The 71,474-nt window shown below is 40.5% G+C and overlaps 4 protein-coding genes across 8 annotated transcripts; 3 read left to right on the top strand and 1 right to left on the bottom strand.

The window, feature by feature from the left end:
- The first annotated feature begins 10,763 nt into the window (after positions 1–10,763).
- Positions 10,764–13,129, top strand: col8a1a (collagen, type VIII, alpha 1a). Its single transcript, XM_034128871.1, has 2 exons — positions 10,764–10,935; positions 11,193–13,129. Exons 1-2 carry the CDS (start codon positions 10,779–10,781, stop codon positions 13,127–13,129), a joined length of 2,094 nt encoding a protein of 697 aa, XP_033984762.1. The 5' UTR covers positions 10,764–10,778.
- A 2,423-nt stretch (positions 13,130–15,552) lies between these two features.
- Positions 15,553–17,835, top strand: jagn1a (jagunal homolog 1a). Its single transcript, XM_034128786.1, has 3 exons — positions 15,553–15,687; positions 16,436–16,539; positions 16,623–17,835. Exons 1-3 carry the CDS (start codon positions 15,556–15,558, stop codon positions 17,083–17,085), a joined length of 699 nt encoding a protein of 232 aa, XP_033984677.1. The 5' UTR covers positions 15,553–15,555; the 3' UTR covers positions 17,086–17,835.
- Positions 17,836–18,581: 746 nt separating this feature from the next.
- On the top strand, positions 18,582–33,228 carry tfg (trafficking from ER to golgi regulator). The gene is made up of 8 exons (XM_034128530.1): positions 18,582–18,769; positions 21,091–21,304; positions 21,508–21,591; positions 24,047–24,193; positions 25,274–25,441; positions 25,553–25,702; positions 31,734–31,835; positions 31,954–33,228. The coding sequence occupies exons 2-8, from the start codon at positions 21,121–21,123 to the stop codon at positions 32,400–32,402; spliced, it is 1,284 nt and encodes a 427-aa protein (XP_033984421.1). The 5' UTR covers positions 18,582–18,769; positions 21,091–21,120; the 3' UTR covers positions 32,403–33,228.
- A 702-nt stretch (positions 33,229–33,930) lies between these two features.
- On the bottom strand, positions 33,931–62,164 carry LOC117481052 (target of Nesh-SH3). Of its 5 annotated transcripts, XM_034128524.1 has the most exons (23): positions 61,467–62,163; positions 54,599–54,778; positions 54,369–54,437; positions 54,152–54,284; positions 52,445–52,635; positions 51,738–51,781; positions 51,009–51,054; positions 50,090–50,155; positions 49,813–49,890; positions 46,031–47,164; positions 45,508–45,585; positions 44,932–45,111; positions 44,115–44,183; positions 41,412–41,480; positions 40,105–40,230; positions 39,673–39,762; positions 39,315–39,524; positions 38,621–38,726; positions 37,472–37,551; positions 36,347–36,376; positions 36,050–36,208; positions 35,156–35,278; positions 33,931–35,065 (listed from the first exon to the last, which is right to left on the bottom strand). In XM_034128524.1, the coding sequence occupies exons 1-23, from the start codon at positions 61,573–61,575 to the stop codon at positions 34,950–34,952; spliced, it is 3,486 nt and encodes a 1,161-aa protein (XP_033984415.1). In that variant the 5' UTR covers positions 61,576–62,163; the 3' UTR covers positions 33,931–34,949. The 5 variants fall into 5 exon arrangements, with proteins under 5 accessions (XP_033984415.1, XP_033984416.1, XP_033984418.1 ...); XM_034128525.1 differs by lacking the exon at positions 44,115–44,183 and having other exon boundaries at positions 61,467–62,164; XM_034128527.1 differs by lacking the exon at positions 49,813–49,890 and having other exon boundaries at positions 61,467–61,805.
- Positions 62,165–71,474: the final 9,310 nt, after the last annotated feature.

Below are 71,474 nucleotides of genomic sequence, written 5' to 3'. Positions count from 1 at the left end.
GTGTTTATTGCATTTATATGAGTTGTATTTGAGTGGGCGGTAGGGGGAACAATTACAAGCTATGCTCCCAAGAAGATGAATACCGCATTGTGGTACTTAATCTTATGTTATGGGTTACCTTAAAAATACAAACATTGTCACAATGAAGCTTAGATGACTGAAACATTGTCATTGTTATCAGCCGATTAAATTGATGTTATCAGTGGTAATCATTAACATTTTAATAAGTTAGGTTGGCCAAACTGCACCTACTACGTTGTGAAAGTGAACAACTTCCAAAAGTCAACTTCTTTGTGAAAATACAACCACAATTCTTGGTTTCATTTAGGAAAAGATTGTGCTTTTGGTTAAAATTAATACCTTTTTAAGTATAACTTAACCTTGTTGATTTTAATTGGGACACAAACACCAGTCTCCTGGGTAAAAGTCCAGTAAAAGCTACTAGTAGGTGTAGCAGGCCGCTTCTGACCAATATCTATGAGGCCTGGCACACCAGGTGGCTTTTTACAAAAGGGCATTTCTACACAGATATAAGACAATATAACTAAAGGACTTGTGTTTGTTGCTGTCTCACCCACACTTAACGTAATACTAACATTTTGAAATCACTGTGAACTTCATCAAAAATGACTGACAGTAAGACAGTCATGATGGGAGCAGTAAGCTGACTGAGCTGACACTTGGCTGTCGGAGATGCAACAGGACATCCACCCTTTTACACCACTGTGTCACTTTGGAACCGCATGCACCCACTATCCCTCACACACACATACATACATACACACACACACACACACACAAAAAAGCCACCCTCCACTAGGACACACAGTGGCCTCTGTTCTCTATCTAAAATCACAAGGGCGATTGACGCAAAGGAAATTGAGAAAACACACGGTCATAGCGGAGGTGCAGAACACAGGGTGGTGCTGTGTGTGTGCGCTGTTTAATAGTTAGTCGCTGAACACGTCAGAGTTACTAAGTTGTTGTGGACAGGTGTCGAACCTGCCCTGGAAAGTGTCTGTCGTCACACACTAACAAAGGCCCTCTGAGAAAAAGCGTATTTTTAGTCCACGGCTGTGACTGAATTTACTTCTTCTTAGTGCTCATCTGACACCTTTTCACCACGTGTAATGCTGAGTAATTATTTCACTCTGTTGCCATGACAGGTGTAAATGCACGGATGTTATTTTTCCCTCTGCTTGGCAACGAATGCAGATGTTGAATTTATGATTGGGAATAATGAACATATGATCGAAACGGTAATATAAATACTTTAAGTTACTGTTCTACATTTCCAACAACTTTTTACTTACAGAAAGTCACGTAACCGAACTAACAATATTCAAAAGTAACAGTATTGATGCATTATTGTATAACCAATATACATAATCCATTCACATTGGCCCCCATTCAGAAGTCATTATACTGTGGGCATGGCGGACTACAGAGAAGCTTCATGTATCTTTAGATTATTGCTTAATTTGAATGTTAAATCTAAGGTTTGTACACTGTTTTATTTGTTACGCCCATATTTTGAAAGGCAATAATGTAATATTGAGTAGCAACAGCATCAATTATAAATGGACTCCATTTAAAGTGCTTTTGCAATTGTGGCTCTCATTCACACACCAATCGCAGAGCTGCGTGCAATTGGGGACAACTTGAGGTTCAGAGTCACACAGGAAGGGTAGGGGGTCTATAGGGAAGAGGATTAAAGTCACAATTTTGAGAATTCTGACTCAAAAATGCAAATTCTCTTTCGGTCAGATCCAAAAATGTTTTCACATGTGGCCCTAATCCTCTTCCATAGGGATCAAACCACCAACCTTGTGTTTAAAAGACAACCCTCTGTACTTCTTGAGCAACAGTATCACATATATGTAATTACATTTCACTAACTCAGATTACTTTGGAAATAAATATATTTGCACAATTGTTCAAAAGCAGTTCAATATTGTTATTTAGTCTTAAAGGCCTGTAAATGTTTCATTATGTGCCTGTGTGCGTGCATGCGTGAGTGTGTGTGTGTGTGTGCATTCATGCCTGTTTTACAGTTGTTACCCAGGTGTGTGCCAGGACAGGTGATCTTTAAAAAAAAACAGCTCCAGTGTGTCTGGGCTCATACATGTGAATAATGCACACAGTGGCCCGTATATCACAATATTAATGAGGGAAACATTCTTCTTTATCGTTGCCATCCACTGTGGGCGCCTCACAGGGTCATGTGAGCCTGTTTTGCCACTATAAATTATGGTATTACTTTTTTAGGAGGTTAAATTTACTCTCAGTCCATCCCTCCCTTCCTCTCTCGCTCTCCCCCACCCACTGAGTGGCTCCACCCTCCAGCAGATATAAGCCGTGTCCACAAGGTGTGCGTCTGTTATGAGCACATTTCCCAGGGTTCCCTGTGTGGTTGTCTGTCTTCCTGCTTTTCTGATTTGAGTCTGACTGCAGTGATTATTCCCCCATAAAGGCCACTCACAAAGGTAAGCACTGTCCTATTCTCACTTTATCCTGTGTTTCAATTGCTTTGATTGTCTGTTAGCAGTTTATTTGTGTAATTAATACTCTTTTTTTGTGTGCATCTGCATGAAAGTTGGTTTATTTACGTTAATTGAGCGTTTGTGCATTCCTTGAGCTCCGATGTTATTTCAAAAATGTACTTTGCATCCAATTCATCCTTTTAATGGTTAATCAAAATGTAGCTTTCAATGTAATTTGGAAGAAATCCACCGAAAATATTTGTTATTGGCTTTAATATTGTCTTACATAAATGGGATTAGTAACCTCAGCTTTGACTAAAGCTTTAAAAAGCAGTTCTTATATAAAAATATTGCATTGTTATATACAGCACGACAGATAAAATGTTCATAAAAGTTTTCTTATTATTATAAATGTTTAGAAAACCTTTTTAACTCAAAAGTTAGTGTGAGTTTTTTCAGAGACAGAAACAAATTACATTTATTTTTGGCTGTTGGTGGATCTAAAAGGCCTCAATTAGTGTTGCCTTTAGCATCTTGCACATCATCATCCTGCAGAGAAGAAGTTAGCCAGGAGTTTCCCACGCTGCTGCATCCCTGGATAGTTTGCTTTCTCCAGAGCTGAAGTATGTGCTGCTCATCCATCTGTGAGAGAAAGGTTCATGTGTGTGCCGAAAGCTGAAGCCAAACTGTCAGAAATGCGTGATGGGGGTAAGAGCAGCAGTTTGGTGAGAAGAGACTGTAGAGCAAACACTGTCTGTGGCTCAGAGCAGCTCTGTCTCCATGGCCTCATTTGCTTTGCAAAACCACTATTTCTGACATTGATCATCTGTTTGGTGCATTTTCAGTCACAGCGACTTCAAATAATTGACTTGCTAAAGGAGGAAATCAATTAATTGAATCTATGGATTAAACGTTTTTTTTATCATGATCAGATATTCAGACATATCTAAAGCCTTGAGTTGAGCCTCAGCGATGACTTCACATTAAACATGCTGATATGATGGTTCATTTGGATTGTGTTATTGATAAACACATCCTAATCAGACACTATTGTTTATACAAGGAAATCAGAGCCTATCATAGAGACTAAAGTGATTTAGCTGCTCGACTTCAAATTAAAACAATGTAAGGAAAAAATATTTTGGGATTGAAGAAGAATACGATCATACACATAAATAACATTCTGTAAATCATCCAATATTTCTAATCTTGCTTTGTCTCAATCCCAACGCCAAATGTGCCAAATAAAGGGGGGAATGCACAACAAGGAATTCTCCTAGGTCTTTTCTAGGTTGAAGATCAGGTATTTTCTTATATTATGATTATTATGTCGTTTTGTAATTGCTGATCTGATATGTGCGTATGATGTTCACAGACCAAAAGTAAAATACATACTATGCTGTGTGCAAAAAAACCTACTACACATATTTTTAAAGGGTTTCAGTGATCATCATGTAATGACAATTTCTTCCATTCTGATTGCTCTACATTAATGTCCTTCTTGTCTCTCTCTTCTTTATGTATTTCTCAATCAATCCATTGCAGAGAATAAAATCAGCGAATGGCCGCAGTGACCTTAGTGTGTGAAAGTCTGTGACGACAGACATAGATGGTAGTGTGCACAAGAAGTAACCTTTCAAATGGAGTGTTTGCTTCACTGTGTGCGCATACAACATTTGAACCTCCTGTATACATTATTTTGGAAACTTCAGGAATGCACCGGACAAAAGGAACCAATGAAAAGCAAGAATAATGGTTGGGTAAAGCAAAGGGTCCGAAGTAAACACTTTGCTCATTTAGCTGCACAGCTGTGGCAGTGTGTGTGTGTGTGTGTGTGTGTGTGTGTGTGTGTGTGTGTGTGTGTGTGTGTGTGTGTGTGTGTGTGTGTGTGTGTGTGTGTGTGTGTGTGTGTGTGTGTGTGTGTGTGTGTGTGTGTGTGTGTATATATGTCTATGTGTGTGTGTATATATGTGTGTGTGTATATGTGTGTGTATATGTGTGTGTATATGTGTGTGTATATGTGTGTGTGTCTGTGTGTTTGTTTGACAGAAGACATTTGCAGCTCAACTTGAAGAGGTGTTAATTTTACGAGGTGTGCTTTGTGATAAAAGCTGCGTTTAGGGAGGCGAGGAGCTGCAAATGTTTTTTTACCCTTTCACTGAGAAACCACAACGTCAGTGCACTTACCAAGATTGAGTGCTAGGGTATACTGCTGGCTTAAACATAAATGTGTAAATGGTTTGTGGTCATAAGGAGGAAGGAGTGGTTTGCCAAACATGTTCAGTGGGATTATTTTAAACACTAGCTTTTGGTCAGGCTGAAAGGGAAACTCAAAGACGTAGTGACTGAATAAATGAATAGTTTAAGGGCTAAATGCTTCCCTAATGCTTCCTGTGCAAACATAAAGCACAAGCAAACTAAATAAATATGCACGTTTACTCATGTAAAAACAATAAATCACTTTATGTATATAGATGTTTTGCCCAGAATGTGATTATAACTATTTAACATCTCACATTTCATCACTACTGTACTTTTCTGTGGTGCATGTCTCTGCTCTGAGGTTCAAAAAGACACGCAGTCCTCCATGGCAGTCTGCAAGGTCACCGAGTCTCTTCAGGTCACTGAACCGGGATGTTTCCAAAGGGAGACACAGGTTCCAGCGAGGGCATATATAAAACTATGAGGCGAAGGTGAAGAACAGGCACATCTCTGTTCACTCAGAGGCTCAGGAAGAAAGTGAGACGGTGGGAAGAGAGACGTCTGAATCTGACAGCAGAGAGAGAATAGACAGATGTGTCTGGAGACACAGCGCTGATATTTCCATCTGGAGAGATTAAAGGGCACGCTCTTTTTGAGGAAAAAATGTTGGCCGTCCTGTACCATCAGCTGAGCTCTGTCGCTGTGTGTGTGAGTGTAGGTGCGTGGGTTTGTGCATGAGCAATATGAATCCAGGACAGGTGTGTTTCCATGAGTGAGGAATCTGCCAAAAGCTGCTCTCAATCATTATCTGTATCTCTTCTTATGTTTCTGTCCAACATTGTTGAGTGTTGACGTGTACGATGAAAGTTTCAGCAAAGTACAAAGAAATGTAACTTTTACATTTATCACACCATGCTGGGTTTCACAGCAGTATTACAGCAGACACAGTGACAATATGAATGTAGGCTTTCCTCGTATTTTTTCTCAAAAATCAACCAAATCTCTGTCCTTCCATCAAAGATATGATTATTTCCAAGCATTTAAACTTGACTGAATAATCTTGTTTGATTTTGTATGTTGCAATAAGCCCATTTAAGACGGTTGCATTTCTTCATCAGGTTTTAGGCTTCCTTCACGTGTTGTCACAATATAACGGTATTAATTGTTAATCATACATATATAATAATATTGTGTAAATAATCCAATATTTAGGATCTGGCTTTGTCTCACTCCCAACCCCCAAACACACAAATCATTTGCCAAAAAGAGAGAAAACACACAATAGAAAAGTTGAATTTAAATCCGACTGATAGCATTTGTATTTTGTGTTATCACGTTTTCCATAGATATAGCGATTGATAATCTTGTGATGAAAATCTGTAATTGGGACATGTGAACGTTTTTCAAATTCCCTCACTACCTCCCTCCAATCATGTAATTCAGTCTATGGTAAATCAGAATTACACAGGAAGCTGAGGTTCATTTTCCATATTGTACTTTGGATAGTCTTATAGTCTTTCTTACACATTTGTTCAGGGGGTTGCCAGCTGCTGCGGTTTTAATGAGATTCTGGAGATCGCACCTTGTATAAATCGCAGTAGTCGACACCCAAGCTTTTACTGGGCGAAAGTTGACTCAGCAAAAACCACATCTTACAGACACATGATGCCCATGAGTTCTCTCACACTGCACACCTGACAGACAATTTACTGTGTTTGGTTTGCGTATTATGACAAAAAATATGTACATCTGGATGTAGTCGGGGAAACAGGGGGAAACACATGCACACACGTTACATTCAATGTAGACTACTTTGAGGTTTGCTTATTTTTGAGAGTGTCTGGGCCAGGGAGGACATGCTGAGAGCTCAGTGGTGTATGACCAGACACACATGATTTGGCAGCAGATGTTGAAAAATTAGGATTCAGACCGCAGATATTTGTACATCCATTTCCCCCTGGGCTGTGGTCACATGGTTGATGTGTGGGCCTAAACTTGATTGACAGGACCTACTAAAGGTGATGGATGTAGTTTGAAGGTTTTACGATAGTGTCGATTATTTATTTTTCACTGTGCAACTGTTTAAGCTGAAATACTGTACACAGATCATGGTCTGAACACATTTGGTAACACTTTTTTTTAAAGCAACACTAGCGGCATGTAGGGATGAAATACCTCCGTGGATGGATTACTGAGTTTCATGGTCCCTACAGTAGATGATTAATCATGATGACTTTGGTGATCCTCTGACTCTTTCTCTGGTGCCATCATCTGGTCAAGATGTTAATCGGTGGAAACTTTGGTTCATATAATTACTAGTAAAGCTAATGGCGGTTCCCATCATATGTTCTTTGTGTTTAATGCTTATTGGTTAATGTAAGCGCTCTCACCTGCTAAACTAAGATGAGATGCTGAACATGGTAACATAAGCATCAGCATTTTAGCATTAACATTTTGAAAATGTAAGCACCTTGGCGTTATTTAGTTCAAAGAGTCACTAACTCGTAAAACTGCTAGCATGGCCGTAGACTCTTGTATGAAATAAAAACGAAAAATGTAACTATACAAACCAGGCAAATATCAGAGCAATACAAAGCAAATGTAACATTTGTATCCATAATTGCACAAATATATGTTAATTGAACATGACACATACACATTGCACAGTGTGTGTGCTTTTCTTTTGTCTTCAAGTTATGTGTATGTGTGTATTTTCCTGCCTTATGAACAAACAAAATATGGAGTGTGTGTGTGAACTGAATGGGTGACATCTGAAATTGTAGAACATGGTTGCTGTTCCTGATTGTCATTGTTACAAATGACTTCTTGTCATTAGAAAGACATCAATGAACAAGATGAATTGTTTTTTACACAAACATGCGCAAAATTACACTTTAAATCTCACAAATACCTTACTCACAGCAACATTTATATGTGACTTCATGTCTGGCATCATTAAGGATGACACTCACGTTTTTAAAAGGAAAGTTCATTTGGCATAATAGACTTCTTTATAGTCTCATTGGTTTAAATGCATGCTTCATTTAAAACATGGAAACTTGTTAGCTAATGTTTGAGTCAGATGTCTGAAAGTGGCCATGCTGTATGAACAAGTCACTCTGGAGGCAACACTTATGTAGAATAACGTGTTGGAGAAAAGCTCAGCAGGTAAGGACAGGAGGTGTTTCCATCACTCAGCGGTCTCCATGACATCGTAACGGTGTTGCTATGTGACGCTGAACAGACCCCCGTTGTACGGCCCCTCTGATCTGTGGCCGTAAAAGTCTGTCGGAATATTTCCAACCCCTTAAAAAACACATACATACATACATACATACAGTACATACATACATACATACATACATACATACATACATACATACATACATACATACATACATACATACATACATACATACATACATACATACACACACACACACACACACACACACACACACACACACACACACACACACACACACACACACACACACACACACACACACACACACACACCGACACCATGCTGGGACGTTCCAAAGAAGCAGTAAGACTGTCCTATTTATTTTCTTAAAGCTTTTAATGTATATAAATAAATGGTAATGTAAGGTTAAATATTACGCATCACTGAAATCCATCATCATGTATTCTCAAATGTAATTTTTCATATTTACATGTTCAGTTAATTCTGTAAATATGTGTTATGCAAGTCAGATAAAACCCTAATTATACAATGTACAGTTACAGGAAGTTTTTAAAAGGAGTGTAAATCTGAAAAGTCTGAAATCAACCCCGAGCTGGTCAAATGTTCATAAACAATGTTTATTGAGCATACACATACATTTCAATAGTGATTTGGATAGATTTATAGATCAAAAGAGATTTTGATAATAATGTCATCCTGTCAATAAGGGAAAGTTTTGCTCCTTTTTCCACAAACATTGTTGCCTTGAAATGCTTTTGTTCAGTTTCTTTACTTGTTGGCAAAAATGTGTCTGAATATTTTAACCTGAAAAATGCTTTAGGATCAGGGAACCTTTTTCTTCTATAACCCTCACCTGTTAGAAGTATTTCATTCGTACCCTACATCATATATACAAGTGTATAGTGTCAAGAACTATTACTGAAATCAGTTCTAAATTAGCAATATACTGGTGATAAATATGTATTTAAAGTGGTTTGAGCATTTAATCTCATCAGTATGTTAACCTTTCATTTGCTAAATTATGACATTACCTATTTGTGTTTGAAAACAAGATACATCCTCAGTCCTTCACACACAATCTTTTGGATCAAAGCATTATACATTTTTACTTTTTTCTTTATTTTCATTACCCTTTTTTCCCTACCATCTCCTAATAGTAGTTGTTTTCCTACTACTGTCAGTTGTGGGAACTTTAACACAGACATTTTTTTTTTTGATGCTCAGGTTGTCACACATCAACTAATTTCCTTTACTTCTCTATTGCCTTTCAACCTCATAATGTTGATTAGGATACTGGGAATAGACCAAAGCGTACTCCCAGTGGGCAAACATAGGTCCCAGTTCTTGTTGGGAAAAGCAGCATTCCTCCACGGCCTTTGGCATGTCTGGCTCCTGTCACTGTGGAAACAAGCTGGGCTTATTTGAAAGGCCAGCTCACATCGGGGGAGACAGTGGCACGGCCATGTCAAAATCACCAGTCCAATGAGAAAAGGTCAAAGGGCGGAAAAGATCCAAAGAGCCAGTGATGGAGTGGACACTTAGGATGCGGTTTAGGATGCGAATTAGAAGAACCATGGATGAGCTGGCTGTAATAAAATGAGTGTGGCAGGAGACTGGGGTGGAAATTGCACTTATAAAGAAAAACTGAAGAGTAACCACTCAGAGGAGCAGCTTATGGTGAGGTATTCACTGGCTTTGGAGCCAAGGAAAACCTCTTTGACTCGCTCTGTTACTGTCCATTTAAAGCAGACCACAACTTTTGGACCGCAACTTTTTTTATAATATATAATGTATATTTGAGACTTGGGGACTTTCTTATACTTCTGACAGGCATCTATAGGTTGCTTTAGATATTCCTCATTCTAACCGCCTTCCTGTGTCACATTCCGACTTTTGTGTCGTTATTGAGATTTCTTTCTTTTTTTTGCCTTTTTTCTGTCTCAGATATCTGACAAAATATGTTGCACTAATGTACGAACAACAAGAATGTTCCTATTAATACCAGCAGGAGTGGTGTGTGCACACCAGTGAGTTAACTGGAAGGTGGCAGAAATACTTCACATACTTGTAAAAAGAGCAAAAAAAGCAGTGTGTCTGAATACATGTAAATACAAATGTTTCAATATCACATTCTTTTTTAGACGGTGTGACAGATTAATTAGTGTACTGGTACTTTAGTATATCTTTAAGTGTATATTTTCAACAGGACATCTTTCAAAATAAATATGTGACTCTTTGTGTGTCTCCCCCTTCTGGACACCTACAGGAGGTTCATTTTATTCCTAATGTAGGGCCAAAATTGAAATTAACACACATTTCAAAGTATCCTTCTCAGATACAATCGTTTTTAACCTTTAAACAGTAACATACACAACCCCTAATATGTTTACTAAAATAACTAGTAAACATTAAGAGTTCAATCAATCCTACCACAAACTATTAACTAGCCCATTTATTCCAAATGTAAGCAGAAAAATACATTTAAAACTTTCAGGTTTATGTCTGCCTGTGACAATATTAGTGGATGACACAATGACATACAGTATAAACGCAACCGACTGCAAATACTGGTCACAAGTCAGTGCAGCTCCAATGTAAATCCAGCAGAGGGAGACAAACATCCTACTTTGGCAAATGAGGTTCTCAAGAAGTGCTAAACCGATACTATACCAATGTTTGATCGACATACTTAGTAATGTACATGAAATGCAGATCCCTCACTCACCTCGTCTTGTCTTCCTTCCATACAGGCCTTGGCCATGCCTCCCCTCCCTTTCTTTCTGACACTGCTACAGCTCGCAGTACTTACTTGTGTGACTGCTGGGGCATACTATGGACACAAGCAACACCCTCAGCAATACCAGCCGGTGCAACACCACCAACAAATGGGCAAAGAAGGTTTTCCCCAACAACAGTACCTTGGCAAAGAGGTGCCGTATATGCAGTATCCCCACTACAGGAAGGAGATTCCCCAGATGCCCATGCACAAGGGCAAAGGCAATGCTCATAAAGGAGACGGCTATAATGGGGGCCAAGACAAAGGTGAGAAAATCAACATTTTTACATCCAGTAACCAACAAACTTCCAAAAATATATATCAGTCTCATCTTGGACAAATGTGACACTACCTGCCAATGAACATTAATCGCACAAAATATATATTTTTTTTATTGAACCATTGTTGTGTTTTTCTATTTCAACTGAGTGTCCGTGTCATGGTCATGTATGCCCTGGCTTAACAATCAAAGCATTGCCTCTATATTATCAAATCAATAATTTCCTGTTGAATATTTATCCAGGTCAGACAATCCCTAGTGGCGCTGAGGGGATTCCCCAAGGAGAGCCTGGCCCAGCCGGGCCACCTGGAGCTGAGGGACCCGCAGGACCTCCTGGACCTTCAGGGAATGGACAGCCCGGACCCGAGGGACGACCAGGACCACTAGGTCCACCAGGGGGGGCTGGAATTGGAAAACCAGGTTTGCCAGGACTTGCAGGCAAGCCAGGAGGAAGTGGTGAGCCTGGACCACAAGGAGAAATGGGCCCTAGGGGTGAGGAAGGGCCAGCTGGGCAGACAGGGCCTCAGGGTCCCCCAGGACCACCTGGGCTGCCAGGAATAGGTAAACCAGGGGGACAGGGATTACCTGGCCAACCAGGTCTCAAGGGAGAGCCAGGTCACAAAGGGTTGCCAGGACTACCAGGATTACCGGGACCCAAAGGAGACAAAGGGATAGGCCAGCCAGGACAACCTGGTCACAAAGGGCTCCCAGGGACCCAAGGACCTGCTGGCCCAAGAGGGCTGCCTGGTTTTGGAAAACCTGGTTTGAATGGGGCACCAGGGCCACTCGGACCATCAGGAAATAAAGGTCATCCTGGGGAGCTAGGACCAGCTGGGCCACCTGGGGAAGGAGGACAGCCTGGCCCACCAGGTCTACCGGGTCAGGGAAAACCAGGTCAAAATGGCCTGCCAGGACAGCCAGGCATGCCAGGTGGGAAAGGTCATTCAGGACCACCAGGTCTGCCAGGAAAGCCAGGACTTCCTGGATTTGGTAAACCAGGGCTCCTAGGACCAAAAGGTGATAAAGGTATGGGTGGACAACCTGGACCTTCAGGACCAAAAGGAGATAAAGGCTACGGGGGCCTGCCTGGTATGCTTGGACCACCAGGACCAAATGGTCCACCAGGTCCTCCTGGCCGTCTGGGAACCCCAGGTGGTTTAGGTGCACCTGGTCCTAAAGGAGATTGTGGAGAAGTAGGACCTAACGGGCTTGGAGGAGACCAGGGTAACCCTGGTGCTTCTGGAATACCTGGTAAGGATGGTCTGCCTGGAAATCGTGGAGAGCCAGGACCAAGAGGTCCACCAGGACCGGGTGGAGCGAAAGGAGATGGAGGGCATAAAGGTCTACCTGGTAACCCTGGATCTCCAGGACTTCCCGGGCCAAAAGGACAAGGTGGATTACCTGGTGCAGTGGGACCTCAAGGTCCTAAAGGAATCCCTGGAATGGATGGCACTGCAGGACCAATTGGGCCTTCTGGTCTCCCAGGTTCGAAAGGAGATGGCGGTGTTCCTGGTCAACCAGGCATTGCAGGTGAGGGAAATCCAGGTATTCCTGGTCCCATAGGACCCCAAGGGAAAGAGGGGCCATCAGGGCCAGCTGGACAACGAGGTCAGCCTGGCCTCCCTGGACCACCAGGCCCAACTGGTGCATCGGGTCTGTCCCCTGAGTTCGCTGGAGTGCTCTCTCAAATGGGCCCTGAACTAGATGGTGTTAAGACTGGCGGCTATGGAAAGAAGGGAAAGTATGGAGGCAACAGGGCAGAAGCAATGGGGGCCAGTGGGCTGGAAATGCCAGCGTTCACAGCTTTAATAACCACTCCCTTTCCACCTGTGGGCACTCCAGTCGTCTTCGACAAGCTCTTGTACAATGGTCGCCAAAACTACAACCCGGAAACAGGAATCTTCACCTGTGACATGCCCGGCATTTATTACTTTGCCTACCACGTTCATTGCAAAGGAGCTAATGTCTGGGTGGCTTTGATGAGGAACAATGAGCCAGTGATGTATACATATGATGAATACAAAAAGGGTTTCTTAGATCAAGCATCAGGGAGTGCAGTACTACCTCTACAACCGGGGGACACTGTGTATATTCAGCTGCCCTCAGATCAGGCCTCAGGACTTTATGCTGGACAGTATGTGCACTCCTCATTCTCTGGATATTTGTTATATCCAATGTGAAACCACAAACTACAGAGATAGAGGTACTTCTATGAGATCAAAGTGGGAGCCTATTTTGTATAATATAAACATTATTATAAACCACCAAAGACTTAGCAGTCTTATATAATGGTAAGTCAACAAAGTATTGATCTCATCAGCAGAGATGAGAGGACAAATCAGAAGCCTGAAGGTTTGTATGTGCAGCAGCTGTTATACTTTATAGCCTTATAGCAACATAATTTGGAGAGTAATGTTTCTTTCTTTTACAGCTTTGAAAATATAATAGAATATATAAAAAGGCATTAAAAGAAGAGACAAAAAACGATTTGCATTTTGTACAAACATATGAAAGGGAAGAAGGGTACATGTGAAGTGTATGCAAAATAAAACAAAAACAAACCAATTCTAGTTACGCAAAGCCACATTTTGTTCCTGCACCTCTTCAAAACTGGCAGCTACCCATTGTGGTGAAGAATGTGAAAAATATTTCAAAACATGATGGTTTATTCATTACAGTACAACATTTAAAGCTTGCATGCATTCATTATAAATATAAATGTATGATAATTGCAAGCATCTTAAATGATTTATAGGAAAGTAAAGTGTTTACATTAAAGCATTTTGTATAGGTTTTGGAGGTAAATAAACATTTGTGGTCATAACCAGCAAATTAATCCGTTTTAGGAGACGGTTTATTGTATACACACTAATTCAGATTTTTCATGGACCAATCTCTTAATGCCCCATGTGGATTACCAAAAATAATTACATTTGCAAATTACAATGTGGGAGCAACCTATATGACTTGTGTAAGCCTCAGCATAATAGGGCCAACTGGTATTGGTGGTGAATTATTTTATGGCAATAAATGTGCTCTTGTATGAGCACAACAAATTAGGGAGTCAAAATAAAAAACATCACACCCATGATATATGTGGCTGACTGACAATTGCTCCCATGAGTGAGATTCAATAGGTAAGAATGTAATATTGATCTTATGTTTTAGTTTTTCCGTACAGGTTTATGGGTGTAAAGAAAAGAAATGTGTGTGCAAAAGTGCCAAGGTCAAACTAACATACCATATTGCCCTGGCCTATATATGAAAACCACTCCATACGCTATATTAACGACGACAAAAAACAGTATACGGCTTATCTGTGTCATTCGGTTACCATCATGATCAAATAACTCTGCATTTAGGTTTCTTTCAGAGCGAAATCATGTTGGGAATAAATTCAAATGAAATATATTCTTACTTACTCTTTTTATTTAAAATTAAACTGATTGTATTTTGTAACTGTTTTGTAAGATTAATAATTTTTTAGTTGTAACAGCATCCTTGGTGAGCTTCATTTGGTACGTCTTGCTGCCAGGTTTAAAGACAATACAAATACATTTTTATCACAATTAACTCAAAGCAAGTATTGAATGTCGCAGCAATTCATAAGAATGGTTATGTCAATAATTTATTATTTAATCTGCCGATCCCTTGCATGCTATGACAAGGACAAAAAGCATGACAACTTTTAAAGGAAAACTAAATGTATATTTCTTATTTTATCACGGTGCTAATATTGTCGTTGTAACCAAAGATTTAATGTCTTAATTTTTCACTTTTGTTATTATTGTCTATGTTGTTTTTCTAAATAAAAAATGTTTAAATAAAAAGAATATACTGTATGGTTGAAATGTTTTTGCTCACTGTAAGAAGTAACATGTAACTAAACATTTCAAATACATGTAGTGGAGTAAAAGGTACAACATTTGCCAAAAAAAAATGTATGAAGTAAAAGTATAAAGTAGCATAATACGAAAATACCCAAGTAAAGTACAAGTACCACGTTTTTTTTGTGTAAATGTACTTTGTTACCAGAGTTGGGAGTCGTACTCAGATATTGTAGTAAAAGTACCAGAGTGTAGAAATACTGTTACAAGTAAAAGTCCTGCAATTAAAATGTTACTCAAATAAATTACAAAAGTATCAGCATCAAAATATTAAAGTACCAAAAGTAAAAATACTCATTATGCAGATTGGCCCATTCCATAATAATATACATTATATGTTTTGATTATTATTATTGATTCATTCATGTGTTTATCAAAGCTGGTAAAGGTGCAGCTAGTTTTAATTACTTTGTATGCTGCAGTGTAGCTTGGGAATTTACTCCAGGTGTAACTATAGGCTTACCTAAGTGTTCATTATATTTCCTATCATTAATCCAAACCTGCAAAGTAACTTCAGTTATTAAATAAATTAAAAGTAAAAGTACGCAATTTACGTCTAAGATGTAGTGGAGTAGAATAACTAAATAGCAACAAATTGAAATACTAAAGTAAAGTACAAGTACCTCAAAAGTGTACTAATGTACAGTACTTATGTAATGTAAATCTACTTAGTTACTTTCCATCACTGATCATGGTAACAGCTGTGAGACGAGATGCTGATGCTGCGGGGGGAGTTAATCGACTACAGCGCATGCGCAGTGGGGTTTGCAACATCTGTCACCACATCTTTTGTTAGTACAGATTCATTCAACGAGCTCTTCCAAACCTTCCGGAAATACGCAGCAGTAAGGGTAAGCATTGTTAGCTTTTAAGATTTGAAATGGTGTCACACTGTGTTGTTTTTGCTAAATATAGAAACAAGCCAGTCGTAAGCTACAAAACGTAACTAGATCTGTTTAAAGGTTATGCTAAATTAGGTTAGCTAGCAACAGCAGCTAACACGCTAGCCTGCTTTGATCATATAACAGCCCAACTAATCTGCCTCTAATTACTCTTGTTTTTTTTTAAATAGCTGGTAGCACTTTGTTATTAGAAAATCAGATCGGTCTCACGTACTATGGTTGATTTTATGTCATTGCTAACTTGATTTTCTCCTCTGATGGCATCGTGTCTGTGTTGTAACACCTGCCATTTAATCCAGTCTCATGGTGTAGTTAAAATGAGCAGGCTAACAGTGTCAAATGTTAGGTTTGGGTCTAAAGCAAATACTGGAATCATTAAATAGTCAAATAAACTATCTTGATAATTGGTCGGTTGGGCTGAGTCATTCTCAAGCCAAACGTCTAATCCAGCTTCCTGTTGTGAGGATTTGCAGATTTATTTATATAAATTATACATTTTAATATCTTCAAAATATATTGGCTTTGGGCTGCTGTAAAAAACAAGCACCTTGTAGATATCATTTTGTAATTTATGAGATTGTCATGGGCTTTTTAATATTATTTTCAAACATAATATAGAACAAATAATACAAAAAATGATTGTTGGTTTAGGTCTGTCAAGTGTTGGTTGCTGAAATAAAATGTGTTTTGTCTTTAGGTTTGCCTCAACATGACATCACGTGCTGGTCTCAGACCAGGTGGCACCAATGGAAGTGAATTCAAGTACAAAGAGAGGGTGTCGGTCCCACAATACCAGATGAGGCAAGTACCTGTCATGTATTTTTGATAGTGACAGTAACAAGAAGTATGGCTAACACCTTGTTTATCTGTTATCGGTTTTACAGTGTTCCCATGAAGTCAGAGGTGCGGAAGTTAAACCTGGTCCATTTCCTGCTCTGGCTGCTGGTGGCGGCACAAGTGACTGTCAGCCACTTCAACCTGGTGTCCCATGACATAGTGTCCATGCCGTACCAGTGGGAGTACCCCTACCTGCTCAGCCTCCTGCCTCTGTTCTGCAGTGCCCTATCCCTTCCAAAGAACAATATAAGTTACCTGGTCTTATCCATGATCAGCGCAGGGCTGTTCTCTGTGGCACCACTCATTTACGGTGGAATGGAGATGTTTCCTGTGGCGCAGCAGCTCTACCGCCATGGAAAGGCCTACCGCTTCATTTTTGGCTTCTCTGCAGTGACTGTTATGTATCTCATCATGGTGGTTGCTGTTCAAGTACACGGCTGGCAGTTATATTACATGAAGAAGCTGTTAGACTCTTGGTTTGACTCCACTCAGGAAAAGAAGAAGAAGTAATCGAGTGAAAAAGCTGTGACTGGGAAAAAACTGTGTTTTTAACTTAATTTATTAATCTTATTTAAGTCTATTTATATATAATTAATTTCATGAAACAACATACATTAGAAACCAGTTTCTTCTGTACAGGAACCTGGCTTATTTATTATTACTTTAAATTGTTTTATTTTTGTTCATCATAATTTATTTTGAGTGGCAAGAAGACACAATGAGGAGTGGCATCAAAGCAACATCCATAAACATGGAATACCATCTACTTTCCCCCCTTCATCATCAGCTTGAATCTAAATTAAGACATTGGTCAATTAGGAAAAGGGATGTTAAGTAATCTCTCTAAAAATTATGTGAAGTGAATTCAAGAATTGCAACTGGGAGTGAGACACTTTTTGTATACCATTTACAGAGCCAGGGCTGTGTACAAACACCAGATTTGTTTTCAGCACACACTGAATATATATTTCTAGCAAGGAGGAGGGTTTTGCTGAATTTGACAAAAATATATTGGATTAGAATTGCTGACTCTACCTTTAAAGGAACTAGGTTTATTGCTACAGATGTGCTGATGCTGTTTCTTCTGTAAGTCTACCTCTCATATTACCTGCTTTCCTGAATGCATTTCAGCTATTAAAACATAGAGATGGTGATAAGAATAGCTGCCTGTACTGATATATTTTCATGTTTTCTCATTCAGCATCAGAAAGACAGCTCATTACTCCTGTGTTTCGGAATAAAATATGCATTATAAAGCGTGTTTCTGGATATCTTTTTCAAGAAATGTCTCCTTAACACACTGCCCGTTTATTTAGTGTATTATTGAGGATGTTGGAGAGCATCTCCACAGAAGTGTGTGTGATGGTTTGCTGCAAACACTAAACCAGTGTTCTTTTTTAATTACATTTCTTTGTGCACGTTATTTTTCAGAACATGTATAAGTTATACTTTTAAAAAGTGGTGGGTACAAAATTGGCCTTTTCAAAAAGTGGTGGGGACATGTCCCCAGCGTCCCCAGTGCAAATGACGCCTTTGTAGGCTACTTAAGTACAGTACTTGAGTGATGTACTTAGTTACTTTACATCAGTGGTGTAACACACTTAAAACTTAAATAAGACTTTAGTTACACCAGGAGTAACATTAACGAGCTACCCTGCAGCATACTAAGTAATTCAAACTAGCTGCACCTTTACCAGCTTTGATAAATACATTAATGCATCAATCATTATAATCAAAACATAAAATATATAATTTTGAATTTAGAACATTTGCATATTGCTTTATTTTGGTACTTTGAGTATATTTTGATGCTAATACTTTTGTACTTTTACATCTGTAACATTTTGGACTTTTACTTGTAACAGAGTATTCCTACACTATGGTACTTCCACTTTTACTTAAGTACAAGATCTGAGTACTTCTCCCAGCTCTGCTTTACAGCACTGAACATATTTACAATTAGGTGATTCAATCACAGGCACAGTATCTGGTCACAACGGTCACAACGCACTTTGATCCAGATCATCTGCGCATGCGCACGATGAATGCCACGTACTGTTTGACGTTGACAGTCTTGGAGGCTTGGACACTTCCTGATGCTGGTACCCGGGTCTAGCTAGGCTAGCTAAAATATATTAATTTCACGGTTTAGGGAAACCTGTGAAACACAGCGCGGCCAAGTCGTCTGATTCAGGTAAAATACCTTCTTGTGTTTATGGTTCAGGCATGTTATGAAGTAGTTTAAACCACACAGCAGTTCCCATCCTTTCTCTGTTTGAGTGGTCTGTTGCTAGCAAGCTAGCTATGTGGTTAGCTTGCTAGCTAGCAACTACTAATGTTAATTTAGCTACGCAGCGAGCTAACGCTTAGGCATCTCGCCCAAACAGGTGCCGAGTCTTATTCATAGGAAGTTACATACGAAAATAACTGACACTGGCTTTTTTTTCTATTCTTACGAAAGACAAAGTTGTTATTTTACTTTGTTGAAAATATGCCGGTTTACCTAACGTTAGCTCAGAGTGCCATTTAAAGGTAGCAAGTTACCCAGGAAACAGCTTGATGCCGACCGATTACTAGAAAGTGAAATTAATGATGGTTATTTTACTGCAATGAAATGAAATATTAAATATACTATTGCTTTTAACTCCGCATTTACAGTTTTTAATGACACCATTGACAGGGCAGTGATGAAACGGCCTAGTTAGCAGTCACTGGTTATGTTTATGGGCCACTGACAGATGACTCTGCGAATGAGCGTCTGTTACCATCAGCTTTAGCCGCACTTCAGTGACAATTTTAACGTCTAAATCAGATCTAAAGTTACCAAACGTTGTCATCAACATTTAGTATTGCCACTTTTGGTAGAAACCAGTTTGTCGTTCCCCCATTTAACATAACTGTATGCTAAATGTTAGCTACCACACAATCCCTAGCATCCGGCTAATTATTCATCTGGCTAGCAGAGTGAAAGCCGTAGCATCTCTGGAATTAAATTCACTGTTTATTGTCCAGCCTTGAACATAAGTACCAAACGTCATAGTAAATCCAGCTGCTCACTACATATCAGTTGTGGAAGAAGTACTCAGATTTGTAAGTAAAAGAAGCAATACTACATTTGCATAGTTCTTTGTTACAAGTAAAAAGTCCTGAATTCCAAATATTGCTTAAGTACAAAAGTATCAGCATCAAAATATACTTAAAGTATCAAGAATAAAGGTGCTCCTAATCATCTATATATTATACAGTAACTGTATACTGCTGCTGGATGTCCTAACCTATACATATAACTTATAAATAATTTAATGTATATTTATATTTTGTACAAGCTAATTGTCTACATCTAAAAAATAACTAGTAACTAAAGCTGTCAAATAAATGTAGTGGACTAAAAAGTACAATATTGGCTTCTAAAATGCAGTGGAGTAGAAGTATAAGTAGCATATACTGAAAACACTCAGGTAAGGTACTTCAAAATTGTACTTGAGTAAATGCACTTTGTTATTATCCACCACTGATGCACATGATCACTGAGAGACGTGCATTGATCACAAGCTGTTTAGGCTCGACTTTAGCTGAATGTGAAACTGCATATGTTGGATTGCATAACAAACTTAATCTGTGTGTTTCACCTATTTTGCTTGTAAATGATCAAATGATGTCTTTCGAAAAGGTCCAATACTCATAGTTGAAAGCTGTGATTATCTTATCAAACTGGTTAATATTTTGGGTCAAAGTCTGTAATATCATACAGTTATCTTTGCCACCTCACAGGGTGATGTTTGACCCTTAGACCCTGCAGTACAGGGACACTGTGTGATGTTGTTACTTCATATGAATACTCTTGATTGGATTAAATTACGTATAAACAAACTTTAGAAATCACATCACTGCCCATTAGGAAGATAGACGGTTTGTTAAAGATTGAGTTAGACTATTACAATTAAATGTTTAGTAGAGAGAAGTTCTCTTTCTCCCTTGATCTCTGTTCAGAGAGATAAGACCACAAATAGGATCTGCTAATTTGAACATGATTCCATATCCCTTGTTAATGTAACAATCGCCTTTAAATAGTAACCACCAAGAAACCACTTTCAACAACTACTTCGCCTAACCTGATAACACAGAACCAGTGTTTTCTAAGCCCTCTAGTTGAATATAATGATCATTCTGATGTTATTTTATTTCGTGCATAAGTGAGATCTTTCAATACTAAGCAGAGTGAGTCATTCTTTTAATCATAGTCCTGCAGTTCTAGTGGGGTTCAGCATTACACTATTGTCCGTTAACACTGATGCTGTTGATGACTTTAGTTTTTGGTAACCTTCAATCAACTTTATGAATAAAAACCCTACTTCTTTAATAGTCAACAAATAATCAAAGTCAGTCCAACTTAGCTGTTCCCAAAATGTCATACTCTGTTCCATTAAGCATTGAGAAAGTAGACAGGACGCTAGGACATCAGGCTTGTTGTTTAGTAAGTTGTTTTCAAATCTACCTTTCCTCTGACCCTGTTAGTGGTGGGAGCAGAAGAGGTCGGACGGCACCATGAACGGCCAGCTGGACCTAAGCGGGAAGCTGATCATTAAAGCCCAGTTGGGCGATGACATCAGACGCATCCCAATCCACAACGAAGACATTACTTACGACGAGCTAGTGCTGATGATGCAACGTGTCTTCAGGGGAAAGCTGCAGAGTAACGACGAGGTTACCATCAAATACAAGGATGAAGGTGAGTCAGGACATCCAGGGCCCTTTGTCCTTATTGGTCTCAAGGGTCACAAGTGTGATTGTTGACGTTTTCCTCTGGTTGTCTTGTTTTTAAAACCAAGTTTATGTGACTGTTACTGATAACTTGACGACGTAATCTTTATTTTTGGCAGAGATAATTTCCCATACAGTGAATAATCTTTTCTTTAATTTCCCTCTTTCTAGATGATGACCTCATCACCATTTTTGACAGCTCCGACCTCTCCTTCGCCATCCAGTGCAGTAGAATACTCAAACTGACTTTGTTTGGTAAGATATTGAAGCATTTTCTCTTACCGATCAAAAGACATCCGCCCCTCTGTTGTGTGTGAACTTTTCCTTAAGGAATTGAAACTTCAAGCCTCTGGATTTCTTAAATCATGTGAAACCGTAATAATGATCAATTGTAGACCATGATGTCTTTAATCGGCTGTTACCTTAACCAGTCACTGGAGGGCAGTCCAGCTTATGTTTCAAACAACAAACCTCAGCTCTTCTCTGACTGAAGGAAAGTTGTCTTCACTCCCTTCTTAATCATTTGAGTTGGACATTTCTGTACGTTTCTTAGCACCTGTCGAGCAAGCAAAGAACATGACAGGCAGAAGATGGTTGTTTTCACAAAAGCCTTTTGTCCAGTTATACTGGTTCCTTACTGACATTTTAAATATGCACCAGGCCAGCTGACTCAGGCATGAGAAGAATTAATAATATTTACCAAACAACCGCTTAGCCCCGCCCTAACATGTCAGGTTAAGACCTGTTTTCTTTTTAAAGTAATAACACGTTGCATTAGGTTTTACAGTTAATAATACTTGATCTAAAATATGATTTTGATTGTTGTATGAGTAGGAATACTTGAACAAATAAGGTCCGCCTGGTAAATAGATGTCATATATGGCAAATCTATATGCAGCTTTATAAGTAAATTGTGTTTTCTGTCTGGTTTTATAACTTAACCTTAATATTAACTGGATCTGAAGGTGAAGTATATTCCACCCATTTATTTAAGCTATTTCAACTTATCCGTAGGGTCGCAGGTGGCTGAAGCACATCCCAATTATACTGATCAAACAAGCCATCTGTGACTGTTTTCTTTCAATCCATTCTCTTCAATACATGCCAATTTCCGGCCATAATCACTTCTTCATCTGATTCTGTAAATGCCAAAAATCCACTTGTTGTTTTCCCTGATTATGTCTCCCGGCTCCCATTTCTATATTACATGTGTTTGTAGTCATGTTCATGAATTACTCTATTTCCTGTGAATGATATTCATTTTAAAAGCAGGATTATTTTCCCAGTGTTTGACTTTTGAATAGCCTGGAATCTGATTATGTTCCTTCCTGCACGGAAATATTGTGGTAGAGAATAACCACTAGAGGAATATAGGCAGGAAAGATAACGATTCAACAGAATATTGATATCAGCTACGGGAAAAAAAGACTTCAAAGTCATAGCACACCATGTACTTGCTTCTTACAAATGTTATAATGTTGACTCATTTTTAAACTCAAAAGTTAAATGTGCATTCACTCTACTCAGGAATATAATGGCAACATGATGTTTCCTATTCTCTGCTTCCCGTCAGTTTGTTCTCCTGTAATTGCGATTATAAGTGAGTAATCTGCAAGATTTCAGCTTTTATTTCAAAAACAAACATGCATAATAACCTCATGTGGAATGAATTTTCTTCGACGTGTCGAAATGCAAAACAAGCAAGAGTAGCCAGAGTCTTGTGGCAGCCTGTGTCTCAACAGAGGAACTCATGACCCACTGCATCCCTGTTCAGCATTATCCTCTCATAACACAGAAACTTATGTGAGAAAAGAATGTCCGGCGGACACTAATCTCAAAATCATTCTTGGACATTACACTTCCCAGTCACTTTTAGAGTGGGGATAATAACAATTGGGAAAATATTGAATGACTTACGTGGTGCAGGTCACAAAGTGTCAAAGATTGTGAAGACCTTTTTCCTGTGTTGAGAGCAGATTGGAAATTGAATAATTGACCTATTGGTTAGATAGTGTCATTTAAATTCATTAAGTTAGCACGAAAACCAAGCTCTTTTGTTTAGCTGGTTATAATAAAGCTTTCATTCCCTCTGTCAGCCTGGCTGCTTTTGCAAATGGCTTTGTGGTTTTAACCATGTGATCGATAGATGATCTCAGTAATGCCAAGTATTCACAGTGTGGAGTCAGATTTGCAACTAGTCATCATTCATAATTGCCACATACTTGGTGTGGAATGAACCGCCTTTCCAGCTGACCAATGAACTGGATAATTATGAGTTTCCAAACAGTGTTTATTTTGAATTAGCAAATGTTACTGTAATAAACTGTTCTTGCTTGAGATCCTATTTTACAGTTTGACTTTCAGCCCAACTGTTAATCATAATGTATAGTGAAATGTGTCAATCTAAAAGATCATACAAATGGAATCAATAGGTCATCATCATGGCTATAACTCAGATCCTGAATACTTGACTCCAAGTGGGAAATGATTGTATCTAATGAGATCAGACGTGAGATAACGATAAGGAGAATAAAGATATGACCTGGGGATTGTTGTCCTCTGTAAAAGCCATCAGGAATCAATCCCTTTCCTTGAGGTCTTACACACAGATGGATTTGACTGCGGACATGGAGAAATGTTTGGCTTATCTTAATCTCATGTTTGACTTTGCTCACTGCTTTTCTTTTTCTTTATCTCCCGTTATCTGCAGTGAACGGTCAGCCGCGACCTTTGGAGTCTAGTCAAGTGAAGTATCTGCGCAGGGAGCTCATTGAGCTCAGGAATAAAGTCAACAACCTCCTGGACAGCCTGGAGCCCCCAACAGAGCCGGGCCTGGCTGCTACAGCACCGGACAGTGGTAACCACCCCTCCTACACACACACACTTTAGAGGTAGACCAACAAGTCAACCTTTATTAGATTATATCGGTATCGGTGTATATGTTTGCAGTGCAGAAATGGTTCGGTGTCATCATTACATAGTTTGTCCACCAGAGAGCACTGACAGATTGATTTTTCATTTGTTAAATGTCCTACTTAAAAAAAGACAAATGTAAAGGATCCATATCCTTAGGTTTTTGGTTGGATTTTTTAAACTGGATATCAGTATCAGCCTTATTAATACCAGCCTTTAGTACCAGCCTTGTAAGAAAACTCTGTCTGTTTTACTATAAAAATATGTTTACTTTGCAATTTCTTGATTGATTTGCCGTCTTTCCGATAGTGTGTTTTAATGGTCGTTACATGAAAACTCATAACTTCTGAACAGTAATGTAAATCACAGAGCCACACTGTGCCGTCTAGGCTATAGTATATTTTCACATGCATAATCCAAGCAGTCTGATTTGTCTTTGGGTTTTATTTTTTAGATCACAAACCTTCAGTAAGGTCTGTTATCCCACTGATGGGGATCACTCTTCCTTAACAAACCTTTTGATCACATTCCACATGCTTACTGCCAACATTTAAGATCCCACAGGCATACTGGTACCAGAGTGAGACTTGAGTTTATAAGGGTCAGTCATTGTGGAATAATTTAACAACTAGCTTTTGTATAAATATTAACTGGTTTAGTCCAGTTTGATTGTAGGAATACAGACTTGCACACAAACGCACTAAGCAGAAAGCCACCCTTTCCATGTGTTATCATAACTGTTGTCCGAGAAACGTTGTACTGCCATTTTTCATTTTTGTGAGCTGTAACTTTTTAATAACAGCTGAGTAAGTTATTTGTCTGGAAACAGTAAATGGGGAGTGATCTGTAGTCTGCAAACAGTTGGATTTGTTTTTCTGAGTCTAATGCAGGAGTGTAATCAAGGTCTTTAGCACTCGTCCCTTTCATACTAAATATTCGAATCGCCAAATGTTGCATTGCCTTGTTGCCAAAATGTGTCTTAGACTCAGCTGGTTCCTAAAGGTCTCTGTGTCTGTGTTTCTAGATTCAGTGGACGGACGTGAAGGCAAACTGATGGCAGCAGAGCAGGCTGTGAAACACGCCACTCCAGTCAGCGCAGCCAGCATGTCGGCCTTCGACCCGTTAAAAAACCAGGACGAGGTCAGCAAGAATGTCATCTCCGCTTTTGGACTAAGTGAGGACCATGCCCAAGGTATTGCACCTGAGCAAACGGCATCAAATAGAAGACACTTGGCTTTGATACGTTTGTGTTTTGTTTCAGTGTATCGCTGTAATGTCAATATTCCTTTCCTCGTCTGAGCAGCTCCCCCAGCGTCACTGTCACTAGAGGAGCGTTCAGGAACACCTGACAGCATCAACTCTTCCTCCTCTGCAGCTCCTCAGCCGGTGGCGCCTCCCCAACCACAGGCTGCCTATCCTGGAGTGCAGCAGGGCCCCCCAGCTGCCTTGGATGGTGAGTCACAACCACACACAGCTACTGCCCCATGAAATCCAATATACCCACATGCAATATTGAATACATAAATAGGTGAACACACAGGCAGCCACATACACGGATAGCAGGGAGATTGACTGCCTTATCGCTGGTTAGGAATTACAATTTCTCCCACATTGCCGCAGTTATATGGGATGTTTTTCTTACATTCCCACAAATGTTGCCTGAAAAAATGTTAACCTCAAGCTCTTTTGTTTAGAGTTGTTCTCTCTGGGTTCTTTTAAGCCAGAAATGATATCCAGTGGTGAGTTTAAGATGGTGTGATTAGATGTAATGGGGCAGCTTGTAGTTATTTAAAACTGTTTGCATTAGTAGTATTGGTTCTTTCTGAATTATCCAAAGAAGTATTGGTTGGAGGATCCTACCGTAGAAGCAATAGAAAAATAAACACTACAAAAGATAGTTAAGCATTGTCTTAAGGCCGCTACACACCCACCTAAGACCAAAGAACGCGTACCGAAGGCGTCCCGACTTTTACGTCAGCTTCGCCGCTACGCCGCCCGCCTACGCCGCCCGCCTACGAACACACCACAAATACTTCAGTCGACGATTGGCAATAACTGTCCTTACCAGCAGGCAGCGGTAGTGTGAACAGACAATCAGAGTGATTGCTTGGGCCGACTTTCTCTGACATGTTGAATCGGCGTCGGGAGGTGTGAAAAGGTGCCGTAAAGAGACAACGGTGCGGTACACACCAACCTGAGTAGGGCGCCGCGAATGCCTGACTGCGCCTGACTGCCTCTGACTGCCTCTGACGGCCTCTGACGGCCTCTGACGGCCTCTGACGGCCTCTGACTCCCAAAATCGGGCTGGTGTGTCCGGGCCTTTAAAGCTCACACACAAGCAGTACTGCGGTGAAAACTATGACAATAAATACAAAGAACATTTGAAATCATACACTTATCAGAGTGCAGTTTTTATGATGTTGTTCCTATGGGTTCAGTCCTGTCTCAATGTGGTCATGCATGCACAGTACGTTCTTTTTTTAATTATCTGTGACTAAACTGCAGGTTCATGTGCAGCAGTCGGTGTTCTTGCTGTGAGATGGTATTTCACAGCTCACATGACTGAGCCCGCTCTGAAAACAATTACACCTTCAAGTGCAATTTAGTGTTCCTATGACAAATAAAGATTAAAGAATACACCAGACCATAATACATTACCATTGTTTAGTTAGCGGTGTTGATTCAGTTCAAATGACCTTTTTATGACTCAGTGGATTATAGACGGTGTCACCAATACTGAGCCAGTTATTAGATTAGGTGAAATGTTTACAGAGTGCAGGAGTCTTGTTTTGATATGAGAAAAATAAAAACAGATTTAGGAGGATAATAGATTGACTCTACCTTTTTTAGTTTACATTTACTAAAGTGTGCAGCTCACAGATGTAAGTAGGGATGCTCCGATCGATCGATATCGGCCGATATTCACTCTCTGCCGATCGATCGGTGCTCTCTATAAAGGCCGATCGTGAGAGCCGATCACATGACGTAAAATACATGACACTTTTCTCTGTGCGCGGCAAAACAAGCTCGCCAAAATGGCTTCACCAGTCTGGCAGTATTTTAAGGTGTCCGAAAAAGACAGTAAAATAGCGGAATGCAACGTGTGTGTGAAGCAGAAATCCTGCAGCTCCACCCGCTGTGACGGACCGGTGAGCGGAGCAACACACACACTAAGAGATAGACCTAACACACTTAGCTATTTTATCTACCTCTGGAACAAGCTAAACTAGTTATAAATATATTTATTCTTCACTGTCGGGTTACTCATTACTGGATCAGTGAGCTGCATGAGATACTGACAGGCTGTCAGGAGAGAGAGAGAGAGGGGGAGAGAGGAAAAGAGAGCGCTTCCGCTCATTTCTCCCGTGTTATTATCCAAAGTTAATGTAAACTTGAATAATGTACTTCATTTGAATGTAATAATTATGTTGGTTGTTGTTTGTGAGCGCCAGTGAATGAGCCCCATTAACTGAGTTTTAAACAGCACTTTAAATGGAAGATCCCAATCGGTATCGGCCGATACTGATTCCGGCGATCGGCCCCAAAATTGCCGCTCGGAGCATCCCTAGATGTAAGCAAGATCCATTCTGCTGGAGAAGCAGCACAGTTCATTGAATGAGAAATGATGCTTGAGTCTCACCACTGTGGAATCAACATTCTTTAAACAAGACCAAGCATTGATTTAGGGGTTTCCTTACTCAGGAGAAACCCCCCAGCTATCCCCTGGGTGTGATCTTTAATATGGACATTCTGGACCCAAACCTAAAGACTACATGACGATACATGGAAATAGGATCAGGCAGTGTATTGGCAATAACAAACATGACTTATTTTTACTTTACTCAGCACCACGCTGGGAAATGGTGTTCTGCGCCAATCACACGTGTCTTAATTTCTTCCAATCTTTATCTAATTTAACTTGAGGGAATTCTCTGGCCTGGTCTTCCTGTTGTTGCAGAGAAAGGCCCAGGCAGGTGCAGCCACAGAGGTGACGCATATTGTATTTGTTTACCACAAATAAGTGAGTGGATCGGATTGTTTTCAGATTGTGGTTTGGCATCGCTCTTTTGAGGAGACCACTGGAGCAAAGGAGAGGCCTTTCTGTTGCAGAGCTGTAACTTGTTCTCAGAGCAGTCACACCTGCAACACTGGAGATTAGTCAACATACATGTGGTATCACTATCCCCATTTAACTGGTGGTTTGTGGTTTGGCCTGGTTGATTAGCAGGGCCTCTCCACAGGGCTTTTTACTCCTTTAGTCGCTCCAGATGAAGACTTCTTCAGTCACTGGGTTAGCCAGCTCACCAGCCAGCTGCTCATGGTTCTGAGTGTTCCCTCTATAACACGAGAACTAGGCTAAACAACATCTTTTTACACCTTTTGTGTATCTGATTTTTGTCTCCCTAAATATACATATGATTATTTTAATGAAAATATCAGCAGTTTCTTTATCAAATAGTCTCATATCTTTTCAATAGCTTCTATATTAATTGACGTAATGGCCTAAAAATCAATGCTAAAAGGTGCTTAGGCCCTGAATGTATATCGGTTCAAACCAGCAAGACAGGAGGTAGGCTACTTGAGCTTATCTGATATAGGTCAAGTAAAGTATGTAGGCAGCTAGAGGTAAGGTATTAAACAGGCTGACAGCCCATAAGTGCAGTCTAAAGTTTCTTCTTTGCAAGCATTTACCCTGCTGTAGTGCAGCAAGCCTTTGTCCCAGCTCCAGGAGAACTTTCTGTACCAAGTGAAAAGAGAATTACCCCACAGAGCTCACTAAAGTGTTGTTATTATACACATTGGCCGCTCTTCCTAAATACCGTCTTGTAATCTTGTGGCAGGTTGTTAGACGCATCTCCGAAACCCAACGTGGCAACGCATAGTTTGTCCTCTCCTTACAGTTTCACTTCTTAATGTCTTTCTTACTTCCAAGGCTGCAGATGGTTGGCAAACAAAGACGTTAAACTAGATCCTGCCAGCCCCTTCTCCCACTCGACCCTTTCCTCACAATATCACTGTCTCAGGCTGCAGACTGTTCCTCAGTATAGCTGCCTCCAGGCAAATCAGCCTTGATGCATTATAATTTATAAAATACATGAGGTTGGCTGCCAAATGAGTGTGTATGGTCTTTTCAAAGCTTAGGTTACTTTCTACCATAGGAATGCTGCCAACAAGATCCATAGGCAGATGGTAAAGATTTAGACCTATTGTCTATCCCTTGGCAATATGTGTGCTAGACATTAATAAACTGTAAACACATGTGTTTGTAGCGGCGTCTGAGACTAAAGCTCGAGGCTCTTTATCAGATGGGCAGAAATGTGTGGTTTTTTAAAAAATAAGAACTTGTTCTCCTGACTTTTTCTTCAGGCTTGTTTAAAGGTCAGTAGAACTAGAGCCAAATACTTTTTTGCTCCGATGAACATAATTTTCCCAACTTGGGATTTTTCTCCTGTAGCCTTGGCTCCGTCTTCAGTGAGCCCCTCGCTGGGGCTCCGGACTGCAGCCAGGATCCAGGCAGATGCGAAACTTGTTTGTGAGCCTGCTAGATAACGTTTTACGTGGTCACAACATGATGAGCGTCGTTTATGGTTCCCTCAGCCGAAGCAAAGTCACAAGTCACCATCAGTCTATTCCATCACTACTTTCAAAAGCGAGTGAGCCAGTGTCGCAGGAAGGGACTGCATTTGTGCATTTTCCACACACCATTTTGACTCTGTGCACTCGTATCATGTGCACGCACTTGGTGGTTATGTGCACTGGTTTTAAGATGTATAAAATGCCACACACTGGTAAGCGCAGGATGCATGTGTAAAGTGACGTTTAGACTTGAAAGAATCCATGTATCCGTGACTGTCTTCTAAAAGTAAAGTGGTCTATAGGTGACTGATTTCAAAAGCAAACTACTATACCAAAATAGTAACTCTTGATCCCTGACTCTTTTCATTCCTTTCGTCCTGTGAGCGCTCAGCAGGCTCATAGCGGATCTCTCGTCTACCCTGAAGTGAAATGAACTCCCCAGGCTGAAGGTGTCTCACAGCCATGCGTCCTTCCATCACTCTTACATAACACATGATGGATTACAGGCCGGTGGAGAACAGGAGGAGAAGCCAATTTAACACACATGCCTTCTCACACAATAAAGACTGTGGTGTTCATGTAAAAGGTGCTGTCAGTGAGATAACAGATGGTTGCCACATCACATTAACGCTTTTCAAAAGACACCACTGTTGCTAGATAAATATTTAGTTGTCAAGTGTCTCCCAGAAACAATGCAAGGTTGTTTGACGTGTTTTCTGACTCCTGGTTCTTTTAGCCTCAGTCAAAGTCAGTTTCCTTCGGGACATTCATTGTGTGTGTACTGTATGCACTACTCTAATGTTTTGAATTACTGGATACAAAAAAAAGGGTAGTTCTTTCTGAGTGCATTGAGGTTTTCTGACAGTATATCATTTCATAGGACTCAGCGTTGCTTTGTTCAGACTCTCAGTAATTGTAAAGTGTCATGTCAGCCCTCCCAAAGAGTGGAAAAGCAGGGCTTGAAGAACCAGTGAACCCCGGTGCGGCCGTCTTTCATTAGGCCTTCCCTCTTTGTGCTTTTCACGTCGTCAACCCAGTTTATATGCCAGGCTGGAGATTTTGGAGAGAAATGCAGGCCTTGTTAAGGGAGACCAGTAGTTTGCCAAGTCTTCGCCTGCCTTCTGAACATTCAGGCATTCAACGGAAAACTTGATGAGCAAATTTAAAATAACAAGGAAAAATAGTTTCCATGTTTTTGAAACATAAAAAGGAGTGTGTGTGCACCACGTCACTTTCAAGGAAGATATTACCAACTGCTCATCATACTCTGCAAAGGTTGCCTTTGTGTGTTTATGTCGACTTGGGCACTTGCATGCTGTTGGATGCTTCTTACTGTAACGTCTCCCAACGATCATCATCTGTGGGTCCTGTGCTTTTAGCAACAAATAGCTGTATCAAAGTGTTTGCAGCTGCTTTTTGGAAGCAGTTGTTTGTTATTCTGTCCTGATGAACAGGTGTTTCCCTGATACCACACACACACATACTTCTTAGAGGCATAAAATGCTTAAAAAAGCAGAAGAGATCCAATTTATAACATAGACAATCATACAGAAGGATCTGTACTGGATACTTGTTAACCGACTATCTGTTACTGCCAACTGTAAATGTTTTGTCCAAACTTCTTACAGTTTGCAGAATTGTTGCGTTTTGTGAAAAGGTTTTACGTATTATGGTTATCGTCAATACAGGCCTGTAGTAATATGTTTTCCTCGTCTAGGTAATCGCACCTAAGCCTTGCACTCGGGTGAAACACAGCAGAAGATATTAATGACTGCGTGAGGTTTTAGCAGAAGTGAAAGCTGTGAATGAAAAACAAACACTGAGAGACTTTAAAAGTGAATCTGGAACAGTGGATCTTATTTGTGTTGTTCTATCTGTACTGATGACGCTTGTCCCTGTGTCTTCAGGTCAGATGTATCAGCAGTACCAGGCTCCAGGTGGATACCCCCCCCAGCAGCCCGCTGCCCCGCCCCAGCAGCCGCAGCAGCAGTACGGTATGCAGTACTCTGGTAAGAGCAGAAATGGTCAGGATGTTACAAGAAGAAAAGTAGCTGCTGAGTTCTAGAGCAATGGGGATGTCTTTATTCTGGAGTGAATTAAAAAGACTCTCCCTCCCTCTCTCTGCAGGATACAGCACTCAGCCCGGAGCCCCTCAGCCCGCCCCCCCCCAGCCCCAGCAGCCTCAGCAGCCTCAGCAGCCCCAGCAGCCCCAGCAGCAGTTTCAGAACTACCCCCCTCCCTCCTCCCAGGCCCCAGCCCCCGGTGCAGCTCCTGCTCCAGGCTTCCAGGGGGGCCAGCAGCAGCAGCAGCAGCAGCAGCCCCATCCCACTCAGGCAGCCCAGCAGTACCCCCCAGGAGCCTTCCCTCCCCAAAACTATACCTCCCAGGCCTCCCAGCCTGCCAACTACAGCCTGCCGCCCGGCTCCCAGCCCGCCGCAGGCTTCGCTCCCCGCCCAGGATACACCCCTCCCCCAGGCAGCACTGTCACCCCCCCACCCGGAGCCGGTAACCCGTACGCCCGCAACCGCCCCCCGTACGGCCAGGGCTACACCCAGCCTGGCCCTGGGTACCGGTAAAAGAGGATAGCTGATGATCCTCACACATCCCCCCCCCCCCCAACCCCCTCCCTCTATGTGTGGCTCCCTGTTTGGAGTGGGTGCAGGAAAACGCTGCTCTGCATCCCCTTCCCTACACAAATATCAAGTCCCAACATGAAACAAGCAACCCCCCCCCCCTCAGTCTGATGGTTAGTGTTCGTATGCTGTCTCTCCAACACCACACTCTGCCCTGGTGTCTGTTCCTTGTGTTACTCCTCGCCTCCTGTCACCACCACTGGCCCTCTTGTATCTGTCGATATGTAACGAGTCTGTATGCACACACCTGGGAGACCAAAGCAGGCTGTGGCACAATGTTCTGTACATGGTAATGCTTCATTTTGAGAGTGAGATCAGCGTCCACATTCTGCATCGGTGTCGTTCACGTCAATGCAGAATATCTCAACCCGGTCGAGTTTACTATGTATAGATGCATTTATATGACACAATCTAAATGAAAAGTTGCCCTTTTGTGGTTTGTTTTTGCTCTGTTTGTTGTTGTTTTTCTTGATCTGATCAACTTCACCACCATGTCGGTATTAATGATGTGTTATTGAAACTGCCCCATGTTGGGAACACTAGCTAGGTGATGGCTTATGGGAGGTGTAGATCCCAGTGTCATGAAGAAGGCTTCTTTCATTTAGTTAATTATATATCATCTCCAGTAAGGCTTGCTATTCCTCTTTTTCTCTTTATCACTGGTTTTTACTAATAAATCAAGTTCCACCCTCGAGTGAGATTAGTTGTTTATGTATAAAATGTAACATTTTTTTTCTTGAACCTAATAAATGATTGCGACCCAGTTTAATCTCTTTGTTTTGATATTGTGTTGCTGTTGGCCGGGACGTTGTCTTTCTGTCTTTCTCTTAACACTCTCCCCACTTTGTGGTTTCTGAGTTCATGTCTCTGTTAAGTTTGGCTTCTCTTCGTCTTCTCCCCCACCCAGATTTGGAAAAGTGTAGTTATGCTGGTTTTCCTATTCAGTTTTCCTGCCTGTGGGTTGTGGTTGGCTGGGACTTATGGCATGGGAGTATGCGGTTGATACTTCATGTCAAACTGTCTCTCTGAGTCGGAGGAATTGAGCACATAGGGTTTATTAAACATAATTTACGAGAAGTGTGTTTAGCATTGCTCTTCACCTCGTCTATGCCAAACCAAAATCACTCTGTTTACATGAAAATAGCAATATTGGTGTAGTTAGCACGTTGTTATGGATGTATTACTCATGGTTGGATAATATCTACCTGTGGAGTTTAATCCTTATTTCATCCATATGTGTTTGATCCGATTAAGATCAAAATCCAAGCACACATGTGGAGCCAATGAATCGCCCCCTATAAGGAGACGTTTGATGTTTCTTTGGAGAAGCTTTCCTGCTTCGGAGAAGACGGAGATCGCATATCGAAAATCTCTTCCGACTCTTGGCATAGAAAGAGAACAACTGCGACACTTCCCAAAATGTCTTGCGTAAGCTTCACCAGTAAAGTCATTGAAGTCAAGCAGAAATGAATATCAGTAAATATAAAAACAAGATTTATTGCTGAAAACAAACAAACATTCATTGGGCATCAAAAACAAAGGCAGTCGTGACAGATGTGGAAACAAACTGACACTTTCTCTCCAATGATTCATAGCTTTATGTACACTTCGTAAGTTTGAAAACATAAATTATGAAATGTACTTTTGTTTCCACGTTGAAGTTCAGTTTATTATTTATATATGTTATTTTATAAAATAAAGGACAAGACTCGGCATCAAAACTACATAAATCTTTCCAAGTGAGTCCATAGTAACGCTGGGTTCGAGCTACATTAGCTTTCTAAAAATACAATTTGGCTAGGAGCAGTCTTTTACCTGAAATGTATCAAACTAAAGGATCCCTGGTATACATACTGTATTTCACACCATATACATATATAACAAAAGGTTTAATACTGTGCAAACTGCAACTGCTAATAATCCCTTAGGGCCAGCAGAAGGTCCATTCTGCATGTCTGTGTGTACTTGTATTTTACAAAGTCCAAATGTACAATGAAAGCATGATTGGTACCGTGCTGTCTACATATAACACAATGTGTGTGCTCACTGACATGCAAGTATTTGGAACAATTTGTACTTCCTCATTTCAAAAGCCCGAGCACACACAGAATATTCAATAACGATCCCCTTTTGATAAATAATATCATACAAGTTATAACACTTTGGGAGCCAGCTTCCAACCATTTTCTCTGTAATTATTGTATATTCAACATTTTGGTTCACTCAAACACCTGCATTTGTTTGCTGAATGCATTTTTGATAAATAGAGAAATTAAGACAAATGTTACAAATGCACTCGGAAGAGTTTTGTGACACCTAAGAGTCGTGTACAGGTTCAACCCTTTGAGAAAGGAGCTCAAACAGACAGACCCATCTACAGTGTCCATGGTAACATGACAGAAAGGCCCACCTCCCTTCAGGGTAAGGCAGGCGTCTCCTTCTTCCTACTTTCCAATAAAGGAATCCTTCCTGGAAACCGCTGTGGGGTTTTTACCACTTCCCAGGGATGGGTGTGCCACACTCGTACCAGCCTACGTAAGTAACATGTGACTTTCCTCCAATCTCTCCAAAGTGGACGGGCTCCTGTCTCACCGCTCTGTAAAACCCTGGGACAAAGACACAGAAGAGAGTGTAAGAGTCTACGTATTGTAATACTTTAAATGATTGGTTAATGGTGATGGCTATAACTAACATACCTTGTCTGCTTGGTAGCTGGTCAGCAAACATCTGGGTGCCGGTACGTCCGTCCAGGAAGGAGTCCACAAACTGACAATGGTCCTCCCCGTGTCCCGTCTGATCTCCAATGTTGTAGAACTTCCCTAAAGAAAGAATAGAGGGAGAAGGTTCATAATTAGTTTCTAAATAGACCCTACCACATTATCTAAATCCAGGTTATTTTTCCTCTCGAAACTTAATGGGAATGGTTAAAGGAAATCAAAGGAAATCAAAAGGTCAGTTTTTTCCCTTTAACCTTTAGTGCTATTTTATAAATCTAATCCAATATTTCTTTCTATATTATGACATATTATACTATGATTTATTTCTACCGCTTTTTTTACAACTTATTTTGGCATACTTTACTATGACATTTTAATTATATATATTTTTTTAAGTACTATTATTATTTTTAAACATTTTTATTTTCATTTCATTTAATCGTTTATTTAGCAGGGACAATGCACATTAATGAACACTTAAAACAAAAAAATGCAAATAGTGTAAATATGCCGGATTTTAGCTTGGAGCTCATTTCCATCCGGCGTACTTTACTATATTTACACATTTTGTAAAGGATACTACGAGTTTTTATGATTGTTTTTATGACCAAAATGCTTTTTTATGCCATACTATACTATTATTATTTTTTAATAACAAATTATACTTCAACTTCTTTAAAAAAAAAAAGTTATAGTAAACTATATTATGAAAAAAGTCATAAACGGATAGCAGGTTGCCATAACAACTTCAAGAACAAATCAGAATATAGCATGCCATAAAAGGTCATTTAAATAAAGTAGTTGGCATCGTATAGTGGATTGTTGAAAATCATAAAAAGCTTCTTCTTAGTTCTTTAATGTTTCTGTAATTACCAGTGAGAGAGTCACTCATGTAGAGCTTGTATCTCAGCGAGTTGCAGAGCTGGATTCCCACAAACTTCCGGTACCAGGTCCTCTTCACGTACTGCTTTCCATTGCATTCAGAGTAGTCATCAGACTTAAATGGGAACTGAGTCCAGATTGCATCTTTGCCTGTGAAGAAATCATTAGAAGCGGAGTCTGAATATAGTCTACTGTATGAACAGGATTCAAAACAAGTGAAAGTTAAACATTTTAAAAAGCTTTATTTTTGCTGGAACACACTGATAAACTGAGTAAAACGATATTCACCTGAAGCATGTTCGCTCACTCGTGGGTCCGCTGCAAACGTGAGATTAAGTTGCAATGAAAAACGTCATCAAAACAACTTAGAGTAACCACACATTCATAAGATACCTTCAATCATTGAGCAAGACAAACACAGACTTGTATCAGGGCCAATTTGGCACAATATTTGAAATATCCACCCCCAACAGGCTGGGCTCTGATTGCTCGAGGGCAGGAGGCCAATTAGGCAAAGCTTCCCCTCTCAGTGTTGTCATTGGGATCTTAAAGAGGCCCTAATCCTTTTCTGGGTTTTCACTTTCCTGCAGGTTTTTGTTTTGTGCATGTCAATTATTTCTCTAGCCTCCCCCCCCCCCTGCCTGAAACGCCTCCATTTGACCCCTTTGTTTACATCCGTAACATAGTGACATCGCTAACACTCACGCTTCTATTGGCTAGAGCTCCAACAATGATAGGCTAAGGGGCGGGACATCTCTAAGCGGTTGACCAATCACAACAGAGCCGGTCAGCTAACCAATCAGAGCAGACCGGGCTCTGGTTTCAGACAGAGGGTGAAAAGAGGTGCTGCAGTATGAGAAAAATAAAGAGCTTTTTGAACATTAAAGCATGTTAACGTCCCATTAGAGGCACAAATACAAATATGAACCTGAAAAGGAGCATAATATGGCCCCTTTAAGGTGTGATTCTGATTTGAACAGGGTTACCTTACTAATGTTGTAAGGGTTATTAATAAAGTAATAAATAAAATATGAACCTGAAAATGTTCATAATGTTCTATAAAAACACAACATTTGATCAACAAGGCTCGAATTCAGCCTTTTTACCCAGGGGATGATATGCCTCTGTTAGAAATGAGACTCAGAAGACATCTGGTGAGCTGACAAACCCCTTGAGTCCTAATCAGTCAGACCCCAGTGCCATGTTGAAATCATTACACTAACCACTGCTTAATAGCCCACCTTCTGAGAATTAAAGCAATGCTAACAACAGCCTGATCATTAGAAGTGTATACAGTGGGATTAACATGCAACTAATTAGTGTCATCTGTCAGAGCAAACACATTCAGGTTTATCAGGAATTTCCTCTGTTAGGACTTTGGTTTATTTAAATTACATGGTTTGTGAAACTTGCCTGATTCTGTGCTAAACGTCACAGGATCACTGGAGGGTCCGGCTCCCAGCTCATTCTTTGGTGTTACTGTGAATTCATAACTGACACAAAATAGAACAGAAAAAGTGAATAAAAAGGTGTTATACAAACTTTGAGGAGTTATTCATCGTAAACCCTCCCAACCACACACACACACACACACACACACACACACACACACACACACACACACACACACACACACACACACACACACACACACACACACACACACACACACACACACACACACACACACACACACACACACACACACACACACACACACACACACACACACACACACACACACACACACACACACACACACACACACACACACACACACACACACACACACACACGGATCTGATGGCTATTCCATGTGCTGCATTCAGATGTCCTGGCAGTAGTCGGGCCAGCAGAACCCAGCCCAGGGCCGGGTTCTGTTGAGTTTTGAGACTCCAGATGCGCGGAGATTTAATTAAAAACAGTCTGAACCTTTCCACCCAGATTTTGTGTCGCAGCAAGACGTACAAGTAAATCAGAACATACCTTTATAAGTAGCACACCAATATCCTGTCACTGCCATTCAATACTCCTCTCTTTATGAGATCTACAGTGAACCCTACTAATGTAATCAGCCAGCAAGCACTTCAAGCAGGAGCCCCGTGGAGTTATTTAAAAGAACAATGTCATATAAACTCTTAGTCTTACTCTACTTACATAATGAATGCATTGCCTTCAATAACTCTTCATAAAACAATTGCAAAGTCCACTTTTCTTTACATTTTGAAACATGCACATTCAAGATTACTTGCAGAAGACGTCTTCACTGCCTTTTCTTGACATGTTACCATCAACTGGTGAAAAGTGGAAGAGTGGGACACTATTGACATCTGTACGAAGACCCACTCAAAGACAAGCTGCTCTTTACTACTAGAGGTGACAGAAAACCAACCTCCAGAGAGTACCTTCAAGCAAGGTTTATATGGACAACCCTTATTGTAATGTAAACATGGTTAGTTGTTCCTAAACTATACATAGTAAAATACCTGAACAATGGAACCATTAAAGGGAAAATATGGATGGTAGGGTGTTTGTCTGGCATAATATGGTACATATACATACCTGCTCTCTGGTTTGAGATTCTCCACGGCTGTGTGTGTCTGGTTGGTCGTCAGGACGGACACCTCCTCTCCATTTGGTCCTTTAGTGGTGGATACAACCTCATACTCTGAGAAAGAAAGCAGGAATCTTTTAACAGGTACACATTCTACACATTAAACGCATTGCAAGTTCACATTTCAAAAGGTAAAATAAATTAATGTTGAGATATTTTTGATGAGAGTGGTGTAAGAAGGATATGATATTTTGAGTTCATTTTGGGGAAAGGCCTCCGAAGCAATCACAACATAATGAACCTGTAAAGGTTTTTTAGTAGGATGAACACCACCAAAGGAAACTCAAACACTGTCGGTATAAATGTGTTATTGTTAATCTATAAAAATTATAATAACCATAAGTGTCAACCTAGTTAAAACCATTATTTAAAACCTTTCAATCCTATCCGCCAGTTACATCCATACACCATCATGAATGAGGACACAGCTTGATTGAGTTGAGATGGAGTTATTTTCCATTCAGTGCTCATTTCCAAAACAAATCTTCCAGCCAAGTCAAAGAGGGTCCAAGCACATTGGTTCAATTCTGACCTGAACGCTCACCGACCCAAAGTGTCTATGAAGCCACTAGCTTTGCTGAATACGGGCAGTTCCATCCCATATCTTTGAAAATGTCAACTTTACGTTTGTATCTACTGTACCTCTGGTTTCATTATCAGTTTTCTGCCAGTCAAGAATGACGAAGGACGGGCAGCCCTCCACAGTGACCACAGTGAGGTTGGTGGGGGGGACGCGGGGAGGACCAGTCACATTCTGATCCCCACCCTCCTCATCAGCGAAGAAACTGAGGGAGGAGGTGATGGAGCACGGCTCGTCTGGCTTCTTATCCGTCTTGTAGATCACATGGGGACCTATAGATAGATAGTTAGAAAAATAATGTATGCATGTTACCTGTTCCACTCTTTAGGTTGACATGTATTAGTACTGAGTGAGAGGATTTCAAAGATTAAGCTTTTTAAAACCACAGGGGAGACGTAAAACAACAAGATGGATGCTCACCTACAAAGCGCGTCTTGCCCATGATGTCTACGTCTGACACAGGAGAATGGCTGAATACGGAGGAGTTGTCATTTATGTCAAAACGGCTTGCTGAAAAGGAAACAGGAGAGAGGGGTTGGGGATTGTTTGATGTGCCAGCAGTCCCTGGTTTGGCAGCTCTGGTCCAGGTCAGCCGCCGGCCAGCCCAGCACCTGCTCTTTGTCTGCCTCTTGATATTCAAAACGTTTTAATTTCTTTCTTTTTTTTTACCTTACTACAGTACGATACACACCTGCAATCAAGATGATTATTATCACATGCATGCATTCACTCAAAGTCATATCACTTTTTCAATCATAGAGGAAGTCGATTTGTTCATACAGCTACGAAAGCTTTTATGAAATTGAGACATATCATTCCTCTAAGATGCATTGAGTGTTTTGTTTCTCGTACTGTTTAGTGCCGGGGCCGAGCTGGTCATTTGCTGCTGTCTGCGCTCTTGCTTGGGCTTGGCTGTGACCAGAGGAAATGGCTTCAAGATGGATACCTTGCCTCCTTGTTTCAAATCCATGGGTTTATCTGAGGATAGGGAGCAGCAGGAGAAGGAGAAGCGATCAGTTCTTCACACTCATCCTCTGACTCATAGTAACACACAGTTGTGATCCATCTGCTCTGGCCATCTTCACCGAGCAACCCAGTGGCCTTTTCCTGGCGTCTGAGGATCAGAGATTGCTTGTTGTGTAATCTCTCTTGTGCACATTAAAGGGGAAAAAGGTCTGCCAGAATACATCTGCGAAAGACAAAGATGCCCAGATGCTCAGGACCATGCACACAGAGGCCTTGTGTATATCAGTGCACTTGTGTGAAGACAGAGAGATATAAACAAGTGATAAAGATGAGATGAAATGTTAAGAGGAATGCTGTTTTGTTCATTAGTAAACCCTACAAGCCATTTTTTGAAGTTGTAAGCACTTTTATAATTGCAGAAGACAGCCTGAGCCAGTGGTTCTCAAACTATAACGATGGGCGTGGAGGCCTCGCAGCGAGACTTACTTGACCTTGTGGAAAAATGTGCAGTGGAACTAAAGTTGAATAAATTGGATTCATGTGTGACTAATAAACAAACAAGAATGCTTTCACGCTAGTTGGGCTATAAAGGGTGTAGAGAGCATTGTTCAAAACAACAAAACATGTACAATTATGGTTGGACAGATTTTTAGAAAGGAAGAAAGGGAAAATAATTGATGCTCATTGACCTATCATGTCAAAAGAAGTCAAATCATCACAAAAATATGTATTTAAATTCAGGCTCACTGTCAATGTAGCAAGTCTTTTGTCTTTTATGTGTTCAGCCTCTGGCAGTTTGGATGAAGTTTAGAGGAAACGTTTATTCTCTTTCTTGTAAATAAATAAATATATAGTCAGTTTAAACAGACAGCCTTAAGACTGGAAACAGCCTGGCTCTGTCCAAATGTAACACAATCATTCTACCAGCACAATAAAGCTAACAGGTTATTTCACATTTAATCCGCATAATAAGGTGTGAAAAACTACACATTTTCAGAATGATCGTTACAAATTCAATTGCTTTTGAGAGGGCCTGGATTCATGATACAACTGAATGATGACATGAAGGAAAAGTTTGACAACCACTGGCTTAAGAAGCAGAAGTTAAGCCTTCCCCTTGCTGTTGTGTGCATGATGACAGTATACAGGACAAGGTGCAGCAGGGTTGGGTGCAGCATCACTGTTGCCCTCACCATTGTCACTAGGTTTCCCCACCAGGTTGGGTTTCTTGTTGAAAGGGATAGGACGCAGGACTGTAGGGACTTGTGGGGAAAACAAAAGTCCATTTTAGATTAGGAATCAAATAAAAACAGAACAGGTGTTGGGCCCTGAAGAAGAGATACAAAACTGTAAACAAGATGGTTATTTTAATAGTGCAACAACGATGAAAGAATGTGAAGTTTATAGATTCAGAAAGAGAGAGACATTAAGTAGGTCAGAGGACTGCAGTAATACTGTGTGCTGAAAAATGAGTGTGCAAACATATGACATAATATACAAGCAACAATAAAGCACATAAAAGCCAAGCAGATTGCATGTAAAACGCTGAAAAGTCACGTTGCAGCCACATTTGACTAATGAAAAACATGTCCGTATTTAATAACTGAACAAAAGTCTTCAGAAGAATAACTGAGGAATTTAAAGATCCTTAGTGAATCCTAAACAGGAAAGTGAGGTAGCAGGTTCAACAACTTTGGACTCCCTTGTGTGAAAAATTATTTCAGATCAGATGCTGTTTGACCATCACATTTTCCACGAAATCCCTGCACCATGGAGAACACAATAAAATAAAGATTGCGCCAAGCTATGAGACGAAGACCAGATCAGTTGAACTGCTTTAATGAACCTGAGGAATACACTCTCTTGGCTGAACTGGATAAGTAATCACAAGGAGGCTTTGTAATGAAAACACCTTAGCTACGAAGTGTACATCTCAGATATCTTAACACTACGGCTGTAAAATGATTGAACGTTGTTAAACGAGAATAAGCCTCCCTGAACACTTGGTTTGATATCTTAGAAGTGTTGGTTAAGCTCCAGGAGGTTTGACACAAGTTGATCTCATTACAGGCTTCACATCCGATGTTGCTAAGAGATAATCCATTTCAACCGTTTCATTTCCAGAGAATCAACTCCCTTCGCCATTTGTCATTCTCTTATCTCAGAGATTCATTGCTAGTCAACAAGACTCTGTAATTGTCCAATTGTTAAGGCCAAAAACCTTAAAAACATTTATCTTGGCTTCGTTTTCCTCGGCATAAATCAGTGATCTCTGGCATCTACTCCCAAGAGAGAAGAGGTGAGGCTATCAAGACGAACTGTAACAACATCTGCCAACAAGTCTCACTGATTAACCGAAAATACATTCATGGGGGCCTCTGACTCACACATGGTATATCTGACAACTAATGGCAAACATATGCTCATACAGAAAGTCACACTATATGGTATTGCAATCATTTAAATGCCAGTCTCAAGATAAACAAAATAAAAAGACGGGGGTACGCGAAGAGAAGGACTGACAGCTCCGAAGATGTGATGTCATGGACAAGAAATGAGAACAAGGCCAACGTGATGTAATGTGATAAGACGTGATGTCAACACTATACATGTCAACAATGTGTCTACATCAATATATAACGATCTGGTCGGTGTTTCTACAGCGTGTGTGTTTGGTTTGCTGTCCTACAGTAAACCCCTGAAACAGCAGGCAGACTCTCTGAAGTGCCAAGCGCCTCAGACTCAGTTTTGTGAGGTAAAACAGAAGCAGTGGTGTGAGCGCTGGTTTCTCTCAGATAACTTCATCTTCAGGGCAGGAATGTGAAAATAGATGCAATCATAACACAAGGATTTACGTTCAATCCAGAAAAATATTCCCACTGAAACACATACCAGTGTCTCACATCCCTGTGGTTTGTTGCTTTTGCAACAAATGCTCAGATTTTATGGAGGGGATTCATGGATGGACACCGTCCATTACATACCTGGAGTCCACAATAAGCAGAGCTTTGAAAGAAATTCAAGTTGAAATGCCAATGTGAAACTGAGCTCCATAACCCTGTCAAGGACACGCTAATCAATCTATCGTTTGAGTAAAATAAAAAGTTAGGAAGTGCTGAGAAAAATATCAAGTGTTGTAAGTAATTTACTGCATGGGCAGAAGAAGGTGAACAATGTGTAGGTTGCATCTCTATTTAGAAAGGTAGAAACTAGGAGCTTTATGTTTAAATGCTTGTGCAGTGTGGCAAGCAACATTATTTTCTGTAGAGCTGCTTCCAGAGAGCCATGTGACTTCTTGAAGAACTCTGAAACTGTCAACGTTTCCAGAAATAACACACACCAGCTGGGACATGGGACTGAAGCACAACCCCTTTTCACAACTCCAAATTACAAGGAGTGGGTGAAGCATCACCATTAATACATGTGGTCCAGACATGGTTTGCATTTGTACTTGAGATGGATTCAATTACTCTAATTAACTGAGCCTGCCTGGCAGGAATGGAAACAATGTGATTGACCCAAAAAAAAGGACAAACCACAATCACCTTTCACAACAAGCAGGCTAAAGCTATTCTCAAACAAATTCAGACCGGTTCCTGATTACAGGTCCATATGTGCAGTAGACTAAACAATGTGGAAAGGTATATGCCAAAGGTATATGCCAAAATGTGTTAAGGCTTCAGTCTCAGTCAAGTTAAAGCTACTGGGACAATCGGACAACACAGATCGCAACCAGACACAAAACGTCACGCTGACAGACAAATGAAAATCACAAAGCATGAATGGATTGTGACAAAAGCGCAGATCGGTGTGACTGCTTGGGACGGGACATAGCAGTGCCTCTTAGGTTAGTGAGTGAGGAACGCTGAGAGGTGATTATCTCGGTTTGTCTTTACCAGTTTTCTCTTTGGGCCACACCACATGTTTAGGATAAGCAATTCCCCTATGACGCGCCCCACCGGTTGCTAGAGGGAGAAAAAGGTTAGTTTTAAAATGTTGTGTGGCACTGAGACAAATAAATACTAAATAGGAAGAAAGTCAGAAGGAAAAATGCCTTTCTTATCATCCATTTTCTTACTTGTGTGAGTGAAAATGATATTAGATATGTGTGAGTGTCTTCAACCTGGTTTTACAGATGTTCTGGATATACAAATAGAATTGCCACGACTAAAAATCATTAATTTTATCCGTTGACAGTTCTCACTTTATTCTTCTATTGCTCTTTGGGGAGATAGGGAATGTGTTTGAGAAAGGAAGAGATACAGAAAGAGTGAAAGGAAATATAAGAGACTGGCTGTGGCAGCTGCGCTGTCTGCACAATGCTTGGCTTGGCATGGTGGGTATAAAATGTGGTGTGTCCTGGCCAGAGCTGTGGCCAGATTTCCCAACCGGCCAGCAAGAGGGACTGTAAATCATGTTAACGATCCTGACCCTAGAGACACACAGTGCTGCTCTTGGTAAAACTGTGAAATACACACATCGAACACATGTGGCAGAGCGTGGAGAAGAACATATGGACCATGAGAGAAGGTCAGGTAAAAGATGATGCTATGTCTATCAAGTGCTTAATCACGTGCCATGAGTTTTGTATGCCTTATTTTGTAAATGCATAGTTGCAAAGGAGAGTGTAAGAGAGTGCTGACAGGAGAGGATAACCTGAGGTTGCTACTTGGGAAGAGGGAAAAAAGAAAGGGGAAGTGAGTACTCCATTACCCCCAGGTGTGCTGGAGCTGTGAGAGGAGGATGTCTTGGACGGAGTAAATGGCCTTCCACTAATACGAGGGGTTTGAGGAGGAACCCGGGTGCGTGTGGTGTTTCTTCCTGCTTGGGGAACAGATGAGCTAATGGGAGAACGAGGAACTGCAACAATGGACGGCTTGAGGACTCCAGTACCTAGATGAGCAGAAAAGCAATTTGGGAGGTTAGGGATGATTCCACTTGCAACAGCTTGAGCGCTTTACCTGGATGGAATAAATGAGAGTGAAAGAGACTGTAGAAGAGTGGACAATGGATGAAATGAAAGAGAAGGCATAGATGAGATCGAAAAGCCAGGCAAACTGCTTGGTTGTGAATGGGGCAGGAGTGAGGTGAGGGTGCTAGGCTGAAAATGGAGGTACACATTCAGGCTGGGGTAATGACGTGGTGGGGTGTGTAGGGTGGTAGGATGGAGATGAAGATGGGAATGCAGTTATATCATCCAATGGTTTGAGGTATAACTGAAAGCATTGGGTTCCACGTGACTTGACGAAAGCAGAGATGGTAATGGGACAAACTTTGCACGGCGTTTACCCTGATTGTAACTACCAGCATTCTCTGTAGCCAGGGCAGGTCTTGGCAGAGGCTTGCCCTCTTCTGGTGGACTAGGAGCTGTATGGAAGAAAACTCACTATTTATCTAAGAAAATACCAAATATATTTTTGATTTTTAAAGGGGGCATAATGGAGGTAATGGATTAGGAGAATATAGTTGGTTTAAAATAGGGTATTTGTTCCGATCAGGATATCCATGAAGAGAAAACGCTTTTGTGTAGTCTGACAAAGCTGAACTCTGACTGGAGGACCAATTAAAATGGCAGGTTTATATGTACTCTCATTTTGGTTTACCAAAGGAGAAAATCATGGTTAAGAGGAGTCCAACATTTCTAGATTGTTTGGTGGAGGATATATTTGAAGAAGCTCATCACCTACAAATGTAGAGAATTGACCATATCTATCAACATTTGAATCCTTATGCCCCCTTTAAAATGTTATTTTAGAAAAGGTCTTAAAACTTGATTGTGTGGATTAATGATGGCAAAAAAAAGGGTCTTTACCCGTAGAGACTGCCTGCCTTGGGGTGACCTTGGTGGGATCAGAGTAGGTCCTGGTCTGAAAAGGAATCCCAGGTTGAGGTTGTGGCTTGGGTGGAGAGGGCTTTGGTTGGGCCTGGATCTTTTTTGGAGGTTGTGCTTGGGACCTTGGCTGAGTCTCACGGGGAGGTTCTTGTCGGTTTCCTGTTCGGGGCTTTTTTTTTTTAGGTGATGGTTGGGGCTTGGGTTGACCCTTTGGTCGAGTCTGTGATTTGGGATTGGATTGTACAAAAATGGTCTTTGGTTTAGTTGTTGGTTTGGCCTCAGTCAGAGGTTCTTGTCGGTTTCCTGTTCTGGGCTTTTTTTCAAGCTTTTTTCTTTTTATTTTAGGTGATGGTTGGGGCTTGGGTTGACCCTTTGGTCGAGTCTGTGATTTGGGATTGGATTGTACAAAAATGGTCGTTGGTTTAGTTGTTGGTTTGGCCTCAGTCTGCTGCTTTGTGGTTAGTTGAGGTTCAGGGTTAGTTTTGATTACAGGTTGTGTTTGTGGTTGAGGATGTGCCACAGGTGTGGGCTGGGGAAGTGTGAGAACTTGAGGCTGGGTTTGGCTCTTTTCCTGGGGTTGTGTTTGAGGTTGGGCCTGGAGTTTGGGCTGCAGTGTTGGTTTAGGTTGTGGTTCAACCTGAAGATGTGGTGTGGTTTGAGGCTGTGATTGGGGATGCTGCTTTGGCCAAGATTCCGACTGAGGTTGTGTTTGGATTTTTGGCTGGTATGTTGATTGGGGTGGTGGTTGTGGTTGTGGTTGTGGTTGTGGTTGTGGTTGGTTCTGGAGGAAGGGCAGGGATGTTTGTTTGGGTTGTGGTTGAGGCTCAGCTTTCACCCATGGCTTTAGTTGAGGGATTTGGGTTTGGGGATATGGTTTTGGTTGTGGCTGATACTGTGGATGGAGCTGGGGTTTTGGTGGGGGTTGTGCATGAGGTTGGGATTGGGGTCTCTGTTGTGGTTGTTGGCTGTTGTGCTCTACGTGCTTATTTATATTTTTCTGGAGGGCTGTTACAGCTGCAACGGTGGTTGTAATATGTGGTGGAGGATGGGGCTTGGGAGGTAAAGGGGCCTCCATGAAGGGAGGCAAGACAGATCTGGAAAGGTCTCTTCCTCCTAGATTTTGTAAGAAAGAGAAAATATGGCCATGAAGCCACAATACTGTGCTGTAAAATATAATTTCAAAATATTTTATATTCTGACACAATGAAATAAAAAATAAATTAGATTTTACTGTCTAGAAAATTATGAAAGCAAGACATAAAGACGTTTCGGGAACAGCTGACATTTAGATCAGCAGAAGTACCAACAGCTACTGGCCTGAGAACTCACAGAGCTTATCTTGGACTTAGGTACAGGTTACACAATAACTTCTACCTGGCACATGTCTTGTGGAATTTCAAAGGCAAAGAGACCATATGAGGTATTCGCAAATTAACAACCGTGTTACTACCTACAGGCCTAGCTAGCAGGGCCAGGACGCCTGTGAGCAATGGCCATCCAAATCCATTGGCTGTGGTCTAAGACACATGAGGTTTTAATAGTCGCTGAGTGATTGCTTGCTGAGGGATTTTGATGGACCAGTCTAAATTGATTGTTCAATCTGATCAGATGTTCACCTCAGGGATAGAGAATAACGGGGAAAAAGAGAAGAATTCAGAAAATGTGAGAGAAAGAGAGAAAAACAATTGGAAAGCAAAGAAACCAATAGATAACATGAGATGCTAGGTCTGTAGTGCCTCTACTCAACTTTATGACCATGTAATGCTTTTGGAGTTGTTGGCAAATGTACTGGGATTAACCAACCAACCAAGAACAGCCAAATGATTCTTTCCTGTCTGTAATTGCTAAAAATAAATGGAAACTATAACCATGTCTAAATACTGACTGGTTCCTCTAAATCAGGGGTCGGCAACCTTTTTGATATGAAGTGCCATTCTAAAAACATTTTTTTATCAGCGTGCCGACGATCGTGAATTATCAAGGGGGGGGGGGGGGGGGGGGGTTGAAGAGCTCGACGAAAACACTCGTGAAAAGTGATGTTTAAAACTCAGTTAATGGGGCTCATTCACTGGCGCTTCCACAAACAACAACCAAGATAATTGTTACATTCAAATGAAGTAGCCTACATTATTCAAGTTTACATTAACTTTGGATAATAACACGGGAGAAATTAGCGGAAGCGCTCTCTTTTCCTCTCTCCCCCTCTCTCCCCCTCTATCTCTCTCCTGACAGCCTGTCAGTATCTCATGCAGCTCACTGATCCAGTAATGAGTGACAGTGAAGAATACATATATTTATAACTAGTTCCAAAGGTAGATAAAATAGCTAAGTGTGTTAGGTCTAACTCTTGTGTGTGTTGCTCCGCTCACCGGTCCGTCACAGCGGGTGGAGCTGCAGGATTTCTGCTTCACACACGTTGCACCGCTATTTTATTGTCATTTTCGGACACCTTAAAATACTGCCAGACTGGTGAAGCGATTTTGGCGAGCTTGTTTTGCCGCACACAGAGAAAAGTGTCATGTATGTTACGTCTCGCGATCGGCCTTTTTAGAGAGCACCGATCGATCGGCAGAGTGAGTATCGGCCGATATCGATCGCCACGCAAAAACTGCGGCATTTTTACAGCTCCTTAATGCAATTTGTGAAGTGCTTTCCTCTGTGGTGAAACTATCAGCACTGCATTACGGAGGAAAGCGGCAGAAAGTCGCCTGGAGTTAAAGAGAGTGGGGCTGCGTTGCGTGCATGGCTTCCTTCTGCAGGTAACGGGGAGACGCGCTCTGGCGGCGGTCTCGTTCAGGATCCGAAAATAAAATAAATATTTTGTACACTTATTCCACTTATTCCTAGTGTGCCACTGGTTACGGTGCCGCATGCCATTGGTGGCACGCGTGCCAGGGGTTGCCGACCCCTGCTCTAAATTAACCAATGAATGCTACATTGACAAACTGATTGGTGCAAAATTAATTATGGAATAATGAGGGTTGCATCCTTCATTTATCCTTTTTCAAATTCAGGCTGCATATAAAAGGAGCTTTTGTAATCAAACTGGTGTATTTGGTCATATTTAGATGTATGCAGGCCCTGAATTTAAATGAGCTCTATTTAAGATCTTTATTCAATAAGAACTAGGATTTACAGTAGATTAAACATAATACAAGATAAGTAGAAAAGGACATAGTATGACAGTGTAACACAAGAAAAAGAGAAAGGTTCAATTCTGCTCGAGTTCCTGTGGGAGAGAGAGTATTTCTGGTGCATGCAGTTACGTCATGCAGACTTCACATCACCTGCACTGCATTGAAAGCAAAAGCCTTAGGTTATTTATAATTTCATATTAACTTACATAATGGTAAAGATATAAGAAACAGAGAGAATAAGGAAGTGATCTGATGCGCATGGTTTGGGTTCTGAGATCAAATCGGGTTGTTTATATTGTTTAAATCAGTGACTGTAACAATTGAACCTATAAACCATTATTGGGAATTCCTGCAAGCTTTGTTGTTTTGCTAAAATGCCATGCAGCCAAGGCCACCTACCTTACACTCTTGGCAACTCAACCAGCTGACTCCATCGGTTTCCATGGGGGGGCTTTAGCTGTACTGTACTCACTCAGAGCATGCTACCCTTACTCATGCAGCTCAAACAAAGGACATCGTTTAGCATTATCAGCCTCCCAATTTCAGTCCGCCAAGTCTATGACTGCATACAGCCTAAATGAGAGCTTCAAGCTTTTTTTAAATGAACCATGATTCACAGTTTACCGATTGGCTTTTTGGTGACAACAGGCAGTGTGGGTCCAGGGGTCGACAGAGATTCCTTTTTAGTAGTTGTGGTGGGAGCTGAGAAATATAGTTTACGTTAGTGGACCTGTGAGAAAAGTTGTAACTTTATGTTCTGCAGAATATAAATAAAACTGGTGCATATTCATTAAACAATAAGCAGGATAGTGAGGGAGAAGTAAGGTTGAATGGTCAGACGTAAGGTCAAGAGTGTTTTTTCTGACCTTTAAACTCAGATTTAGGTCAGAAAAGTTATTACCAAGAGTTGTCTTTGAGTTTATTTTCCAGGTGACGGGCGGTCTGCCCTGGGTCCTGTTAGGATGAACTGATAATGACAAGGGAGGACAGATTTAAGTAAAGAAGTCACACATTAGACGTCCTCACAATCCTGAAAAAAATATGTAAAGGAATTATTAGTCTGAATTTGATGTCTTAGATTCTTTGGCCACATGGGGGCAGCAAAAACAAGCTGTAAACACAACATTAACATATTATCACATTTAAAGTTGATGAAGAGTCATGTCTCTTGAAAATTGGGAAATGTAAGTCAAATAATATTCCTTTTCATTGTGGTTCTGATTTTTTAGCTTAAAAAAAACTCTTAAGGCCAATTCCCGCTAAATATTTTTGCTATCTTCACAAGCTAGTTGCTAACGTTATCTGTCTACTGTTTGGGGCTGAGCAAGTAGTGTAAAACAATGGGTTTTCAGCTAAAACTGCTGCCTATTGTGGACAAAAATGCTACTGATGGGAACAGTTCAAATGAATTACACTGAGGTTAAAGATGCTAAAAATGTAAAGGTGAAGGGAAATGCATACTTGTTAATAATAATCACAAAAAAATGACCTCTTTCACATTACAGAGTTATTCAAACTATTGAATCCCATCATCAGGGACACAACATTGGTTAATGGGATATCTGCAACAAACCGGCTTAATAATAATTATTATTAACAAAAGTTAGACTGGATATGCAAAGGTCCTGTCTGAAAAGACGATAAATAAAAAGTTGTAGTTAAAATTCTTCCAGTGCTGGGATTTAAAGCATGGGTCGCTGAGAATGGCTGAAACAAACAATACTAAGCTGCAATAAATCACAGTGTGTTATAAAATTCTGCTTCTGCATAAAAAAGGGTTCAGTGGGTTTGACCAAAGCAGCATGTCTCTGTTGGCTTACCATGGCGTTGAGGAAAGGGGAAGCGTGGACCTGGCAGTAAAGGTTTCTGAAGGGTGACAGAAAAAAAGAGAAGGGAAATAATCGGTTATTAGTCTTTGTAATGACCACAACCAGTCAAAGTGTCAGCATACAAACTCAGTTCCTTCTCTTTCTCTGTGTTTTGCACTAGTTTTAGGCATTCTACTCCATGTCGAATTGGTAAAGTCCCTGGTGAGAAGCTTGTTATTTGAAGTTTCCCTCTGGAAGGGCAAGTGTTGTGGCTGATTCTCAACAGCTGGGATGTTTTACGAGTGCAGAGCCAGGAGCATGTGACACATCAGACCTCCACTGTCAGTAAATCAGTGCCACCTTTCCCCTCTCAACTCATTACCACATGGTTATCCTTCCTCCTATATCCTGCCTTCTCATCTCATTTTTTTATCCTTCTCAAAAGTTAGCTAGCTACAGACTGCTTCCTGGCTCGGCCGGTCCTGGCTACAGTCGGCTGTTTCCATTCAGCAGCTGGATGGAAAACTAATGAGGCAAACAACCCTGAGAATAGCATAAGCTGACTAAAGTGTACAACATGGACTCTAGAGAGTTTTGCCTGTTCCAAATAAACACTCTGTTCCCAAAATTATGTGAACTGTACCTGAGAAGTCTCAGCGCTCTCACATCACATATTCATACAACTCTACAACAAAACAGCTTGGTATTATTTGCGATTAGTTAAGAGTGTCCGATACATACCACAGGGTTGATGGGACGTTTAACGATGGTTTTCCTTGCCTTATCTAGAAACATGACACAAGATCAAATCAGTAAAGAAAAGTCAGTTCAGTGGAACTAATAGAAACTGAAGTAACAACACATTGCAAAACCATATGCCTCGCTCAAGATTCATTTAAACACAAAGCAGTTTTTGTTCTGTAAGATTGGTAAGTATCTAGTTATTTGCAATTCCCCCAAATGGGTACATTAACAGATTTATTCACAAAGAAATCATGACTATAAATAACATGAAGCCATACTTCTTGGAACTGTCAAAAGTAGCATGTGTTTATCTTAATTAAACATGAAAGAAAATCTAAAACATGTGCACAGATAAGCAGAAATGTTAGAAAGACAAATTCTGCACTAAAATAGCCAGAGTAACAATAACAAGACGTGACAATGATTAAATACCAGATAAGGTTTCGGACAACTACTTATTATACTAAACTATGTAATTATCCTCACTAACTTGATGGTCTGGGAAACACACACACATTCTGTCTTTGAACTACATTTATACATGTAATGATCTTTCACATAAATACATTTGCATGGATTTTGATGATTCTAATCAACATTACTTTTCAAAGAAACTTGGTTGATGAAATTGCCGTCGCAAGTACTACTGTTTTAGTTGGTGTGGGATGGACAATATTGTAAAAAAAACTGACATTAAAACATACCATCTGTGCCCCCTGAGCTGATGTTGTGAATGACCGGCTTGCTCCACACTCCGGTGACATCCTTAGCGTTGGGCTGGACACCGAACTCATAAGCCGTGTTTGGCTTCAGGTTGTCGATGACTGTGTCGCTAGTTGGGCAGGTCTGGTAGTTCCACTTCCTGTGTCTCTCACGATAACGCACGGTGTAGTGTCTGAGCCGAAGGCAGAACAGAAACAGAACATTTAAACAGTAAATCGTACGTCTAATAATAACCGATGATAAACATATCTAGAAGTACAAGAAGTACTTTAATGTCACCGTACAACTGCTGAGTATTTTCCGATACCATAAAAAAGTAATTCCAACAATGCTGACAATGATCTGAAACTGCTGGAGTTTGGTCTTATTTTATGCTCATTTTAGGAAAACTGTCTGAACTCCTTTTGAAATTATCCATCTCAAGTTTTTTCTAGTGTTGTTTAAAATTGCACATTCCAGCATGAACTGCAATGTCTGGATACAATGTTTTAATTATGTGGAAGAAAATTACTACTCTTTCCACAAAAGATCATATGCATTAATCTACTTGCTTTATTCAGAAATCACATATGAAACTAATAGTATAATTTAAAAAAGAATCTGTTCCAAAAGGCAAAGTTTGATTTCTTCTATCAAATGCTTCCAAAATGGAAGGAAAACTACGTTCAGATGTTGTGAGGGTTGTGGGACTCCTCTCCTAAACACGTGCGTGCACAGCGTGTTCTGGATCCACTGCTCAGTAACCTGAGAGACTCCAGGGAATCATTTACTGCTCATGCATTGATTCCAGACTCTCTGCAACAACTGCATGTGTGGGAAGAAGAGAGTGAGTTATCTGTTTCTATGCTTATTAAGATTACAATACAGCCAGTGTGCATGACATGAATAAGCTGAAAATCTCCATGATTTAGAGCGATTCTGTTTCAGCACACCTTTACACTGTACCATCCGTCTATCGTGGCTTTGCTCTGTGGCCGAGGTGTTTAGTACAATAGTAAAAGAAGTGTTAATTAATAATTTTCTTCATTAATCCAGTGCTATTATCTGTCCATACATGGAGACATTGCTAACATGAACTGTTAATAGCTAGTTTGGTATACTTTTAATAATGGCAAGTTGCCAAAATGTGAAAAATACAGAGGCTCAAGTCATCTTTGCAGTTGTCCCTTTCCTGACGTGTGTTACATAGGTTGTGCATGTTAATGGTCTGCAAAGGCTCAAGTCACAAAGTTCACTCCAGAGGGAGTTTCTCTCCCACACACTCTCCCCCCCCCCCCCTGTCTGAGACGCCTCCATTGGACTCCTTTGTTTACTTCTGTAACATAGTGACATCAGTACGTAACACTTATATTGCAACACATTGTACGTGATAGGCTAAGGTGCGGGACATATTGTTGTTGTTGACCAATAACAACAGAGCAGACTGGGCTCTGGTTTCAGACAGAGGGTGAAATAGAGGTGCTGCAGCACAGGCAGTATGAGAAGAATAAAGATATTTTTGAACATTAAAGCAAGGAGACATGTCACAGTAGACGCATACAATACAAATATGTACATGAAAGTAAGCATTATAGGGTCCGTTTAAGTGATTGGGGGGTTTCAGTTGCCTACATTTTTGTATAAGGAGGGGTATTAAAGCCCCTGCCCAAATAAAATTCTTGAAAATGTGTGTTAGCGTCTAAGCTTACCCCTCCTCAAGACAGTCATTCATAACGTTGCCTTCATAGGGAGTTTTCAGCAGGGTCCCCCAAGACAGGAGAACTGAGGTGGGCGTTACCGAGCCGATGACCAGGTGTAGCGGCTTCTGCAGTTCCACTTTACCTAAAAAACAAATGAAGATTTTACTTTTAAGTCCATGTCACTTTAAGGATAATGTTTTTAAATCAAGTGTTTTATTAGCATTACCTGTGCAATGCTTTTTCACATCATTGGTTGGGATGGGCTGGACGGCTATAAGGTATTTGGGTTCAGCATCTAAACACAGAAGAGGAACAAAATGTATGTTGTAGACACTCATCAATCTCTTTCAGCCATGACTAAAAGTATTACATTCAGTCAAATTAAAATGTGCATAAAAGCAACTTCTCATCTCTAGGTGGTTCTTTACAAAGGTATGTATCAATGGCTTTTCTTACCAAACTCAGTCTCGTACGGCTGTCCGTTTTCAGGCAGCTTAATAAACTGTTTGGAGAACATGCTGCTGCCGTAGCCCAGGATGTAACCCTCCAGCTTGGTGTCAGCGTTGGGACGCAAAAACTTCATAACGATGGTGTCTCCTGAGGCGTTGATCCGGACTTTCATGTTCTGACGTCTCACTGTGGAGGCAGGGGAGGAATCAATGTATCCATTAATTGTTGATTTGAGAGAAAATCACCACATGCAGGACATGGACATTTGCAAGAAGGCCTAAACGTTTCTGCACACTTCAGTCCATTGCTCATACTTTTATGACCAAACCAGGCTTCATGTCAATATGGAGCCTCATCACAGCAAATGTTTGACAAAAGGATTTTTCAGAGATTCTAATGACATCAAATAGAGCACTTCTTTGCTTTTTCATGCAAGTTTCCATGGGAAATGTAGTTTAAAATTATATATCTGAAGTTCAAGATATGAGCAACAAAGTCTCAAAAAGGGAGTATCAATCTATACGAGCAGCAACCATTGAATCACAAAACATATAACAAAGGATTAAAAGAAAGGAAATACTGCACAACAATGTGGAAACTGCAGTTCAAACAACCCTCAAACCAACTTCTTTATGTGTCTTTCTTCTATTTTAGTGGTTTAAAAAAAAAGAAAAGAATGAAAGCATGTGAGGAAGACTTCAAGTCAAAGCAGCTGTTGCTGTTTAAATTCTGCTGAGGCACAAGTTTTACTGAAAACTTATGATAATAACACTTTTTGTTGTGGATGTATGACTGGATGAGAACATGACTTGTATACATTCAGACTTTTATAGACAGTACACACATCTAGGATCTGCCACCACAAGCATAGTTAGCTGGAGCTTTCACTGTATACAGTATGTTATGTAAGTGGGAACAGGATACAGGTGTGCTTATAAAATGCATCTTCTGTTATTTTAAATGAAAAAGCATTGTTAAAATGAGAGGACAACTTGATCTTGTTGATTTGACAAGAAAACGGTATGATGTAATACTTTCTTAGTCTGTCTCTTCCACAGAAACACACTGAAGTCACTCTTCAAGAAACCACACATTTCTCGTAGAAATGGACTTGAACAGAATACAGTCCTAATCAGCCGAGTCTGGGGACAGATATTGGATGAGGAAAATAATCAACGGATGAATCATAGTAAACCAAAGCCAGCTTCACTTGCTCTGAGAATTCTGATCAGAGTAGTGGTAAGCCACTTGGCATTACGGTACATTTTTGTTTTGAATAATGGATGATTATAGAGTTTTTTCTTTCTAGTATTTTTTGTTCCGCTTCTACGCTTGTGCAAGATGCCATTCTTTACTATAGTAACATAGTTAGAGTCATTTGACTGTTTCTTGGATGTTTTAACTTGGTGAGGTAACCAAAAGTCCAATGCCCAATGAGCTATGACCATGAGCTTGCATGGTGCCGTAGAGGCAGCTTTTAGAGTCTATAAATCAAATAGCCTTGGTGTGATGGATGTATTAGCTTCACATTAAGGTTGATAGAAATGAGGGGTACATATTTGGCAAATGTTGGATGTAATTGTTATTGTAAATGTAGTTGACACCTTCCGAACGCACATAAACACAGACTGTTATCCCTTCTGGTTTATGTTAACTCTTAACTTCTGTGAATGATGCGAGTATAGTCACTAGACAAGCAGCTCTAGGTCTCTGCAAGAACAATGAATGGATGATTTGCTTATTTTCCACTCACCAATTGCTTCTATTATGTGGCCTTCGAAATGAGCCAAGAACAAGCCATGCTAACAATTATCTAGTTTGTTACAGGCATGCTAATAGACATCAGAAACTCAAAAGTGGGACTTAATTGTAAAACAAACAAGAAATAAAAACCTTTTTGTAGACTTGGCCGCTGATGGTAAGCAGTAAAAGAAAGATAGAAAAGCTTTTCAAATCAACACTGTTTGTATTGCATTTTGTGTGTTTTAATTCAACGATTGAAGCCCTTCATAAATCTAGATTGTAATAAGAGAAGACTCATACATTGTAATTATGTTTTCCATCTCTTTTTTAAGCAGTGGAAATCACCAATGAGTCTATAGGGGCCTAACACTACACCCTTCATAGTCTATGAGGCTACAAAAGATGGACTTTCTGCCTGGATTATGGCTCCTACTATACTCTCCACAGCAAGTCCCTGGCTCATATTTCAGCATTAAATGAAATAGTGGAACTTTTCATGAGGGATACTGCCAGCAGCTGCCAGACACCAAAGCAGACACTGACAGCGAGAGAGGGGGAAGCCCTGGATTTGAAAAATACCCTCATGCTTTCCCAGTGATATGTTTCCTATCAAAACTGCATTTGTTTTGATTCTTCCATCAATATTTCCGATATAACACGACCGACTTTGGCTCAGACGGAGAGGGGCTCAGAGCGTTTGAAACATTAGGAAACTTTTGGCAACTTGAGCTAAACTCCAGTACAAGCAAACACTGGCTGAGTCCCACGACAGCCTATCCAGAGCCCGGCCATTTGGCCCACACACTGCTTAGGGACTGTAAAGACTAATCAGTATTTCCAAAGAAAAATTAATAAAACTTTAGGAACAAATCCAGTCACAGTCCTGATAATCAATCAGCTACAAAACAGAGGAAAACTATTGACAGGAATAAAGTTGCTAAGCTACAAAGTCATCTTGTGTATGTTTGTGTGGATGAATATTGAGCAAAACATTGAGAATAGGATAACACATGTTCCTGAGAGGCTGCACTGCCTGTGACTCTGACATTTGAACACATGAGATCAGTGGACATGTACAACCTCATCAAAAGACATGTAACCTATGTAATTGAATCCTAAATCCAACCATTACTGTAACAAACATTGATGGATTAGAAAGTAGGCTTACACCGGGTGAAAAATAAGCCTTTGTTTCACTTGACTGTCAACATTGTTGATAGAAAGTCAATGGAACAATCACAAAAAGATGCAAAATGCCAACTAAGAAACGCAAAAGACCAGTAAGAGATGCAAAGAAATCACAATTTGACTTAGAGCAGCAAACAACCCAACATAAATCTGTTTTAATAAAAGAATATATTACTTCATCTGTATGTTATGTAGAAATGGTGTCAGATTCTGCGGACAGCATCACAAATGCCATTCCGCCTCACATACTTACACAGTATTTGAATGTCGTGTACTGTAAATCTCATAATGAAGACAAATCGTTTCAATTAAAACATCATGACATATTCGGTCTGCAGAGAATATAACCAATTCATCCACGATTACTGTACCAAATCCATCAAATCGCCCGGAAGTCAGCCAATAAACATGTCAGATTAGGCGGTAAACAAAGCCACATCATTCAATAAACATTTCAACATTGCATTTTTCCTGTTTTGGGCCTAATAGCTAGAGGATGTAATCCCGCTGGCTTGGAAAGCAGAAACACCTACCAACTGGAAACTGAATCCTGGCTCAGCGGAGCGGAGCGGCTATCTGTGATCATCAGCATGATGGATGATCCTCCAGAAAAGGGAGTAGGTTAATTGGGTTGTCAGCAAAACACTTCACTCACTTTGCACGGCTGTGAAACATGATATTTATATGTCTGTTTGGTGTTGGGAAATCAATATGAAAACAGTCCTCGTGCATGTGCAAACAACAATAAGTCCTGATTTATTGTCTGACATTATCAAACCGCAGAATTCCTCTATTGGCAGCTATCGAATTCCCCTCTGTCTCTCTTGGTTCACATGTGGAGGAGTGCATCAAAGTAAACACTCTGAAAATAAAAACACTAAGATCATGTCAAGACTTTTCCACTCATGCTGATGTGTGAACTAATACACTATAAATATCTAAAGCAAAGCCTCAAAGGAGAAAAGAAAACCGCTCGGAACAACTCTACAAGGCTTGTTTTGTTTTCAAAATGTGCAATGGAAAAGAGGTTTTCCGTTACTTGTTGAAATGAGTGCGGTTATTTTGGTGGTGACACAGAATCATGAAGTCATGTCAGTTTTCCTCGAGCAGCTGAACATCACAGCTGAGCTCTGCAGCCTGTAAATCCCCCTGACTAAATGAGGGTATAAACTCCTAATATTGGTGCAATATATCCGCCCTACAAGCAACACACACTTTCAATTAAACTGACTTTAGATGGCACCTTTCCTGAGTGATTTTACGCAGCTCTGGGGTCCAGTATTTCAGCCTCTCAGGTTTCTGTCCTGGAAAAGGAGAGGTGAAAGGGGAGACTTGGCTTCCAGCTCCTCGGAGGCTGTTTTATGGCCCCTTGGTGAAACAGTCACCTTCATTTAAGGCAATGAAGTGTGAAAATCTCTCTGAGCTCCGTGCCAGCCGGAGCACAGAGGGTTGAAATCATTTAGTTGGTGAGCGAACGACAGCTGAACTGACCTATACAGTATAATCTCCGATGGGAATATCCCTTACTAAGTCCTCTGAATACACGTCATGCAGCCTCTTTGATCCCGCCCTCTGGTATGAAGCATGTCATTGGTTCACAAGAGGCCTCACCTTGCAGCCCAGTGGGAAACAGTCGTCCCTGGGATCGTTCTCCAACATTTTCCCTCCACCTTGGCAGCTTCCATGCAGGTCCCCCCGCTCTCACACAATAAATCCCCCCCTGTCAAACTCAACAGAGCAACAGCTGTTTTCCCCTCCCTCGTGGCAACGCTCCATCCCATCCCTTTCCTCCTTCACTCAATCTTCGCTGTCCTTTATGTGTCAGCGACCATCTTTCCATCAACCTGATCCTTGTTTGACTTCCTAAAGTGATTTGAATGTATCTCTCTTGTCCTCTTATCTCCTCTCATATTTCCTTCTCATTACTGTAATCTGTACATGACATGTGGCCATGTTTTATCTGGCTCAGCAGCAGTTTCCAGGACATATATTGTTGTGAAGGGGTAGTGCTAAATCATTTTTGGTATTGGATTGAAATGAGTATTAAAGGAAATTAAAAGCCTTGGGAGTTATAGATCATCCAAATGTATAGACTTGTCAAATGTGATACCTTCTGGTGTATAATCCTACAGTATCTATGACATAAGAAAGCATACACTCATTGCATAACATGTTTTTTTTACCCCCAAAACCAGGGCCTTGATCCAAGAAGAACAGAGATACAGACGTTCAACCTTCCTTCCAAAGCAAAAACACACACTTTCCTTTCATCTGGCTCCCAAAGTTGCACACTGAGAACGGTCCGCACGCCAAGTTCAGCCGGCCAGTTACACACTGGAAGCAGCCTCTTTCTCCACCTCTTCAACTATCAACTCCAGTCAGCTCACCTCAAATCTCTTTTACCATCATCAAAAGTCTTAAAAGGGATGCCAAGTTTAACCCGCAAAACAGATCATGGCTGCGAAGCATACAGTGGATAGCCAGGGTTCAGTGTGTGTGTGAGTGTGAGTGTGAGTGTGAGTGTGAGTGTGAGTGTGAGTGTGTGTGTGCGTGTGTGTGTGTGTGTGTGTGTGGATACAGCAGTGAGATAATGAGACAATATGAAAAATGTTTGTGGAAAATGTTCTGCTTCCCAAGGATGTCGTGAGAATCATAATCAGATAAAGGCTTAATACGTTATAATCTCCTTATTAAAGTGCGTCTGTCTTTCCTTTAGGGCATGTGGCGAGGGGGGCAGGGAGGGCAGAAACTATATGTTTACTGCTTTGTTGTGGTTTATTTGCAGGTTGTTTTCTAAAAAGATCCATTAACAAGAGCTGCAATGTGTATCAAACAAAAGAGGCAGTTAAAAAATGTTTTCCCAGAGGCGATGATTGAAAATAATTAGCCGACTTACAAACTCTTCAGATCCCCTGCATGGTGGGCAGAGTTCGAGGAATGCCGTCCCACCATGTTGTCTACAAGTCTAACCCCTGACCCCCTACCTGGAAACACTTTCATTACAACCTGTGAGAAGCAGTAACTGATCTATTTCACTGTGTCTGCTCAGCTCGTTTCAGGGAAATATGGATAAACCACGGGGATCGTAAAAACCCTGCTTTCTAATAGAGGCAGGGCTCAAGAGCGGAAAGCTCATTTTCCGTTAAGGGTTTAAGGTTCAACAGCAGAAGTCAGTATCAAATCCACTTATATTGAACATGACTTATTTCAATGAATCCCCTACTGGGTCTGTTTAGTTGTGCAGGGGGACACAAACTGCTGAGAATTTATTGCACTTGGTGCAGAAACAAGTCACAATATACAAGGACACTTAACACTTAAGAACTATAACTCACTGAAACAGTTAAAACACAGTGGGGTTCATTTCTTTGCAAGTTTGCTAAGGAAATAATATGGTACATTACTCTTCAAACAAAACCTTGGAATGACAAATAAAATCAGACTCCCTTAACTCCCTTCTTCACTATTTTCAAAGCCAAGTGTGGTAATCACAAAAATGTGTGAGGGAAAGAGCTAAGCTCAATTATTTTTGTGTGTGTTTTGGGGGATTTCTGCATCAGAAGCTGCCAACTTTCTTTATGATGTTACAAACGACATGTGTCAAACTGTATCCATCACTTTGCAGAAACTGGTTACCTCGATATGGTTATAAAAAGCACTTTCTCTTGTCATGTATCCTTAAAACACATATCAATCTTAGTAACTATGACATATTCTCTCTCCAAGGGTATCCCAGCATGCATTTGGCCGAAGGCAGAGAAAGACATGGAACAACCATCAGTGCATCAAAGGGCTAAAACACAAGGACAATTACACTAATGTTCAATTTCACTTGCAAGGACCCACACGCAGAGAAGACTAACAACACACCCCTTCACGTGCATTCAATAGTCATGTGGATTTCTCAGTGGAAGACATTAACTCTGATGCAGGCCTGACCTACCTCTGCTCCTGCGGGGCGTCGAGGGGACAGAAAGAACTATCCCAGCGATGAAGACCAAGAGAAGAAGGACCAGAAAGCTGTGTGAGTGTTGCTGCATCCCCATCCTCATCTCTGCTGTGTTGTCTCTGCGTCTCAGGTGTAAAGCTGTCAGTGATCTGAATCAGCTCAGATCAGGAATAAGAGAAGCTGTCACTCCTTGCTGATTGGATGAATCGAACAGGTTGAGTTATTGTGAGTCTGGTTGGGCGTCTCTGGAGTGGCTGGACTACTTCTCTGAGCTGGTGGTCTCAGGACTAGTGCAGCTCTCTGGACTGTCTCCTGGCTGCCCTGCACCATCTATACCGCTATAATGGAGGGAGGGGACAGACAGAGTCAGACACACACCCACTCCCATTACCCTCCCCCATTTTCTTTCACTCTCCATCCCAAGCTCTTTTTTCTCTGGAAAAGGGGTGAGTTTTCTCTAAGCCTCCCGCCCTCCTCTGTCTTTTTTTCTGTTCTCTTTTTTTTTTTTTTTTAAGTCTGGTGTGTCCTCAGCAATCCTACTTTCCATCTGCAGAGGCCTTTTGACACTTTTCATTGTTTCTTTCTCTCCTTTTCCTAGCTTGTCTCACACTGAGCACTCTAAGTTCCCTGTTTTGCTACTCTGGAAAACAGATTTGCATGGAAGAAATCTGGTTTTACAATATTTTTTACATTTTCACTTTCTTCAATATCTGCACAGAGCACAAAGCACTTAGCTTAGGTCAGTTTTGATATGCCATTACAAGGTTAGGTTATAGGAAACAGGCTTGGGAAACCGCTAATGGAAAAGTGAGCATTTATTAAATAGACTTTGGTGTTCTGCATGAAACTCAAATCTGCTAGACACCCATTCACCACCATGACATCTGCAACCTACTTCCTGGCTGCATGTCTGTATGTTGACACTGGACGTACATCATGAAGTGCAGATTTGATCAATAATATAGTTTTCCTTCAAGCTAACTTTTTTTGCTTGATTGATATGACATCCATTTAAATATACTGTACAACACTGTTTTGCTAACTGTCAACTACTTACCCAAAGGATGCATCTGCACACATTGCAGACGAAGGTATTCACATACACGTTATCCTGGTTTCTACTGTTCTCCAGCTAGAACTACAGGACTATAGGACTACAAACTTGCAAAAGCACACAATAGACAAGACACATTTCACACAGGGAAACAAGAGATCATAAGAGAGAATGAGGCAATAAACCGCAGACAATATGCAATGTGATACAGTAAGTGCTAAAGATGTGTGTATTGATGGAAAAAAAAAAGTCTTATCCAGGTTTCTGAATCCATGATTCATTGTTTACACAGACAAACCCTGGGATACTCAAAACAAATTAAATCGCCTGCAAACACATGCACCCTATTACTGTGTGCATGTATAGGGGGGTTTATAATGAGGAATGTGTGCCAATTTTGTTGTTCTTTACAAGCAACAACACACATACAGAGCAGTGCATATCTTTCTTTTCCTTCCCCTTTAACCAAACCTCTATCTTAGCCTGAATCTCAACCTACAGCCAAGTTATGAACTAAATATAAGCTGTTAAAGTTGGGAGGGCCAAAGTTTGGGTCCCTAGAAAAGGCAAGTCCATGCAGCATGCACAACTCCAGATTTATGTCCCCACAATGCCATATAAAACGAACACATGCTTTAGTCAGGAGCATATGAAGACTAATTGGAACAGTCACATGGGCTGTGTGTATCCAAAAAGTTATGAGTGTACAGAGAATGTCTGCCATTATATTCCATGGAAACAATGTCTCTCATTATCTGATCCATAAATATATTCCCTGCCAATGACAAAAGACACATTAACATCACATGCAGCGCAGATCAGCTCAGGAAAACATGGCATTTGTAGCCATGTGTCGCACACTTCTACATGACTCTCTGGTGCATCGCAAACACATGCTGGCTGTGTTGCATCATGGGCTTCCTTTGAAGTCAAACTAATGGTATATGAGTGTTTGTGTTTCCTAGAGTAGTTTTATCCATGGTCAGCCAAAAGTCTCAGCCAGAACTCGGGCTTACTCGGGGGGTGTGTGCAATTTTGCAAGGCCCACACGTCCGCTTGCACGTGTGTGTGTGTGTGTGTGTGTGTGTGTGTGTGTGTGTGTGTGTGTGTGTGTGTGTGTGTGTGTGTGTGTGTGTGTGTGTGTGTGTGTGTGTGTGTGTGTGTGTGTGTGAATACTCCAACATCTCCGCCCTCCAATGCAATTGATTGTACTCTACATGTCTTCACACGAGACAGGAAATGTTGTCGCGCGCCAAAGGAGGTGTGTCTCCAGAGGAAGTCCCTGAACAGATTGTTGCAGTGGAACCCCGGCCTCCATCACGCCAGAACACATTAAACACAGATGAATCATAAAGAGCATTCTGTAAAAACGATAACGAAAGGAAAACATTCGGGGTGTAACCAATGGGACCAAAACTGCTTGCTGATGAGATTTGTTTGTGTACGAAGTCAAGGTAATTGTGATGAGGGAAAACACTGTAGTTAAAGAAAGCCATGTTAATGCCTCACTATTGTTTTGTTTTTCTTTTGTACTTCTTCTGTGCTAAATTCAAGAGGGATTCTTTGAACTTTTGACTCTTTCAGAATTAGATTATACATATAAACTATAATAAAATACGATGTATTGTTAAATATTAAACCGGGGATTCCCAAGTTTTGGTGTGTGACCTCTCCCTCCAGATGTCTCAGACTCCCCCTCTAAACTTTTCAGATGGTTTCATTTAAGAAACGGTTTGATTTCCAAAGTAGTAAAATTGTCCCAACTTTTCAAAAAGAGGGTTAAAATAGGAAAACTGAAATATTGATTTTTGTAGTAGAACTTTGTTTATTTTCTCCTTCGTTTATCATCTCAGCACCCTTCAGATTGTTGTGGACCCTTCGGAAGAACCCAGCCGTACATTAGTAACTAAACTGCCAAACTGTGTACATTTTCTCATTGGGTTATTGGTACTTTAGTACATTACTCGAGCAGGTCTTCCATCATTACTTTACAAAATAAAGTATTCAAAAACAAAACAGATGTCAGGTTTCCAAATTGTGTTGTTGCAGATTAAATCAGTGGTTCATTTCTTGTTACCCTTTGGAACCCTGAGGTTTTTATTGAAAAAATGTGCATGTCCAAGAAACGTAACTCCTGTTGCAGAAAGCAAAGCATGCTAAGAGCCCTTCCATATAAGGCAGGGAGGGGACAGGACCTTTTTTTAACATTTGAAATACATGATTTTTTTGAGGCTCTTTTTTATAATTTGGCTGAATTTTTCCTGTCTTTGGTTTTCCTCTATTTGACGTGTTGCCTGATCGCGTCCATTCTTCAGTATTCTACAGTGAAGGAATACATGTGTTCAAATTCATATTTGTTATTTTTATAACTGATTTTATAACCAAGATACTTTTAGTCTATAGATACTGGCAACATGTTCTGCCTTTCATCTCTTTCACTCACACTTCTCTGTCTTTGATCAGAATCATTCACCTTTGAAAGATGCGTAGGTTTGAGGAGAAAGACTTAGACTCAGATTGTTTTATTGCTTTTCAACACATCCTCAGCTACACCTGCAACATGCGGCACACAGCCGGAATATTGTGATGGGGATGGGTAAAAGAAAATGTTTTAAGTCATCTGTTTTCGTTTTTAGTCTTCTGTTTATGTGCATGACAGTTTCCGATAAGTTGATGATACTGAAGGAAACAATGGGAGGTTCTTATCCAAAAGATTAAAGCCCCCTTCGTTCCCTGAAGAAAGATCACCTTTACAAAATCTGAATCTGACATGTTAAAAGATCATGACTTTTGCATCATCCTGGATTCCTTCTTCCAGTAGGTGCAGGCGATTGGAAAATGTTTGCTGCTGCGGGCCAAGAGCAGAAGGTCCTTCACGGCTCAGTCAAGTGTGCAAGTCTCCTCACCAGGACTGGTTGTGATTTTGAGTATGGAAAAAGACAATAATTTAGATATTTTTCCACTCACTTTTTCCAATCTTCTGATGCCATGAATGGAGTGGCTTATTAGGTTACAGACTTCCATACCAGGTCTGAGCAGTTTGAGGATGAAAATGTTGCAGACATATATTCTTTCGTACTATACTCATGCCTCCCTATAGAAAATCATGTGCCTCTGTACATCAGACCGTTTCTATATGAACTATATACTGATGCATATACTGAAAGTATGCCTCTGACTTCTGACACGGCTCCGATTTTGGAAATGTATTATGTGCCTGTCAGGATGTGTGGTAGTGCAGCAAGTCTGGTTTTTCTGCCAGATAAACGGGCCCAACTCTGCATTCTGAAGAAAAGTGGAAAATATGATGTATGGAAATATTCTTCCAAATATTCACAGTTTCTAAGAGGTCAAAGGCTCAATTGTGTTTCACTTGTGCATCCATTATGTGATCACACGCTTTCTTTTTCTTGTAGATAATTGCAGATCGCTCTGTCAAGTTGCTGATAATAATATTAAATCATACATTTCAAAATCACAGAATTTCTTGGATCAGCTCTGAGGATTACTTCATTGCTGATTACTGTAACAGTCGTGGTTGCTGCTAAATAACTACACAATGTTAAAACTTCACATGCTCACAGGTGAGCAACATCTGTGCAACTTTCTGCATCTACGGAATATTTTTAAAAACGTCCAAAAACGACATACCAGTCAGTTCTTTACACAGGCCAGGACCGATAATTCCTTTGTGAAAATGAGAACTACAACTGCAATATGATGACGTTTGATAGACAGGCCAGTGTTATTGCCAACTGCCATGTGGCAATCAGCAAATCTTTCTTTTCTGGAAAGCCCACAGGGACAGCAGTATTGTGGATGATGAAGCAGAAGGATTTAGGGGGACAGAGAAAAGAGACAAATATAATTCATCAACTCTAAATTTGTCTCAGAGAGCACAAGAGAGCGACCAAAAAGCTCAATGTGGTTCTCATTTTGTGTGCCTTTCTTTGTATATTTTTGGTGTGCACGCTCACTGTGCCTGTGCAAGCGTGCATACTTTATGTATGCAAGGGTGCTTAACGGGATGGATCCTCCATCTGAAAGATAAATAACCACATTACATGGGAGGATCAGGCGTAAAGCTTAGAGCTGACAGCAGATAGGATACTAGACAAATCCATGGGCATTAAGCAAGAATCTGGCTCTGATTTGCCGATACAAAACACACAGATGTCTGCATCATAACTTTTTACACACTTTCCACACTGCTACTGCACCGTTATTATACTCTCAATATTTTAACAACTTGCAATGAAAATGTGCAGACTGGCCTCTGTTACACATGCTCTTCTTTCCTTAAAAGACAAAGAAATATTTGTCATGGTAATGTTTGTCTGTGTCTGCTGAAGGCAAGGCAAGTCAAGGCACATTACTTATATAATACACAACCCAGTCTCACGGCATTTCGTGTTATAGTCACGAAATTAATTTAATCTATTGATTCGTGTTCACCAACACGATCTATTTTTTTCGTGTCACACAGAACGATTTTAAAAGCAATGTATTTCTATTGGTAGTATGTTTCGTGCCTGCACCACGTCTTTTTGTCCGGTCGGGTCTTGGAAGACCAGAAGCTGTGTGGTTCATAAAAACATGTTCTTACTCAATATCTTACCCTAAGCCTAACCCTATCCCTTTTATTTTAAATTGTATAATGTGGGAGTTTTTTTGCCGTCCACGAGGAAAATAAATGGGGCTCAGAGCCTCAGAATACTGAAATCTGTATTTTATGTCATCTTTTTTTCCTTCTAATTTGTTATTATTTGGTGCAGGCACGAAACATACTACCAATAGAAATACATTGCCTCTAAAATTGTTCTGTGTCAGAATATTGAAATCTGTATTTTTTTTTAATCTGTTTTACCTTCTAATTTGTTATTATTTACATTGCTTTTAAAATTGTTCTGTGTGACACGAAAAAAATGGCGAAATCGTGTTGGTGAACACGAATCAATAGATTAATTTCGTGACTATAACACGAAATGCCGTGAGACTGTGTTGCAATACAATACATAAAACATCAAAAGCATTAACCCAAAGTGCAAAAAACACCACAAAAGGACATTCAAATACAATAAAACAATCAAAAGAGGGAAACAAATATGTGAAGTGAATATGTGACTGCATGAAAGTTTAACATAAAAAAAACTATGGCCTGAAGACAGTTAGCTTAGCTTAGCTTAGAGAAAGCAAGCACCAGAGCTAGCCAGACTAGCTTACTAGATATCTTTGAATAAACTTGTCATTTTACACTTTTTTTGTACGGGTAAAACAAACGAAATATAATGTGGTAAATTGTGAACTTAAGAGATGCTGGTAGGTGCATTTTATCTTTGGACAGAGGCAGGCTAGCTGTTTCCCTGTTTCCTGTCTCCATGCTAACTTTAGCCATCAACTGCTGGCTCTAGCTTAATCTTTATAGCCCAACAGACATTAGTTTGGTTTCCATTCATGTGTATCAGATTTTGAATGAACATTTGTGAAAATCTGCAAAAGAAAACGCAAATAAATATTTTTTTCGATCAAATATGTTATGCGATAATAAGAAGTTGGTTCATCATGATAAGCAGTAAGCTAGGTTTGGTGCAACAAGAGGATGTCATTTGAAAGGCTTCTATTTAATCTCAAATGTTTTACCTTAGTAAAGCTTGAAAACATTCTTGCAATATGTCAAGATATTTTCTAATGTAGTTTTCATATGCAAATTGTGCACATAAAAACGCATCAAAGCAGATGGATGGAAATACACATAGTTTCTCATCAAATGTATCAGGAAGAATTTCCAGGAAGAAAGTGAAATGTCTCCAACAACAGCCAAAACTTAAACTACTCAAGCACAGTATACATAATGGGGTCAGCTGTGGCTCAGGAGACAAAGACCAGTGGATTGATTCCCAGTTTTACCACTTCAAATGTCTCCAAAAGTCTCCACTGGCAAGGTACTAAAGCCCTATTTACTCCTGAAAGCATATCTATCGTTGTCTATGAAGTCCATATACTATCCATTTACCAGGGCCATAATGAAAAAACAAACATAACTTCAGGCTCAATAAGGTGTGTTATAACAATTAACCATCATATATAAACATACATGCAGCATTCTCCATTACTCCACCACTCCATCAAGCATCAAATGCAAAACACAGACCGGTCAAACAGGGAAAAAGGGGCATCCTTGACAATAGTTAAAACAGCTCTACTTACGTAACACATTTATGACTAAAATCACAAAGCAGATGCACATCATGCTAAAGTCATTTTTCAAAGCCCTGACACACTGAAAACCGCTCACCTCTGCTTCATTTCAAGTAAAAAAATCCAGCGTCATATTCGGTTTTTGAGGTTGAGACACATTTCAGAAATAATGTTTAATGGTGGAACATTGGCGGGCTGTGAGAGGGCAGCCGTGTACTGTAGGCTACACGAGAGCTGAAGAATGGGTCAGTGTGCACACGGCGGAGAAAACACAGGAGATGTTCAGAAGCCAACAGATAAATTGTTTGGATGCGTTTGTACACATCGCTCCATTCCTTACCTGCACTTCATCATTTGTGTTATTGTGAAAGTTGACACGGCACTTTTGTCTCCGAGAGTAAAGCAAACACTGAGATGACGTAACAGCTACAGTGTCTGTTGTCCCTAGATGAACAAGTGTTGGCAAAATATAAGTTTAATGTATTTTTAATGTTTTCTTATCCCCAGGACAGTCACTTGACGACGGGAACATTTATTATTAGAAAGCGATTCGGTGAAAGACAGAAAGAAAAGAGCGACTTGTGATTGAAGTGTGTTTCTTTTCCTGGCTTGGTAATATGATTGTTCTAAAGCCTTCCTTGGTCTCGGCCCCCTCTTTGTTCCTCTGGGTGATTAAGACAAATAAACCACGGGATCAAAATAAGACAGGATCTGGAAGACAGGAGGGAGGAGAGATTTGGACATATTTAGCTCAGCTCAGCTCAGTAGATGAAAGCAAAGGGGATGCCAGTGCACTGGACTGTGGAAAATAATCACCCACTCCACACCACATCATTTCACACTTACCGAACAAAATACACAGTTTACAGTAAATGATGTCGCAGCCTGAAAATCCGCACTTTCTAAAGAAACAAATGGCTCCTTCTTTCCATTTTTCTAACCCTCTTTCATTTATCTGTTAAACCATCTGGACTGTGAGGTAGAAAGAAAAGGGCTTTTCCAATGAAGAAATGTACTTGGATTTGAACCAGAGTGAATCAACATGTGACAGATGAAGTAAGAGGCACTATATGGATACACAGCAGTCCTTGTTCGACCTCACAGGAGATACATCTAACTCTCAACAGGTGTCTCTGTAGGGTTTCATCAATTCGTCTTGATGTCAAACAGTGGAAGTTTAGAGAGCTGGTTACTGCATTGTGTGCTGGCGTTCATGAAATGATAGATTGAGGGAACGAAAGAAGAAGAGACGGAGAGATTGTTTAAGCCATAGAAAACAATATTTAGACGTGCTGTGCCCAGTGTGAATCAGAAGTATGAAAAGAAGCACATTTGTTCCTAAGACGGCCCTAAAAATGTAGGAAAAAGAAGAATCATACATGAAAAATCCTTATTCTTTGCACATAATACTAGGATGACCTTCTCTTAATAAAGAGTTTATTTTAAAATATCGAAACACCACAAACACTATGACAGTGCTGTGTGAGGTTAAACCACCAATAGGCAGTAATAGAAAAAGTACTCTATTACATTCAGTGCAGAAATACTGCATCCATGCATTACAAGTAACAGTCCTGCATGCAAAATGTAACATTTTTTAAAGTACAAAAATGAACAGCATCAAAATACTATAAAAGTACTCATAAGTTGAAGTTGTCATTACACAAAATGGCCCCTTTCATATTAATATATATCATTGGATAATATATGAATGGATTAATGTGCACATCACTAATGTTGCAGCAGGTAAATGCAGGGCCAATTGTATTATTTTATTAGATATAACTTTGTATGCTATAGGGTAGCGTGTGAATTTCTATCAAGAGATCAATAGTCCTTTTGATTTAATTATATCCTGATTTATTTGTTGATTTATTCATTTAAATTTGGAAAATACCACATGTTATTTGTCTCTGATTTGGAGTGGATTAAAGTCAAATAAAGTAAAAGGTTCTCAGAATTGTATTTATTTACACTACTTGGGTAAATATACTTTCGTTCATTGCCCTCTGAGTCTCAGCACACACTGGATGCAGGCTGAAGTCTAAGTGATGAGCTCATCAGGGACACTGCAAAGTCTTTTAAGTGAAAACACTCCTCATAAGCAGCATGTGAAGTGAATCAAAAGGACAGCTGATGACGATCCCCTAAAGCACAATCGTTGCTTGAAGCAGCATTCCTGTGGCAGAGGGAAATCCTCAAACTGACAGGGAGGCTCATGAGCCAGTGGTCTGCGGTTGTTTATTATGTTTTCAATCTCCCCTAATGACGAAAACACTCCATTCTCATCCACATGGACTCACATGGAGAGTGGATTTTCGTCTCTGCAGGGGAGGATTACAAATGATACAAGCTGGGGAAGAATTGGCTTCCTCGCCATGACCGAAAGGACTGGACGCATTCGGAAAATGTTCAACTGATGGAACTCAGCACCATCCTGCAGCTTCAAGAGCAGCAACAAATCATTTCACAGAATGCAAATGGATGTGAGGGATTAGAGACTGTTTTACAGTGACAGCTAATATTCTGGGTTTATAAATGCTTTGCCAACTCCCAAGTGGTGACTTTTACCATCCTGCAAAGACCTTTACAGGGGGAAAACTAAAGATCACTGCTATCCTACCTCATGTAGTATAAACTCAAAGCTGAGAGCAATGACTCTTAAGTTATTATTAATTATTTGGTCCATAAAAATAAATGACATGTCGGTGGTTCTGCATGTTTTACTCCATTAACTGCTGTTTTACTTT

The sequence above is a fragment of the Trematomus bernacchii genome, unplaced genomic scaffold (genome assembly GCF_902827165.1).
Source record: "Trematomus bernacchii unplaced genomic scaffold, fTreBer1.1, whole genome shotgun sequence".
NCBI classification, from domain to species: domain Eukaryota; kingdom Metazoa; phylum Chordata; class Actinopteri; order Perciformes; family Nototheniidae; genus Trematomus; species Trematomus bernacchii.
Note: the sequence above shows the minus strand (reverse complement) of the source record. Positions and strands in the feature narration are given on the sequence as shown.

What these genes read in the sequence shown, in the direction of transcription:
- jagn1a (XM_034128786.1), top strand. Translation starts at nt 15,556, where the DNA reads ATGCTGCGGGGGGAGTTAATCGACTACAGCGCATGCGCAGTGGGGTTT. An exon ending in GGAAATACGCAGCAGTAAGG is followed by an intron (nt 15,688 to 16,435) that starts GTAAGCATTGTT and finishes TTTTGTCTTTAG; the next exon opens with GTTTGCCTCAACATGACATC. An exon ending in GTCCCACAATACCAGATGAG is followed by an intron (nt 16,540 to 16,622) that starts GCAAGTACCTGT and finishes TCGGTTTTACAG; the next exon opens with TGTTCCCATGAAGTCAGAGG.
- tfg (XM_034128530.1), top strand. Translation starts at nt 21,121, where the DNA reads ATGAACGGCCAGCTGGACCTAAGCGGGAAGCTGATCATTAAAGCCCAG. An exon ending in CATCAAATACAAGGATGAAG is followed by an intron (nt 21,305 to 21,507) that starts GTGAGTCAGGAC and finishes CCCTCTTTCTAG; the next exon opens with ATGATGACCTCATCACCATT. An exon ending in TGCTACAGCACCGGACAGTG is followed by an intron (nt 24,194 to 25,273) that starts GTAACCACCCCT and finishes CTGTGTTTCTAG; the next exon opens with ATTCAGTGGACGGACGTGAA.
- LOC117481052 (XM_034128524.1), bottom strand. Translation starts at nt 61,575, where the DNA reads ATGAGGATGGGGATGCAGCAACACTCACACAGCTTTCTGGTCCTTCTT. An exon ending in CCCCTTTCCTCAACGCCATG is followed by an intron (nt 50,156 to 51,008) that starts GTAAGCCAACAG and finishes TGTCATTATCAG; the next exon opens with TTCATCCTAACAGGACCCAG. An exon ending in TGTCACCAAAAAGCCAATCG is followed by an intron (nt 47,165 to 49,812) that starts GTAAACTGTGAA and finishes TACAAAATCTAG; the next exon opens with GAGGAAGAGACCTTTCCAGA.
- col8a1a (XM_034128871.1), top strand. Translation starts at nt 10,779, where the DNA reads ATGGGCAAAGAAGGTTTTCCCCAACAACAGTACCTTGGCAAAGAGGTG. An exon ending in TAATGGGGGCCAAGACAAAG is followed by an intron (nt 10,936 to 11,192) that starts GTGAGAAAATCA and finishes ATATTTATCCAG; the next exon opens with GTCAGACAATCCCTAGTGGC.